This window comes from Setaria viridis, chromosome 1 (assembly GCF_005286985.2).
Source record: "Setaria viridis chromosome 1, Setaria_viridis_v4.0, whole genome shotgun sequence".
Classification (NCBI taxonomy): domain Eukaryota; kingdom Viridiplantae; phylum Streptophyta; class Magnoliopsida; order Poales; family Poaceae; genus Setaria; species Setaria viridis.
In genome coordinates, this window is record NC_048263.2 from 1,696,470 (window position 1) to 1,755,647 (window position 59,178).

A 59,178-nucleotide genomic window follows, 5' to 3' on the forward strand; every position below is an offset into this window, starting at 1 on the left:
CCACTTGTCCAAGCTCATCTGTCACCGAACTGCCTCCCTGTCTCCGCGGCAAGCGGCCGGCCACAATCACAACTCGACAACGAAAATCCTGCAGCAGGTGCCCGGCCGACCAAGTTGCGGTGCTAATTATGCGTCATTAACTCTAAGGCTAGTCCCAGTGCACACTTTTATGGTACAGTTACCAAGATTGAGAACTTGGTAACTGTGCCAATTGAGTGTTACGGGGATGAAACTCTTCTCTCTTCTGATGAAACTCCCCTTATAATAACCTTACCAAGTCAGCAATTTTACTGATGTGACAACAAATTTAATGCGTATGAAATTCATATAAAACTCTCATTAAGCCTGGCCTAATCAGCCGACGCACTAATTTGGTCAGAGGATACGGTAGGTTAGATATACCTAGGCGTCTAGGCCAGAGGATGCTGGGCTCCTAGTCCTCGAGTACATGTATAATATGTATGGCCCACTTTCCAACCAAGTACCACTGATAACAAATCTTTAATCCTTTAATTAACTCGGGAAGCATCACGAAATTAGTTCAGGGTCAAAGTGGTTTTGCAATCCGTGCGGCGAGAGCGGATCATTTGGCCACCGTGCGCATCATGGAAAGGTGGCATGTATGCCATATAAAATGGTTGTGGATGCCATTGTGTGATGTGAGGTAGCATGTGAGATGTATGCGAGGTTAGGGACCAAGTGGGCACGCAAATGCTCCTCTCGTGGAGAAGATGGCAGATCTCCACGTCTTCCGGCTTCGTGTCCACAGTCGAGACCAAAACAGCCGGAAGCCGGCCATGGAACCCTTTTTTGTTCTTGAGAGGACGGAGCTGCTCCTTTCTCTCACAGTCCGTAGAGAATGTACAGGGGCCACAAGTCAACAACTACGCTAACTGAAAACTTACCGATAGGTTACTAGGATGGAACCCACTTCAGCAATACAAATTAAGAGTAGAAACAATCTTGACCAATATCCCTCTTTCGGAAGCATTCACTTGAGAGTAAGTAAACATGGCACAAAATGCAATGATACGCCAATAAATTCAGCCGAGGATACCACTACAAGCTTACCCTACACCTTCAATCTATTAGCGGACTTTTACATCACAGCATCCACAGAATAACATACTTGCCTAGAGACCTCAAGAATGTCTCAATCTCACAACACAACCATTTCTTTCTTTCTTTTCAGAGATGAGAATACTGGACACCTAATTCCACACAAAAAACTGGATGGTATTGGGATGGATTGCAGGAAGGCCTTGGAGTAGTTGCAATCAACAAGCAGATGTCTAAGCCTTAGCTTGTACAGCTTGCATCCTCTGTTGCAACTTGAATATCTGCATAGCGAAGGAGAATATAAATCAATGAAAGGTCCTAAAGATAGCTAATAATGCTACTCACTTTAACTTAACCAGATCAACAATCAACTGTTGTATGCAAATGCATAGACTACTTACCTACTATTGTGAATTGAACCTACTACCAAATATGCAACCGAAAAGTATTTTAACTGAAGTAAATGGCTCCAAAATACTGAACTTTTATGGCACACCAGTCAAAATACAGGTACTTATAACTAAAGTTCACTTGCATTGACATAAAAGAAACCAGTTTAAAGTTTTCGCAGGTCACCGGAGATGCTAAATATCCTTAGTCCCCTACTGGGAGTGTACTTCACTTGTATTGTTCTGCCACATGCTCCAAAAGAGCAGCAGTAACATGGAGGAACCTTGTTGCCCAGGGAATGGAACAAAGCTCTGCAGTGAAGCATCAAGCTGGCTAGGTAATACAAAGCTACGGAGAGACCTAAAATGAGCTGTAGATGCTTTTATAATCCTAAGTAAAGTTTATTGAAAGTCCACTCTAGGAACATCAACTACTAATCCTATTTCAACTTTAATTATCTAATCCATGAACATTTACCCATACTAGAGTTAGTCTGTTAAGAACAACTACATAACAGCGCAATGCATATGCATATGGTCTATTAATGCAATGCATATGCATGTATCATATTCTCAATGGAGTAATTCAATTGTTTGCATTGGTCATGTATCAGAATATGCCTCAGGACTGCAGCTTGACACCAGTTCATTGTCTAGCTGGATCCAACCCCCTCAATCGCCAATAGCGTGCTGCTATAGCGACTGCTAACCTACCATTGCTTTTGATAGTGGTTTCTCACTGCTGGTAGTGTTCTCCAGACCCAGAGTATCTGCTCACAAGTCAGGGCAATAGATCTGGCCATAGTGCTCAGTGGTACTTCAAGCTGCACTATGAATTGAAGCCATTACATGTTTTGTCTACTCAAGGCACTGCCGCTTCCTCCTCTTGCCAAGAACACTTAGATCAGGAGACAGAGGAAAGTCCAGATTCTATCTTCTGTCTAGTTAGTTTTTAAACAATATTTTATCTCAGTCCAATTCGTGGTTGCGCGGATTTCAGGTTAAGAAAAATATTAGTCTCCATGTGAATAAAGTAAAGAATAAGAACTAAATCATCCCTCCCTTTCACACTACTAGACTGTACACTTCTACTCCGTGTCTGTCTCCTCTTCATCTCCGTGTTCTCATCCAGATACAGACACAATTATCTCTTGAGAAAAAGACTGGCCACAACAAAATATACTAGATACAAACTAGAGTCCAAAGAAAGTTAGAGATAAGGTAGGTTTAACCAAATGAATAAGTAGCTACCATGCCCGTTTCAAAAAAAAAAAGCTACCACGCAACTATAAGTGGACATAAGGCTGATCCCCTTGTGCCACCGCGCAGGCCCTGCCTATGACTATGAGTGGGACTTGTCATTTTCTTCTGATAGAACTTTTAAGTTCCATTATGCACATGGTGAAGCTAAATCGACAACATAAGGACTCAATACAAAGTCCGGAGCAATATCAATCCATTGATGGGTTTCTTGCCCAACCTGGTGCCATGTCTAGCTAGAGGATGCGCAACATTATTCCATTCTCTAAACAAAACGATAATCGGACATTATCCAACACAAGATTCATTTCTCACCTCCCTTACTTGGCAGCCAAATCAAACTCATTGGGGTTACCAGTTTTGTGTTGCAAAGGGGGATTCAATAAATCTTAGTGCACTTTATGATACCACTGCAATAGCACTATCTTCAGTTATCCACATTCTACCACATTAGCTATTCTTTGCTAGAATTTTTGTGAGTACATAATCAAATATGTCACAATTATCACACCTCTAATTAAATATGCTTTAATTTTTCCACACAGGAAGTTAACAGGAATGGTATTGATAGTTATCATTCTAACAGTGTACACACCTGGAATGCTCTGAACAAACAGTTTTTTTTTTCAAACTAAATTTCTTGGCTACGAGAGATAAGATGGAAAGTTTCAACAATAATGAATGCAATTTTGCTAAAGGCAGCAAAAGATTTGGCATGCGTATAGGTAGTTCTAGATTAGTTCCGCATATGACCTACTAGTTCATGTGATTTTACTACGAATCACAGAGGTTTAGCTAATTCCAGTGAGGATAAGGGCAACAAGGGGATGAAAGGTACAGCTAATGTTCACAGAATTCATAGCATAGCTATAAAGTTCAAAATCATCTACATAATACTCGAATAGTTAGCTATCCTGATCACAATATAACAAAGATGGCATATTATATCATGCTTCTCTACTTCTCGACTCCATCCAAATTCAAAAGAAATGCATATAGAAAAGTTACCGTAGATAAGTTTGGGAAAATCATCTGCTGATCACAATAATAAAGATAAGAAGCAATACAACATACCGATTCCTTCTTGCTGTTCTGCTTGTCCTCCAAATCCTTCAGTGCCCGATCCATCCGCTTCCTGAAAAATAGCCAATCCCATACAATCAACACAATAACGCTAAGACACCACGCGCTGATCAAATCGCAAACCAGACCAGATCAAAGCCACTCACAGCTCTGCCGAGATGTACTCAATGCGCTTCTTGACGTTGGCCTTGGCCTCCGCAAGGTCCTGCTTGACCAGCACCGGTCCGATGAGCTTGTACACGTTCGCCCCATCGTTCAGTAGCTCCAACTCCTGCCAAACCAAATCAAATCAGACACTCAGAGTCACAATCAACAACCGTTTCGGAGCCGAAGCGAGCTAGAAAGTCAGGAATCGCGGGTCGAGTGCGTGCCTTGAGGACGAGCTCGTTCTCGCCAACCTGGATGGTGTACTGCTTGCGGACCTGGTGGTTCTTCGAGATGTCTGCGAGGGGGGAGGAGAGGAGCAGCGGAAGTTAGAAGTGAGCTAGGGTTTGGAGGCGGAGGCGAGGGAGGGGATCCGGGGGAGTAGGGAGAGCGCCTGCCTTTCTGGATCTTGCTGAGTGCGTTAGCCTGGACCTCGAGATCCTTCTGCATCTCACGGACGGCCGCCGGGGTCGACGACGACGCCATGGCCTGCCCGCTGCTGCTGCTGCCGCTTCCTCCGCCGCCGGCTTCGGGAAGGAGTGGCTGAGTGGGACGTGGGTTGGGCTTTCCTTCGTCGTCCGCCAAATGCAGGACTAATTGACTTTTCTAACTAGTGGGTCGGGCTGCAAATAGGCAGGAATTATAGGCTTTTTTTTTCAGTATCCTTTGACATGGGCCCGTGTGTATTTGCATTTCTCAGCCCACGATCTTTCGCGTTTGCTACATATAGCAGAAAAAGGGGCTTCAATGGGTTGTTTTATGCGCTCTCTCACTCTCCCTACAAGATGGGCCCCTATGCATGGCATTTCTCGGCCCACGACCCCTTTTGCAGTTGTTTTTTTCTGGAAAGACCTTTTGCTGTTTTGAGGAAAAACAAACGGAGAGAAGAAAAATCTGCAACGGATTATGCCAGGCCAAAGTACGAAAGATCCAATTTGCAACTTGCAGGGCTCATCCTCCTCCGCCCATGATATGCAAAGATCATGATGACTTGATGAGTGGAGAAGCTGCTTGCTAAACTTTTGGCGAATGATTGGGCTGGCTCGGCCATGAAGATGCAACCAAAAGGGCACCTTCTTTTCCCTCCCCTCCCCCACACATCCTCATCGCCAGCCATGTCTTTCACGAATCCCCTTCCCCGCCTTCATCTCCCTTTCAAGAAATCCCCCCCGGCATTTATTCATTTCTTACAAAAACAAACAAGAGGACGAATATAATAATCCCCCAATGCAAGTGAGATGTGCTGGCCCACCCATGGAATTGGAAACCTTTCGGGGAACCCATGCCATATGTGTGTGTGTGTGTGTGTGTGTGTGTGTGTGTGTGTGTGTGTGAGCACGCTTCCCCCGGCGCCCAAGAATCCGTCGGATTCCATGGCTCCATGGCGGCCTCTCCACCAATCCCGATCGCCGGCATGGTTGATGGTACTGTTTGCATGGCCACCGCTAATTTTGGAGAATCCAGATCGAAACCCCATCCAAAAGGCAGGGCGCGGCGCATCTGCGTATTCTTTCTCTCTTCCTTTCCACTCGTAATGCGGCTGGGCATATGGCCGTAGCTTCGTTCTCAGCCGGACGTACCCGGCGGGCCGGGTGTCAAACGCAAGGTATACACTCAACTGAACCCGCCTTTTTCGAGACGTTTCTTAGAAAGCTAACTGCACCTGCATCCACCATCAGGGTCAACCAGGCAGGGAAAAAAGCACCCCCCCCCCCCCCCCCCCCCCCCGAACTGACCCTTGGCGTCGATACAAGTTCCATCTGGCGGAGCCGTATTTGGGGGACCAAATGCTTCCAAACCACGCCATGTGTGGTCGATGTCTGGCGTGTACTTTCAGGAACAGGGCGCGCCCTTGAAACATAGGAGCGAAGGGAGAATAGCAATGTTGCACCACAGAGCACACCACCAGCGGCGATTTCCGAAATTCCTCAAGGTTTTCCGTAGCATTCATCCGCTCCCACCGATGCATTATTTGGGCGGTTAGTGGAGGTTTGATGTCAATAATGGACGTTGGTGTCCGTTGAAAACGAGCATGTGTCGCCGTCACTAAATACGAGTAGGATATGTCATAATTCTAGCATTAGACTGGCATGGCACACAATCCGTACGCCCACTGTGCAAATTTTACACAATTTCATTCGTAGAAACCACTTGCTAATGACTACGATTGTATAACCGTTGAATTCTGTAATATGGTGTCAGTCAAAGCCTCAAAGGTCGGTTTCGTGCAATCAAGTTGGAGCATGCATATAAAGTTGAACGGAGCAATGCAAGTTATTCGGTACGGTCGAGCCAAACCCTCTTACGATGGATGCCTTCGCATCAATGGATGTGCTTAGCTAGTTTTGTATGAAATGTTATGTGCATTCAACTTTATTATACTAGAAGATTGAACATGGAAATAACCAGTCAACGGAAATTGAACATTACGCATAAACAAAAAAATATATGAAGATACGAAATGGAGATATCTTATGGGAGTATAGTCTATGGATTTAGCAGTAAGATTGATGCGGTTCATATGTCATTTTGCTGTTCGTAATCCAAAGTACATGATCTGCCTGCCTATGCTAGCTTGTCCAACCTCCGAGAAGCACACGTGCAAGCATTTCTGAATTGAAAAAGAAAAGTTATCCATTTGAAGCTCCACGTTCCTTCTCTGGACAGAGCAAGAAGGCACTGGATTAGTCTTTGTAACAACAAACAAAGCCCACGGCACGCACAATTCTCCAACATTATCGAGCGTGTCGCCCCTCTAATCCCTGAGCTCTCCAAACACGGCACAAACACTAAACAATTCGCTAACAAGGCTCCGAAAATGACAACTAATCATTGAGGTTATGGACTGGCAGCACAGTAAGCCGGCGCCATAGTTCCGTGCCGAACCCGCACTTTGTGATGCTCGTGCGTGCTTCGGTCGGGAGGGAGGGAGTTCAGCGCGGAGGCGCCACCTAAAGAAAAGGCGCCGTGGACGGCCAGCGCGATCCCCATTTGTTTATTTCCTTTAGGCGAATCCCGATCAAGAGGAGGAGCCGAGCCCGCATGGGCGCATCGGCATCGGCACCTGCACCTGCAACGCGATAATGGCCGGTAGCCAGGCCCCACCGGGGTCGGTTTCAGGGGGGGCCTCACCGGCGGATATGGCCTGATCCGCCGTCGTAGGCTGTGAGTGAAACCGTGTCGCTCACCTGACCCGCACACGCGCTCGGGAAACCATGGACAGCCGACTGTTTCTCGTTGGTTACGGGTGATGAACTGTCAAGATTTCAACCCGCAGATCATCGTTCTCCAGCACAATGCAGTGAATCACATCTAGCACCTACTCCCCAACTCCACCACGTCTTGAACGGAAGCTGAAATTGAATCATCATCAATGGCCAAATGGACAGGTCTAACATGGCTTTGTTAAAATCCTGTGCGGCTGTGCCGACATCTAGATGCAAGAACTCAATTTTCAGTGTGCAGTAAAGTGAGGTACATCAGCTAACGGTCTTCGAGTTCGAGGTGGACGTGCCGACGTGGTAGCAAAGTCCACTACAGGCTCTAACTTCCAACGGGGGGCCCTGTGGGCCTACATGTGACACCTAAGCGATGGGAGGACCGAGACAGTAACATGTTTGAAATGCCATGCGCACAATGTGGTGATTTCTAAACCACAGAAAAAAGCTATTAACAACGTCGTGTTCCTGGCCACAGAAAAAAGAGCGAAGGAATCCACGTACCGGGGGGAGGCTTATCGCCGGGATTAAGCCCTCCATTTCACCTCATCATCATGCTGACCAGCAAGCAAATATTCATCCATATCATTTCGTTTTCCGCGGCGCCATCACCTTTGCGAATTCCACCTCGTCTACTTGAAGGAACTTGTACTCCGAATGGGACCTGTCGCGCAAGGTACAGCAGTAACTACTAATAGACCGACCGTCATGGGCATGTTCATCGGGTTATATTCATGAATTGACGTGCGGAAATCTGCGTTTTGACCAAGACAAGATCTGTGATCTTGTTTACTTCCTAAATTGGGAGTGGCAAAGTTTACATTTTACCATAAATGCGCAACTGTAGCATTTCGTTTGTATTTATGAATTATTGTCCAAACATTGACTAATTAGGCTCAAAAGATTCATCTCGCAAAGTACAACAAAACTGTGCATTTCGTTTTTGATTTTGTCTACATTTAGTACTCCATGCATGTACCGCAAATTTGATATGATGGAGAATCTTCTTTCTGCATAGTGTTAAAGTTGGGAAAAAGAGGGAAACTAAACAAGTCCTGTGTAACTCGCAGGTAGTACCCAGAAATCTCTGCTTTTTGGGGTCTGCAAATATCTGCTGCTGAACCATGAAAATGAGCAAATTAGAGACCAACTGTTGTCAGACGAAATAGCAGAAGGTAGAATTACGAGAAGCAACTGCGAATGCTCAGATTTAAAATGTACATCAACTATATTAGTTTTCAAATAGAATCATGATACCAAAAAGGGAACATGAAATGTATGCCCTTATGGGCAAACAATGATTCCAAAATGCTGATAATGGGGCAACAGTGTTCAAAGAGCAGATCATATAAGCTACTAATAAAAAACAAGCAACAGAATTAGATAAGGCCAAGCAAAGTACAGAATCTAAAGAGAAAGAAGAGCTCACTGAAAATGACTAGGCAGAACGGAACTGATGCACTCATGATTTGAACATAGAAACCGACCAATCCACAGGAATTTAACCCTCAACATCTTACATTTATCATAGCAACGGTTAAACGCAAAAGAGGTAATTCACCAACTAACAAGTTGAATCTAAACTACAGTCAGCTCCCATTGAGATGTAATCAGCATTTCCTATGTCGTAATGATACTAGCACGTGAGACCGATCCCGGTGATGTTTGAGCACAATTGCAATAACCTTGCCACTAACTCATTATGAGGGTGACCTCTCTCTCAAAGGTCTCCAACAAGAAGAAAGAATCAAGATACATCATACCTATTTGAAAGACACAGCGAGAAAGGAGGAAATCCACACATGCATGCACATGCTTGCAAGGACCGCCACTTCATCGCTCCCCACCATCACATGGTCACCTGTGATAATGCACGGTACATTCAAACAGAAGATCCGGGCTCAAGGATACGGCTAAGTTTTGGTCCTGCGTAGCTTCAATTATTCAGAAAAGCGTCCAGTTTGGGATACCACAAGCACTGAAAAAGTGTAGTACCATCTGTGCAAAATTTATTAAGACAAGAGTGTGTACAAAACAGCCTATGCAAAGGCCCGTCTGTGGCCTGATTATAGACTACTTGTTTATAGAAGGGTTCCCAAAAAAACAGTGCTGAGCAAGTCCATGCAAAATGCAGCTGAGCTTTCTTGACACGAAATTATCAAAAAATAATCACAATGAATATGACAATACATAGAGCAGACTCAAACAAGTTTGTAAACATAGAGATTAAAGAAGGTGGGATACAAAAGAATCAACTGAAAATAGTTCACAAACTAGAAAAAAAAAGAGAAGCAAGGGAATGTTGACATCCCAGGTAGAGGATGGACCAATAACGACCTATATAGAATCCGACCCATTTCAATATATGGAGAACTAACCAGACAGAGACTTGTATGGTTAGCCTATCACGAGGTCCATGAATGAAAAGTAATAAGAAAATAGCTAACAAATGTCTAATGCCCATCTCTTTCAAAGAAACACATGCAGTTTCCTAATGATGGACAGGTGGCAAATTCAGATAAATAATGAGATTATATTTATATAATTTTAGCAGCTAATATTACCTAATTCTTGACAAGTTCAGAACAAATTTTATTTTCTGGAGTTAAGAAGGTTTTTGCATATATAATCTGGCTTAAGACTTCAGATAAAAGATTTGAATAGAATATAATCTAGAGTTCTAGACGAACATACGCCTTATTTTTTGTCAAAACTCAAAATCTTATGAGAAAAGTACAGCAAGTGCAATAACATTGAAGTTTCAGACCACAGAATTGACAAGGCAGTAGATAAATCTGAGTAATCAGTTCAAGAAGAATGATCAATCTGCAGAACATACACAAAATGCGATGCATTATATCAGTTCCAGATTAGCAGCATATCCTATCACCAATATAGGCATCCCTTACTCATGTCACACACTTAAATACTCTGTCTGCAGCAAGTATAATGACCTGCATGACATGTGAGTATCTTTCTTAAAAGTAAGCACTACCAAGCAGCAAAATCATAACAAAAGTGAATCATACATTAATTATTTAGTTAGCACATGGAATGATGGAAATGAACATCAATAAGTGTACCGATAAGAAGGTTTGTTTCCTGTGTCTGGAATCTTGATCTGGGCCCACCTTCATAAGATATCAAGTGGGTACTGTCTGAACAAGGACTTGCTGATTCAATAGGAAAGGAAAACAGAACAGAACTTCAAATAAGATTGTCTACAGCTAAAACTTCTGGCAGAAATCACAATAATGGAGCCACAGTCTGTTCAGTCCTCTATGGTCCCAAGAAGACAGGCAGTGGCAGTCCAATCAGTGCACCGGCTAAAGTCTGGTGGCAGTAAATGGTAGGCATCAGAACATGGAGGCAAGGATTAGGCTTGACATGATATCTTCAAGAAGCCTTTAAACCATTTATCTGCACTAATTAGCTGAGATGACCAAGCTACTGGGTCCTGCACATGCCACTACAACAAAGCTCACTTGAACTCAACAACCAAAAGAGACCCAAAGATGATAAGCACATCCGAAATTACCTCCCGAAATGACATTGATGGTTCCAGCTATGGTGTTAACATTTACACAAAGATGTGGAAGGCAGTTCCCAAGTACATTTGACAGTTAAACTAGCTTACAGGACTATTACTTCCTGATAACACAAACATTTCAAAATAAGGACAGAATTCACAACACACCACAGATTGTTCTTGGGTCAAGTGGATAATAACAGTTCATAGGAAGGGCCTGTACTGCATCAGGGTAAATGGGTTGAGAAGAGCCTGGGGATGCTTGCTCCATTCAAAAAGTCTCAACATTAAAGATTATCTGGAAAATTTCTTCACCGGTTCAGCTGTAGCTGATCACCAACTAGCCAAAAGCACTTCCAGAACTTTGTGCGATATACTTTGCTGACTGGGCTCAGCAAACAGCGTCCCACACACCATAAGAAACACACACACCCTGTTGTTTTCCTCGTAAGGCACAAATACGAGCAGCTTCTTGTTTGCTTCCAAGATCCGTTCACTTTGACCCACACCCCTGCATGTTCATCACCTGCAGCATATATATAGACAGCCTCCACACACCTTCTGCATACAGAGTTGAGTGGCCAAGCAAGAACAGAAAAGTAAGCATGACTCAAGCTCATTCCAGGTCATGCTTCCAACAATTCTGGGATGGTGTTCAAGTTAAGAGGAGCAGTGACAACTTCACCATTGAGCTCCTGCCATCTCTTGGTGCAACAATAAATCACTCTAACAAGTTGCAGAAGTTCATCATATCTCCCTATGATCCCCGTTATAGGTAAGGTTCTCCCTGCATCAGTATGTACCTTATCTTGTTGAAATATAACCAAACAACATCAGCTGACATGATTTCCTTTGCTTTGTCTGTGTTTCTCTCAGATACTGGGAGCTGTTCCTTATAGTCCTAGTTATTTACTCCGCCTGGATATGCCCGTTTGAACTAGCATTCTTGAGGGACTTGCCCCCTAAGCTTCTGCACGTTGAGAACATTGTCAATAGCTTCTTTGCGGTTGATATTGTTTTGACATTCTTTGTAGCTTATGTCGACAGCAAAACACATCTTCTTGTGGATGATCGAAAGAGAATTGCAGTAAGGTTTGTACCTAGTTCATAACTGCTTTCTTTCTCCAAAACTCCGCATTGAATTTAATATAAAACCATGCGATTCTGTTATAGAACTAACAAGTTATGATCCCCCACAGGTACCTATCAACCTGGTTCATCTTTGATGTATGTTCCACAGCTCCATTCCAACCAATCAGCCTTCTGTTTAGACACAAGGGAAATGCCCTTGCTTTTAAGATACTCAATATGTTGAGGCTGTGGCGTCTTCACCGAGTCAGCTCACTGTTTGCCAGGTACAAATCCAGTCCAGCTTCTTCCACATTTTGATGACAAATAATAAATGACAGCAATTTAATCACCTTTCTTTTACCAGGCTGGAGAAGGATATAAGATTCAACTATTTCTGGACTAGGTGTTCAAAACTTATTTCTGTAAGTCTTTCAGAAATTCAGGAACAGAAAATAGGCCATGTTCTCCATAAACATTGTCGAGCTTGCAAAGTGTTTACCTTTGCCCATTGGAAGAAACCTATTGATAATAATGTGAAAATTCTGTGATAACAAAACGCAGGTTACTCTGTTTGCGGTGCATTGTGCTGGATGCTTCAACTATATGATTGCCGACAGATATCCTGATCCAGAGAAAACATGGATAGGTGCTGTTATGCCTACTTTCAGATCAGAGAGCTTATGGACTAGATATGTTACTGCCCTTTACTGGTCGATTACAACACTGACAACAACGGGTTATGGGGATCTACATGCTGAGAACCCAAGAGAGATGCTGTTTGGTATCTGCTATATGATGTTTAATCTGGGACTGACAGCTTATCTTATTGGTAATATGACCAACCTGGTTGTTCATGGGACCAGCCGAACCCGGAACTTTGTATGTTTCTCAACTTATTGGCAAAATCCATTAATACCACTCAAACATAATTCTTCTGCCTCAACAATAATAGATCAGGGATGTAGATTTTGAATATGAAGTACATGCATTAAGGGACAACAGCTTAAGTGAGACAAGAAAAAAAATGGAATATAGAATGTATTATACACCTTGCTTTTGTTGTTATAGGTGACTCGGTGGGAAAATTAATGTAAAACTTTATACAAATAGTGCTTATTCAAAGTGTGTTTATGCAGTTATTCATATGCATCTCTGCCTTCTACATGCCATTGATTAAAATAAATTCAAGGGGTCAAAACTCTACACACTATAACACCTGACCTGCTAAACTGAGAGGAAATCAGAGACATTGTTTAGCTTAAGTGGTCCTACACTGAAAAGGTCAGATAGTTCCAACTGGACCATCCTAATAAGTTCTTACACAAAGGTTCCCAACCAAATAATCAGGCAGGGGAATAAATGAATGAAACCTGATTCATGGTAGTCATTACACGTATGTGTTGTCAGCCCCGAGTTTTCTATCACTTAGTTGTTCAAACATTCTTTGTAACAACACCAACAAAGAAGAATAAAATTCAAGGCCAACAATATATGGAAAAAGTCAAAGAAAATGCAACCAGAATGAATAAACCCTTTACACAAACAGTTAGCTTGCTTGTACCATATTGTAACTTTGCGAATGGTGCAGAGGGACTCAATCCAAGCGGCTTCGGAATTTGCGGCACGAAATCAGTTGCCTGAGAAGATAAAGCAGCAGATGTTATCTCACTTCTGCCTACAGTTCAAGACAGAGGGGCTCAACCAGCAAGCCATGCTAAATGGTCTCCCGAAAGGAATTCGATCAAGCATAGCATACAACTTATTCTTTCCCATCATACGACAAGCCTACCTCTTTCATGGAGTATCCAATAATTTCATAGCAGAACTGGTAATATGATCAATATTTTGGCTACCATTTAAAATTATTATTTTAACTGATTAAACTTCTTTGGCATTAGGTAATGGAAGTGCAGGCTGAGTATTTCCCACCACAGGAAGACATAATGTTGCAAAATGAAGGGGTAGCAGATATTTACATAATAGTTTCAGGAGCAGTGGTTAGCTTTTTATCTCTGATTAGGTTCTCAAACAAAATTTGAACAAGTTTGTTCAGCAAGCTAATTACACGTTTCATGTTGCCTTATCTACAGAACTTGATAACAACAGTAAATGGGAATGAACAGGTAAAGGCTTCTTCATCTAAAATTGCAGGGATATCAGATATCACAAAGGTTTCCACAGATTGCTAACAATGATTTCGTCATCTGAAAGCAGGTGTACAGAAAAGTTGAAGACGGAGACATGTTTGGGGAAGTTGGTGCTCTGTGTGGCATACCCCAGCCATTTACCTGCCGCACCGCTACCCTGTCACAGCTCTTGAGAATAAGCAAGATAAGACTAACAGAGATCATTCAAGAACACAGGGAAGACAGCAATATTCTAATGAACAATCTATTCCAGGTACAGTTTCATTTCTTTAAGGAAGCTAAATATATGGCAGCTAATTTCAACTAAACTGAAGTTTATAACTCTTTATGTCAATGCACAGAAGCTGAAGCTGCAGCAAAATTCACCTGAATTGAATCAACTAGACCGAATATTCATGCATAAGTATGAGCCATTTCATGTTTCTCAAGAAGCATGGTTGTTGCCTCAGCCATACTTACAATACACAGAGCACAAATGTGAAGACATTAGTAAGAAGGTCCCAACCTTCATTGGTGATAATGGTTCAACAAAAATAGTGGCAGAAACAAACCAATTGAGGAAGCCACAGCACGAAAACAGTCATGACCAATCAAACTGCAATCACGGGGCGACAGGTGGGATGGCAGGCAAAGAAGAGGATCATGATGAGGTTCACATAAACTGTGAGACCAAAAAAGGAACTGAAGAGTTCTGCATTCAGATAAAATCTGAAGATTGCGATGCAGCAAGCAGTCGGCAAACAAGCCATGAAACGGTGAAGCTGAGGTCTTCTCACAATATATCGGAGGGCACAACAAGGAGAAGAAATCAAGATAGTAGTTACATAAAAGCATCCAACAAAAGAGTTACAGTTCATGCATATCCTCATAATGGGACAGGTTCTTTAGTACAGAATGGGAAGCTTATCAATCTGCCTGGTTCACTGGAGGAACTTTTTGAAATCGGAAGTAAGTAAAAGTTTCAAGATTTTAATTACAAATTGGGTTAGTGTGCAGATAGCAGATGTACATAGAAATTTACAATAGGTTTTTTAACATTTCAGGTCAGAAGTTTCCAGGTTTCCATCCTACAAAACTGGTCACTAGAGACTATGCTGAAATAGATGACATCAGTGTTATTCGAGATGGTGACCACCTATTCCTTCTTCAGATGTAGAACCAGAATAGAATTAACCTAATTTAACCTAACAATAAAGAAGGCTTCAAGTTCTCCAATCTGGCAAAAGCAGAAAAGGCAAGTTGTTGGAGATATGAAGAGGAAGAATTTTGACCCTTTTTCCTCATTTCTGACATCATGTAAAATGTGTATTTAATAATAAGCATCTGATACATAATTGAATTTCCTTAAAATGCTCATTATAAAGGTGAGACTGTAAAAAACACCAGTAATGGGAATTAATAACTAATGCATTATAATGGAATAAAAACTGAAAAATCTGAAAGCTTGGGTTTTGGAACTATGAGAGCCCTGAGACAAAACATCTAGAAAGAGTTGTTTTTCCGCAGCCTGCCGGGGTTTGATTCTCACCAAAATCTTGCTCTAGTCTCATTCCAAGTTGTTATTCAACAGAATGGCAATATTCCTATATTAACCATGAAGCGGGAAAAGATATGGCTCAAGCAGAAATGAGGGGGAAAAGGAATTAGAACATTAGTATGTAGACACCAGTACACCACTACAGATCATTTTATTGGGTCAATGTAAATCAGTATGAAGTATCCAACAATAACACCATGCATTTAGAGATGAGCACATGAATGCAGTACACTCAAGAAAGTAAATATGTATGGGACCATAGACAGAGTTCACACAAAAAAACACTTCAGTCATCATTTCAGCTTCCAAACTCCTTTTTTAGCATATTTTCTAGATGTTTCAGGAAAAAGAATAAGTCACTGGACACTTCCCGCATGCAGGAAGAGAGAGAGGATAAAGCATATGCAATAGACTCAGGCACCAAAATTGAATTAAAAATGTAATATAACCAATGCCTCTCTCACCCAAGCATTTGCGCACTGGGATGGTCCTTGCCTCAAAATCTGGAAGATGGCCGAGTGGGCATTTGCAAGAAAACAGCATATGAGCAGAATCTCAAACTCCACGTGGCTATGAAGTGTTCTTGGCAATTTCCCCTACAAAAGTAGCCCAATCATTTTGCACGAGGCCACCAGAGACAAAGACCCAAGCATTCCCGTGCACATAGGTGGGCTCGGGCGCTAGGCTGTGCCTGTGCTACAATCAGCCCAAGCCTTTGGATTTCGATTCAATCATAGAGGCCTCGTTTAAAATACGAAAAATCCCTCGATTCCACATGAACTGAACTGTTGGCAGCCTTAAAATCGCTGTGCGTAACGGGACCAAAAGGACACGGCAGATTAAGCCGGACCTTGCACGACAAACCAGGGCCGAAATGCCAAAGCCTGGTCAGGACCATAAGCAGTGACCAGACAAAACTTTCCTGAGAAAGCCAACATGGAAATGTACGTTCCCTACCCCCACTTGGACTTGCTTCGCCCGGAATAGAACGCGAAACATGTGCGAATCGGAGAATGATCCCCCTAAGTTTAACAGACAGATCACAGCAATTAGTAACAAAAACGTTAGTGTTGCACTCAGCAATTCGGCGATTCGGACAGCAGATTCGAGTCCGCACGCGGGATGGGAAGAGCCACGCGTGGTGGTAGGTCAGGTCACCTGGACGGATGGAAGGGACGACGAGGCCGGTCGGAGGGAGCAGCGGCGTGTGGGGTTCCGGTTTCGAAACCGACGGCGGAGGAATCTCGAGTGTGGCGGTAGGCCAGGCCGCCACCCTCGGCAGTCGGTCTGCAGCGCCGCCCCTCGAGAATGCGGACGAGCGCGCGGCAAAGGAGAGCGGCCGCCCGCATTGTTGGTTGCTCGATCGCCGCCGCGCCGCGACGACGGATAAGGAGAGCGGTCGCCGGTCAGGGCGCGTGGAGTGGGGCCGTGGGGGCCATCACGGAAAGGATAGAAGGCAGGGATGGGTGGAAGCGGATCGTTCGTTGCTGCTCCGGTTTCGTTTCGGCCCTCGTGTCTCCGTCAAAATTCGCTTCTGCGTTGTAAAAATGCACGCGCGCGCGCGCCACACTTTTATACTGTACGAACAGAAAACGATTTCTACTGAAACTCTGAAATGCACTCAAAAGGAACGTTAAGTCCTAGTTTATCAGCCACCAAACAGTATTTTTATCTCACAAATCAGCCGTTTCAACTTTTCAACCGGCTTTTCAACCGGCTTATAAGTTCAGCCGAACAAGCCGAAATTATTGTTTGGATGTTTGAGCTTCAATCCATTCGAATAGGAAAGTTAACCATTCCACGTTCCAACCACCTGACGCATAGTCAGGCCCAGTTTGTAGTTTCGGCTCGTGCATAGGTCAAGCCCAAAAGGCCGAAACTCGACCGTGCCTGTTGAGCTGGGCCTAAATCAGGCCGGTGGGCCTACATTCGTTATAGTCACCAGCTTCTCTGAATCTCTCTGATGAGGATACAACAAATGAGCGACAGCTGAGATCTCACTCGCGTTTGTATTCAAGACGCATGCATTTGGATGCTTAACTCCTAGGAGTTTGTAAACATTGTCCACCCATTCGGTAGCAAGCCTACCGCTAGCCTAACCATAGCCATATGCAGTAGCTGTGGACCCCCTGGGTGATGGCTGTTGGCTGGACCCGCGGCAGCAGCAGCAGCCAGCAGCCAGCAGCAGTGTTCTCTGCAATTCTGCATGCTTGCTGGGTTGCTTTGTTGGTGAGACAGGGAGCAGTTGGCATCAGTCCCGACTTGGTAGCGCGCATCAGCGCGCGCATGGGTCTTGCTCTTGCATGCATAGCCTAGACCGGGCCGGCCTCTGCTGGGGACCACCGGCCACCGCACTCGAGCCGCCGTGGATTGGATAATGGACAGTACCGGCCGGTGCTCTTCGTAGATGCCGCAAAGATGCCCGTGATGTCCGGGCTTAAGCTTGGGTTAGTTTTGTTTTGTTTGAGCTGATGAGCTCCGTGCTCGATGTGCGAGGAGCTATGAGCCTGCATGGACTCTTTAAAAAAAAACTTATTAACCTGCAGAGATGGGACAACGAGAACGAGGTGCTATCTTCTTTATCTGCTCGGGTCGTCTGCTCCTCCATCTCATTCTAATTTTTTATGGAAGTTAATTATTTGAGAAAAATAATTTTGTGGCTGAAATTGATTCTTGTAAACTTTTAAAATCAAGATGGAAAATCACTCAGAAGTTACTTTTTTCAACTCCCAGCCTCTTACTTCATTTCAGATAATCACTTTATAAAATCAGTAGGGAATCACTTCTCTCTAAAAAATTATTTAAAATCAAGATGGAAAATCACTTCACATAATCAGAAGTTACTTTTTTCAGCTCCCAGCCTCTTACTTCATTTCAGATAATCATTTTATAAAATTAGTAGGGAATCACTTCTCTCTGAAAAATTATTTGGCAGAATTTTTACTGGAATCAGCAGAGAATCAGAGAGCTCAGTCAAACGCACCATAGTTTGTACTTAGCCGATCCTTCGTGGGCGTCCTTTCGCTGTTTACCGTGCACTTTCTGTTGTACGTTGCCGGGTGAGAAACCCAAGGGCTGGATCGAAAAATATTGTTACGGCCTATGCAACTTGCCTACTAATACACATGAATGGATCAATGATATGTACAAATTATTCAATTCTGTAAGGTTTAGGTCATGTTTGGCAGAGCTCCCAAAGCTGATTCACTGTTGAATCTAGCAGGAGCCTTGCCAAAAAGTTTTCCAGAGAGAATTGATTCTTTACTGATTCTGTGAAGTGATTCTCTAAAATGAACTAAGAGATTAGGAATTCAAAAAAGTAGCTTCTCCTAGTTCTGTGAAGTGATTCTCCATCCTAAATTTAAGAATTTATGCTAGAGAATCAAAGAAAATCACTTTTAGTCACATAATCATTTCTCAAAGAAACAACTTCCATAAAGAATTAGAATCAGATGAAGCGCTACCACACAGACCCTTAATAATCTGCTTCCTCGCAAAAGAATAGTAATCTACAAGCACAACTCGAGTGTGCTTGAATGGTTCGTGGAAAGGTAGAGATTCATTGTACTAAAAAAATATGAGATTTAAGCTAATATTTGTTTGCTTGTGGGACTTGTGCGTGGGAAAGCAATTCATGGGAATTTTTACTACTCCATTTCTTTCTTTTAATGTCCACAAGGACCTTAATACATATATATATAAAATACTTTTCTGCATTTAAATTATTAAAGATCGAATAAAAACCTAAACATCTAATCTTGGAGCTTGGGGGTTCTTCTTTCTTTCCTTTTTCTTTCTCTTCCTTTCCCTTCCATTCTTCTTCCTTTTTTCTTAAAAAATGGAGGGGGTCAAAGGGATATCCCCTTGTTGAGTGTCCACGGTCTTGACCCCGTTTTGACCTTTCTTTAGTGGTCGTTTGGATAATAATCTTTTGCAAAACATGTTTTAAAAGGATATTTAGACTTAGGTTGTTATTATGTTTCGGAATTGATTTTTATGTATCACATTGTTTGGATGGAATAAACTAAAAATAACTGAAATAACATCGTACCAAGAATTTCGCACCGGGTAACCCACTGTTAAAACATGTAAAAATAATGAAATAAATACTCGGATCGAGCTCGTCTAATTTTTTCGGACCAACAAAACCAGCGCCACGCTCGGCCCTATTAAGAGCCGCGACTGGACCTCATTTGCTTAGATCTACGTGTACGTGAGTTAGTTGGGAATCAAACAAAACTTTTATAAGGTTATTGCGATAAAAACTATAAAATAGTTTCACCTTACCTTACGAGGTGGCCTGCGAGTCAAGGTGTTGTGTGTTTGGTTTGGAACCTCGCGGACTCTTTGAGTGTTTTCCTTTTGTGTTTTTCCCCTCTCTTTTTATATTTTTATTTTTATAAAGCTCTTGTCATCACTTTGGGGATTTTTTGAACGGTACGATTGAATATTTTGTATTACTGATTTGTCCGCTGTATAAAGCTATAAAGCTATACGTACTCTCTCCATTCCAAATTGTAGGTCCTTTTAACTTTTTTAGATTCATAGATATTATTATATATTTAGACATACACTATAATAGTAATATCTATGAAAAAAAAAGTTAATGATCTACTCCCTCCTAGTAGGTTATTTTAACTTTTTAGGTACATAATTTTTATTATGCACTTTGATATAGTATATGTCTAAATGCATAATAATATTTATGAACCTAAAAAGCTAAAACGACCTAGCACATAATACATGATGAACGTTGTTAAGCCCAAATCCCAAAGAAGCTTGCTGGTGTGCTCATGATCTAGTACTAGACTGGTTTCTGATCCTGAACGTCCGTTCCTGTCCGGACGGTCACACCGCGAACTTTTCCCGCCCAATCAATTCCAAACCCCCACCGCCCACGACCGCCGCCGCCGCCGCGATGGAGCTCTCCGCAGCCTTCGAGGAGCGCGTCCGGCAGATGGAGGACGCCCGCAACCACCGCCTCGCCCTCCTCCACGTCTCTCCCGCCGCTCCCCCTCCTCATCGACCCTTCCTCTCCGAAACCATCCAAACCCTAACTCCCCGGCCTCACCGGCGGCGCCTCCTTCCTCCCGTTGCCTTGTTGCGCAGGCAGAGAAGGAGATCCAGGCCGCCAAGTCCCGCATCCTCGCCGCCAAGCTCGCAGCCGCGCGCCGACTCGAGCACCGACGCCTTTTCCTCGAGCGCCGCGCCGCCGACCTCGCCTCCCGGGCACTCGCCGCCCGCGCCGACATCGACGCCGCGCGCTTGCGCCGCCTCGCCGTCGCCCGCGACCTCAGGTAGGCAAGCCACCAGTGATCCGCCCGTATCACTATACCTTCCTCCACCCGAAACTCGGGGCATTTCGCTTTTAGTTAAAAGATTCCACATCTGCATTAATTCTCGAATTGGACTCGCAGCTCGGTGAGGGACGAGATCGAGGAGGCGGAACGGAGGGAGGAGGACTGGGACCGCTTCTACGAGGCCAAGAGGAAGGAGATGGAGGAGTTCCAGGCAGTGTCGCGGCGGTTCGAGGCGGAGACTTGCGAGGAAGTGCAGAGGCTGAGGGATTTGGTATCTCAAGTACGGTCCCAATCCTATGCATCCATAAACTATGTGCTCATTACAGTTCCTATCTTGTTTAGTCTAACTGCAACTTGGTAACATTAGCATCTGGGGGAAGCTGGTAAATTGTTAATTCTGTTCACTTCGGCATGTTCAAATCAAATGGCAACAGGGCAGGGGGCAGGGGCGTTTAATAGGTTTTGGTCTCTAGCCATTAGCTTGTCTTATGAGTTAAAAACTAGCCAGTAGTAGCTTGTAGTTTATTGGTGGATCTTTGTTGGCCTGCCCAATGGAATGGACCACAAGGCAAGCTGGAAGCTACCTCTTGGCAAGAAATGCTCAGGTCCACCTCTTGACATCTAGTCAATATGTTGCCTTGCCGTTTCATTGCAATTCAGATGGACCGGATCAATGCAGGTGATAAATTCTTGGGCCATGGCTGTTGCCTCCTGAGACAGGTTTTGAATTTTCAAGCCTCTGTTGGTCTGCACCAACATTTGTGGTTTCATTATTCAAACAGCGAAAAAAGTGCATGGTTATGAGCTATGACTTCTGTGAAGATCAGGAAAGGCTAATTTGTGTTTGATTGTGCCTGTCGCTGAATGCGTTATGGTGTCAAATGGTCTGCTGATATTTTATAATGTGTCACTTACAAGTGATGGCAGCATCGAGAAGGATAGGATACTATTTATGGTTGTACTTGAATCATAAGAAATTATCAATGCTAGATCCGTAAAGAGAATCATTGCTGGATAATTTTGTTCTATTAGGCCAAGGTAGCAAGAAATAGCTGTTCGTGCAAGCTGTGTGAATAATTTATCTTTTGCATCTTGGTGGATTCTCTATGAGTCCATCTTATCAGGTAGCTATTATTTTACTTGCCCAATGCAACAAAACAATTCATGAGTCATGGACCATGGTCTGCACATAACCATTAACTTCGCAAGCATCCAAATAAAATTAATATGAATTTAAAAGACAACCTGTTTTGTATATAAGAATCCCCCCTCCTAAGAAATTGTTGATTGGTCCATTTTGTTAGGTTTGCATTGCAATGATATAACTGCAGTAGCAGTGAACTATAAAAAATAACATACAGTTCAAGATCTACTGACCTGAACCAATGAATAGAGAGCCACTGCTCGAGATCCCATCAGGCACTTTGAGCTACATTATTTTTTGCTGTTGTGTTTGTGATCGTGTCCTCACAAATTGCCAAATTATTGTTCTGCTGATGGTGTGATTTTGTATCTGCATCTGATTAATAGATTTCTACTGTGATTACAGCTGAAATCTACACTGCAAGAGCTGCAGAGCAGCGAGATGTACTCAAACAACGCCGATATTGCTGCTGCGGAAGCCAGGAAGTCTGATCTGACTGCCAAGAAGGCAAAACTGGACGAGAGCCTGGCTTCGGCCCGCCAGTTCAGAGCGCTGCTTCAGCAGCAGCTCCAGAAAGCTTTCCAGTCACAGGTTGGGGATCAAAAGACAGCCCAAGCTACCATTTGAACTTCAGGTCCAATGCTGCATAAGGAAAGCACGAGGACACCTGCGTCGGTACGCCCAGCGATTTTCTTCATGCTTGATGCATGCATCGGGCTGTACAGGTGAAAGAAATTTCAAAGGTACCAAGAAATACAAAATGTTTCATTTCGGTTGTTCACCGAATAACATTTTGCCTATGCCAGTATCGTACTTTTTTCACGGCAATGGAAGCCTGTTACTCAATTGTTACTTGATTGCAACGCTTGATCTGAATTCAGGAGGCTTGTGCCTTTACCATGCAGCAAGCATGCAGCCTGCTACTCGCCACATTTGCTGCAGGATCTTTGGCAAAGCGTGAGCCTTTTTTTTTCACCCCCAGTGTCTTACTTGGATTGGTACTGACGGCGCTGCAAAGTGTGCAGCGTACTCCTCTCATCAATGTGTAGGGCTAGTCGCCCCCATTTGCATATTTGCATGCAGCCCAGAGGCAAAGTGGACGCTTTAGGGTTGGTGCCCCCTCTCCAACTACTCACGCACTTGTACCATCTCGTTAAATGCTGCTGCTGCACATGAGGAAGCTTTTCTTGCCAATGTCAGGTACGAGTTGTCCGTGCATTGTAGCGCACAACGAAATGCGGCTGTAATTCATTGAATTATGGCAAGATAAATGTCGTGTCAGGGGCTAGAGACAGAAAGATACAAAGCAAAGTTACTCCCTTCGTTCTAAATTATAGGTCGTTCTAGTACATTAGACATAGAGTGTATCTAAGTGTATAATAAAGTCTATAAATCTAATAAAAGCAAAATAACTTATAATTTGGAACGGAAGGAGTAATAGTCACGGTCATATACACCTCTGTGTTTATGGTGAGTAATAAAGTTTTGGAGTTCGTCTTCAATGCACAAAATTAGGCATTTTACATGACAAAGAGAAAGGTAATAATTGTCCCTTATTTCATAGGAAACATTCTACAAAAGAAAAAATAAACTCTCCACGTTTAACATCCTTTGAGGAAAAAATCGGCACAATGATGGTCATATGTATGGAAAGCATAGTTGTAAGGCTAATCTCAATGAAAGATTTCATTTTGTTGTTTTGAAGAATGCCACATTAACAAAATGAAAAATGAAATCATGGATGAACCCCTACAATGCCTCGTTTCATCTTTGCTATTTCATATATTCTCATCACATTTAATTCTATGACTCGTTAAGAGTTGGAAACCGTGTACATGTAGTTTCATGGGATAAAATTGATTTCATCTCTCTCTTCTTTACTGTTTTGCCACATCATCAAAAATCCTAAGTGGCTTGTGATTTAATGAGAACAACAATAATGCCATGCTCATGCATATTCATTTTGGCATTAAACAACCTATAACATATTTAGAAGAGGAGGATACAATATTCATTTTGGCATGCACAGAAGAAGCGCAACTATACTCACGCATATTGAGCGCACTCTCTCTCTCTCATCACCTATACACACATACACCACTCTCTGGACAGCTAACACGCTCTATATTTTCTTAGTGCTTCAAAATAAAACTATGTGAGGTTGTACTCACACATTTGAATCCCCATTCTATCAGCAACACGCACACATGTCCATTCTTTGGATAGATACACACACCGTCCTTCATGCCATCGCTAGGAAAAAGTTAGTATGGATGCAGAATGATAAATAAAACATCCACGCGGCCAATTAAAAGCATGTTTGGAAGAAAAGGATACCATCCTCCTTTTCCAAGATAAACCCACTCACAGTAGAAAACTCACCTTTAGTCCCAGTCGGTAAGGAGCAAATCTTCCGAAAATCCATCTGGGATAAACCAATCGAGATAAAAAGGTGATCTTTTATCCTGGGTCACTCAACCGCGACTAAAGACCCTCTTTTATCCCGGTTGGTAATACTAACCGGGATAAAAATAGTCGCCACACCAGGCACAACCCAAAAAAAAAAGAAATCCCAGGGGATCCCCGGAAGCCCCCCCCCCCCCAACCCCCACGTTGCAAGTCACAAGTCACCGAAATATGCGCGTGCGCGGTGCGTGGGATTCCTCACAACCTCAAGCCTCGTGCGTAGCTTCCTTGCCATCCCACCTACACAGCACATCTTACTATATAGGGGATGCGATCCTTTTGTATTAACTCGTGGGGACCCTTTTATCCTGGTTGGAAACACCAACCGGGATAAAAGGGTTCGAGGGATTTAGTCCTTTTTTTAGCCATCTGTGGGGATCCTTTTATCCCGGTTGGAAACACCAACCGGGATAAAACACCCCATTTATCCCGGTTTGTAATACCAAGCGGGATAAAAGGGGGAGGTCTTTTATCCCAGTTGGTGTTTCAAACCGGGATAAAAGGCCTCTCATAGCCTTTTTTTTCCACTAGCCTTTGCAACCGGGATAAAAGATCCCGGTTGGTGAGGCCCCCGCCAGTGACCGAGCTTTAGTTCCGGTTCGTGAACTTTTTGTCCCGAGCCAACTTTAAACCGGGACAAAATGGGGCGCATGGAAAGTGAGTTCCCTACTAATGACTTCTGCACACGATAACAATATCAAAATGGTTAGTGACCTAGGGGGGCGCATCTCAACCCCCTTTCTATCAATAACACCCACATACATCTATTATTTAGATAGACAAACCATTCTCAACAATCCAACAAAGAAATGCAAGTGATGTGTATATATGATAATTGGCAAAACATCTATTACATGCGGTTGTATTGTTGCATTTTTTCTACATAGTTTTACTTCACGGAAAAGAAATGAGGCTACACACATTTCACTCTGCCTTTCATTCAACAACACAAACATACCTCTAGCTATTAAGATAAGCCATCTGTCACGCCACCGTTAAGGAGAGATATATACTGACACAATTTGACAAAACATTCATGCTCCATTAATCACGATATCTCTCTGATAAATTGACCAGTGGTGTATACCACACCATTTAAAGTTTGTTTGGAGCAAATACCATCCTCCCTTTTCTAACCGATCCAAGCATTTTCCTCAATTCACTCCCACATACTATCACAAATATCAAATGGTTAGCAGCCCCGAAACCGGCCATCTAACTTCACTCCTGCTTCTGGATCCCTCTTTCTATCACTAATACGCGCAAACGTCCATTCTTTAGATCGATAAGCTATCCGTCACACTGCTTCTAAGGAAAGCTTGTGAAATTAAAGGAGAACTTACCATCTTTTTTTTCCGAGCTTACCTAAGACTTTGCATAATTCAACCCTGCATGCCATCACAAACATCAAATGGCTAGTGGGCCCCAGCCACCTAAACTTCACTCCTGGTTCTCGACCCCTCTTTCAATTACTAAAGCGCACGTACTTCCATTCTTCAGATAGATGAGTTACCGTCACACCACCACTAAGAAAAGTTGCTTTAAAAGGAAAATGTCATCATCTTTTTTCTACATACCATCACAAATATGAACCGCCAGCGGTCCGCCTAAACTTCACTTCTCAGGGTGTGGTTGATTCTCAATCCTTCTTTCTATCATTAACACACAGATACATCCATTCTTTAGATAGACGAGCCATCGTCATGCCACCGCTAAGAAAAACTGCTTTAAAAGGAGAATGCTACCATCTTTTTTCTACACACCATCACAAATATCAAACGGTTAGCAACCCTACTCCTCAGGGTGTGGTTCCTTATCGATCCTTCTTTTTGTCACTAACACGCATATACATCCATTTTTTGGAGAGATGAGTCGTCATCACACCACCGCTAAGAAAAGTTGCTTTAAAGGAGAACGTTACTATATTTTTTTTCTATGCACATCATAAATATCAAACGGTTAGCAGCCCCGGGCTGCCTGCCTAAATTCACTCCTCAGGGTGTGATTGCTTGTCGATTGTTCTTTCTATCACTAACATGCACATACACCTATTTTTTGGATAGATGAGCCGTCATCACGTCACCGTTACGAAAAGCGGCTTTAAAAGAGTTCCGAACTTACCTTATATTTTTCGTAATTCACTGCTGCACATCCCGCTAAGAGAAGCCACTCTAAAGTTCTGAGTTATGTATAATGCAAGCTAACAAAAACATCCACACATTCTAGACTTTATCTTATCGCGATATCTCTCTAGGCGATAGAATGTACATTAATTAAACTATTTAAAATAGATTTGGAGGAGAAGGATACATCCTCTCTCATTTTTTTTCTAGATGGATCACGTGCCTTTTCTATAACTCACTCCTACAGATGCTAACAATATCATACGGTTAGCGACCTCGGGATGAGCACCGCGATTGCTTCACAACCTCTCTTTGTATCACTAACCCGCACATACGTCCATTCTACATATAGATACGCCGCACCACCGCTAAGAAAAGTTTCTTAAAAAACATTATCGATTTTATTTTACCTTACCTAATCAATTCAGTTCCGCATGCTATCACAAGTATCAAACGGCTAGCGGCCACGACCCAGCCGCCCTAAACTTCACTCCTCACACCCAGAGTCACCAGACCCAGTCGACACTCCACAGTTGTCCGTTGCAAGCCGCGGCCCTGCGGGAGGGGGGGAGGTCCGCCCGCCCGGTCCCCGTTTTATTATAGTAACCACAGCAGCAGGTTTACAGGCGGAGAGAGAGGAGAGAGGAGAGAGAAGAGAGGAGAGAGAAGAGAAGAGGCTAGGGGAAAGCCGCGCCGCAGTCTCTCTCGCAGCGGCAGTGCAGGGCAGAAGCTGCTGCCCCTGCTGCGTCCGTCGCGTGCAGCGTGCGTGCCCCGCCGCCCCCGGCCTGCCCCCGCTTCCTTTCCTCCCCCACCCGCCCCCCGAGGAAAAAAACTTTTTTAAAAATCACTCCCCACCTCGCCTCGTCCGCTGCGACAGCGCATACGCCCCCCCCCCCCCCCCTTCCCGTTGCGTACACCGTATGTATCTACGGTGACGCGGGGGGCGCAGTGCGGGTGGCGAGCGAGCGGGCGGGCGGGCGCCAGGGTTTCGTCTCCGGCGGCAGCGGCGGCGGCGGCGGCGGCGGGGGCGGGGGCCGGGGCGGCGGATCTGGGAGGGATGGGGAACCGGATAGGCGGGAGGCGGAAGGCGGGGGTGGAGGAGCGGTTCACGCGCCCGCAGGGGCTCTACGAGCACAGGGACATCGACCAGAAGAAGCTGCGCAAGCTGATCCTTGAGGCCAAGCTCGCGCCCTGCTACCCGGGCGCCGACGACGCCGCGGCCGGCGGAGGGGACCTCGAGGAGTGCCCCATCTGCTTCCTGGTAAGCGCGCGTTGGGAGATCTCCCTCCCTCACTTCACCTTCTCTCTCTCCCCCTCCCGCTCCCCCCTCCTGCGAATTCCGGCGGTCGCGTTTGCCGTGGCTCCAGTGTCCGCGCGCGGGTGACCTGGACGGAGGGGAAGCTCTGGCGGGCGGGTGGGTGTTTATTTGGCCGATTAGCGGTTGATTCTGTTGGATTTCCGAGTGCCGTTGCCGCGATTCTGTTGCCGCGGGGGTCGATGAAGCGGGCACGTGGTTCCAGATGGTGTTTCTGGAAGCTCCTAGGACCAGGGTTTTCAGTACGCTTAGGCACGTTTTCTTGGCTAATAGCACAATTTGTCCACTAGTCCTGCAAAGTGCAGTTACAGTGGCGTCGTATTCTTGTTGGTATCTGCGGCTCTGCTTCTGTACGTACATTGTGGCAAATCCGTTGGGGGATATTCTGGGTTGTGTTTCTGGAAGCTCTTAGGACCAGCAGAGGTTTAGTACAGTTGCATGGTTTCGTGACTTGACTGCTTTTGCCTGATTCCATGAATCGCCAACAAGTATTGCAATGTGCAGTAATGGTGGAGATGTTCTGTATGCCTGTGCTGGTATCGGCTGCTCTGCTAGGACATCAGCATATGTACATTGGGCAAAATGTGCTGCTATGTAGTCGTAAGATTGTTATTATACCTTGTATGATGCTTTGATCATATTGGTTGGAGAATCTTCTCAATTTCTTTTGGATGCCTAACTGTTGTGCTATACGAGGTTTTGAGTGCCAATGTGCCATTGAGGTCAATTCCTAGAGCAATTTGGCTTAAGTTCATTCTATTGTTCTATATTCCTATGTGATGGTAATGTTGTAACAGGCCTTCATGTTGCTTGAAATGGGTAGTATTTTAGATGCTCCTGGGATGGGTGTATTACAAGCTTTGCAAGAAACTGACCTGATTCCAAACCAAATAGTTAGCGCTGTACCAAGGCATTGGACACTTTCGACTTGAAAACTAAAACTCCTGTTGCATAATGTTAGCATGTGTCTATACTCAATTTGATTTTTTTTTTTGAGGATATCCTCAATGTTATTGTGGTTCCGCACTTCCGCTCTTGCAAACTGGAATCATTAATCTTATTACCATCGATTTGGTTATCTAAAGGGTTACGCCTGATTCCACTGGATGAAGTATTCATGAGTATTTTGGGTAGCTCTTTCCATTCTCATAAGAAATCTGGAAACGATTTTAGCATTTGGGCTATTTGGTTTTAATTACTAGATAGATAACTCAGTTTGTTTGTGCAACCACTCTTTGATGCCTCCTTGAATCCTGTCCTGAAAAGATTATTTCGTGTATTGCAGTACTACCCAAGCCTCAACCGTTCAAAATGTTGCTCGAAAGGGATATGTACAGGTAATACATCTTCCTACAATTGATCCAGCCAGCCATCACCTGATAATATCCTTTACACATCTTGTTGACATTTTTCTAGAGTGCTTTCTTCAAATGAAACCGACTCATACTGCTCGGCCTACACAGTGAGTATCCTTTATTCCATCCCTTGTCTTCCGTTTCTTTTTCTGGGTAATCCTACATGCCTTCTCAATCTCATGAAAAATACTTAACTGTTGAAGATGCCCATTCTGCAAAACACCCAATTATGCTGTGGAGTATCGTGGTGTGAAAACGAAGGAGGAAAGGAGCATAGAGCAGTTTGTAAGTCTTATCTCTTAATGCCATCATCTTCCATTTATAAGTTGCCATTTTCTATTAGTATTAAGACTGCAGTACGCATTTTCTTTAGCTTATGTATAACATATTGCAGGAAGAGCAGAAAGTCATAGAAGCACAGTTGAGGATACGCCAGAAAGAAATTCAAGATGAAGAGGCTAAGCTGAAAAGAAAACAGAGCAGGTGTTCTTCTAGCCGGACAGTAACCCCAACGAAAGAAGTGGAGTATCGAGATATTTGCAGCACATCCTTTTCAGGTTAGCTATGGCCAATGGATGTGATTAACATGCTCTGTAGTAATGCTATCTTTCTGCAACTTAAACTCATAACCTACACTGCCATATTGTAATGTCTTTTGCAGTGCCATCGTATCAATGTGCTGAGCAAGGAACTGAATGCTGTTCATCTGAACCTTCATGCTCTAGCCAGGCTAGCATGCGGCCTTTCCATTCTAGGCATAACCGGTATGTTTATGTTATCTCTTTGATGTCTCATATGAAAACATCCAAGCTTTGTTTGTTGCAGCTTGGAATTTGCAAGTTTAGATATTACTGGGACTTAGTCTTTTATTTTGACAAGAAAGTATGCAACTGCTGAGATCAAATTGGTATCTAACAACCATGCCACCTGTTTCTTTTTCTGACAGTGATGATAACGTTGATATGAATCTGGAGGATATGATGGTTATGGAAGCGATTTGGCGTTCCATTCAGGTTAGTGGGTAGGAACTATTTTACACTAATATATGCAGTGCATGACTTGAATAATAATATGAATGCTAATTTGTTGGGTCAATTATTATGTAGCAGTAGCATTGTAGTTAAAGAAAGCATGGTGAGAGTGGGGTGCTTTTTAAATAGTTATATGACACTTTTAAAAATAAGTATGATTGTGTTTATGTTACATGTATTGGTGAAGTTATGACCTGTCATGCAAACCTTGCATTTGTCTGTTGCAATGCTAACATGAACTATTTGTAACGGTTCATTGTGAATCCAGAGTTTGGTTGTTCATGTTTTCTTTTGCTATGGAATCTCAGCTCTCTATGTTCTGAATATCAAGTTGAACTGACTGTATTGTTACTATGATAGCATGAGCAAACTTCACAACTCCAGATTTTTAGCCAATCGTTTACGTTTCAAACATGGAATGGACAGTGTAGTTTTGTTACATGAATGGATAGGACTGTTTGTGAACAGTTCATATTGATCAAATTGTCTTGTCTGCAACCACTCTTGGCCAAAAAGAGGACTATAAAAAACTTAGCATGTCTACCTTTGTTCTGGTGCCAGTTGGGTCAAGAGCAGCTTGGTTGCGTAGCCAGAATGCTGGCTAAGACAAAGCATTCTGCAGTAGTTAGTTTTGAACCAGTACCATAATGGAACTGTGGAACTAAATCTGATGTGCATTATTTGACCCTGTGGCGTGAGAATTTGCTTCTGGCACTTAGAAGTGCCAGATTTAGTTTGTGCAGACATTTTGGATGATGAATTGACAGTTATCGTTTTCTTCATACTAATTGTTGTTTCCTGCTTACTGCTATTCTGTGTTTGCCCTTAATCTAAGGTAACTCAAGAATATTTTTGTAGTTAATGTTTTGCAAATAACTGCAGTCCATATAGTTATGGGTCTGTCCAGAGGGTTATGATGCTTTTGCATTCTGCTTTCTTCTTTCATTTCATTTGAATAGCCTTTTCTGGGCATATGAAAGTAGAGTGACTAAACTAAAATTATTGTGGACGTGCTTTGTTTGTTTAGTGAGTTTTGTGTACAGTTGTCTTGTTATAAAGCTGGCAATTCCCTTCGAAACTTGCATGAAGTTCCCTGCTGTGTGCCTATTATTCCTTATTGCTTTGAACTTGCAAGCGACAACCAGCAATTGGCGTTCAAGTAACATAGAACACATGGGGACTGTGGTCAAGAGTACATACATAGTATTAACTGGGAAGATTTCAAGAACTAGTTGCTTATCAGGGCATTATCTTTGATAAATGACAACATTTACATTACTCCTAGTCTGTTTGTCATGTCAGTATTTTGGATTTCTTTGCATAAAGATATTTTAATTGACAAGATCCTTCTAAAATTCCTTTTGAGATTGGTTTTTTGTTAACCGTATTAAATCGAAACCATAGTCTTGTCTTTTAAATTTATGTATTTGCTATGTCAAAGCAAAGTTTATATCTGTTTCTTTTTTGTTATTATTACTTTAGCAGGAACAAGGACATCTAGTAAATCCTGTTTGTGGCAGCTACTTCCCTGTAATCGAGCCACAGACACGTGAAAGGCAGGCATTCCTTCCAGCCGCTCCTATGGAAATGCCTCATCCTGGTGGATATTCCTGTGCAGTTGCGGCTTTGGCTGAGCACCAGCCACCCAGCATGGATTTCTCTTATATGGCTGGCAGTAGCACATTCCCAGTCTATGACATGATCCGCCGACCATGCAACATCTCCGGTGGAAGCATGTGCACTGTAGAGAACAGTTCACTAGACACCTGGAGTGGGATCGCACCAAGCTGCAGCAGAGAAGTGGTACGAGAGGAGGGCGAGTGCTCAACCGACCACTGGTCGGAGGGTGCGGAGGCGGGAACTAGCTATGCCGGATCGGACATCATGGCGGATGCAGGGTCCATGCAACCATTGCCTTTCGCCGAGAACTTCGCCATGGCTCCAAGCCACTTTCGTCCGGATAGCATCGAGGAGCAGATGATGTTCTCCATGGCCGTGTCACTAACGGATGCTCACCATGGTAGGGCGCACGCGCAAGGGATGGCATGGTTGTAAGTTGTAACTCTAATTTTGACGCTTGGCTCTGCCTGCCCCTTTCTGTTGCGCTGCCGTCCGGCCTCTGCCCCCCTCCAGCCTCTGCTTCTTTTTGCCACCTCTTTTGGCATCTTGTTCTTTTGTTTTTTCTTTCTTTCTTTTTGCATGTGTTCCTTGATGGCATGATATAGATCTTGCTATAGTCGTCCATTGTCATTGCTTATATGTATGTAAAATGGAATATGTGGAAATAGAAAAGAAAATGGATCAAAAGTTTTGCCGGTAGGATGCAGTGTGTTTCGCAATTGCGAGGCATTCTAGATGTTGCAGCCCTGCAGGTACACTGGGAAATGGAAGTGCGCTTCAGCTTCTAACTGTTCTCGTCCAACTGACATGTTCCTGAATCTTGTGTAAGTAGGCTACAGGAGCGGATGTAAAGATACTTTGTTTGTATCGAAAAATTCATCTAGACTCTGAACTGATGGAAGAGTAGTCTAACTTTCAGCCTTTCAGGCTTCGATCTGCTTATGATCCTTCATATGTTATGCTTCTGGTATCTAATCGATGCAAAACTCATCTGATTTGTAGAAACAGTTCCAGCTGAAGAATGGCTTGGCAAGCTGGCCAACAACGGCCAATGTTGTCCAGCCAACCGTACCATAGGCACAGTTTTTTTCAGCATTGAGCATGTTGGAAGGGGTGGACAGTGGACATGGACCGTGAGGATGACAAAAAGAGGCAGGTTGCCTCCTTGGAGAGGAAGCATCCTGTTTGGGTGGCTTGCTGCAGCAGCAGGTGTCAGGTGAGAACCTCGGATGCCGACGCCAGCGTGCAAAGCTGGCCGGACTGGGACGTGGGAGTTGGGTAAGAATTTTGTACGCTTTCGACCGATTTTCCACAGAACCCATGCGAAAATGTGTCCCTTCTCTTAACGTGAGCCAAAGGCTGCTCGGTACAAAAAGGTGGGGGGGATGGATGGGGCTTCTTGGCTTGAAATGCGGCCCATGAACACCCGGGAGGGCAAAAGGGTTCGCAAACCGGACAAGAACTAGCCGGTGCACCGTGCACACGTGAGATACACGTTAACTAACTTTTAACTGAGCCTGGACTACTAGCAGAGCAGATTAGAAAACAAAAGTTATTTGGAAAAACGTGATGCGTGCATCAGATGAAGATCGTTCAGCAAGAACTATATAAATTTCGTTAATCTTCTCTTTCTGTTACCTATAAGCCTTTATATTTGCCGAACTCGCGCAATTTTTTGCGCTGTACAATTTCAAAACGTACTCAATGCCGTTGAATTAGGCCCGCACTGAGCCATGTTCTTCGCAAAATCCCTTAATAAAGTAGCTAAGGTCTTGTTTAGTTGCCTGATTTTGTTGTCCAAAATCACTGTGCTAGCACTGTAGCACACTGTAGCGTTTCGTTTGTATTTGTGAATTATTGTTCAAATATTGACTAATTAGGCTCAAAAGATTCGTCTCGCAAAGTACAACCAAACTGTGCAATTAATTTTTAATTTTGTCTACATTTAGTACTCCATGTATCTACCGCAAGTTTGATATGATGGAGAATTTTCTTTTTGCATAGTGTCAAAGTTAGGATTTTGAGGAACACCCTAAATGGAGACGACGAAGGGCGGACCCGACCCACATGTTCGCGACGCACCAATAATCCGTGCCCGTTCTCTCCATCTTTCCCTCCTCGTATCACCATCATCATCACATTACCTTACCAAGTTCGTCGCCCGAAAGCATTGGTAGTAGCACGGCATTTCTTATCTACCGGTGCCGCGTCCAAAATCATGACGTCTTGTCCTGCCCGTGCACCAAAGCGAAAAGCGTCGCCAAACCCCATCACCATCGTCGATATCGCGAGAACGGAAATTCTCCCGGGCAATAATCAAGCCAACCGCCCCTTTCTGTCTCGCATCTTTCCCGGATGGAGCAACGGCCACAGCAGTGAGGACAAGGAGAAGGCAGGCCCCCCGGCAGGAGTAGGCACGCCCTACCTGTCGTCGATCGTATTCTCATCCAGGAAGCAACAAGGATGAGATGGAACGAAAGCGCTGCCGGCCAGAGCGTGTTCGAATGCGTAGAGTGTACCGGGGATGTCAGGATCGTCGCCGGTGGCTAGTGATTACTACCAGTAACTCGTCATACCATCAAAGGCCATGTAGCGATGTAGAACTCGCTTGTGATCGATCGTTTTTGCGTGCAAGTAGAAGTCGTGCCAAATTGGGGTAGCATGTACTCCTTCCATCCCAAACTGTAGATCGTTTTAGTATCGTTAGATTCACCGTTTTAAACTATATATTTAAATATAATGTATATCTAAATGAATAGTAAAATGTATGAATTTAGAAATGCTAAAACGACCTACAATTTGAGATGGATGGAGCATGTGAAAAGAAGCATACGCATTTTTTTTCTATAAAGTAATCCTTACGTCTAAAACAGAGCTACTCCCTCCACTCAAATATACGTGACGTCTCAAACATCAAGATCGAACTACAGTTAGTAGTATTTTGTTGTCTAAAAACGTCATGTAAAGGTGACCAGAGGTAGTATATGTTTAAGTCAGCTCTGAATTGGCTGTTAACACATCCGAAACGTTCCAAAAAGACATAGAAAAAGGTAATCATGTGCAGTAGCTGTTTTGTTGTGACCACGTTGCCCTTGACGCAAAAGCTCAGCAAATCCCCGGCTGGTGGCTTCCGCGGAAGGCCATTGGGCGAGGCCACCATGTGGGGAGGAGAATTGAGAAGTGTCTTTTCGCGTAAACAGCACGGGTCAACGGCACAGGTCTGCCCCACTCTTATCATTTGCCGCTTAATTTGGTTGCCTAATCAGGAGCGCATAATGCAGGGAATCTTTTTCCAGGTTATGCCCCGCCATGTTGACCCCATCCACGTCATCCGTGGACCAGAAAGAGTTTAATACGGTTGATTCCGTCCCAACGAGTCCGCAGGACAATCCAGCGCCAGGAGAGAATTGCTACGGGCACACACGCTGCGCCCCCTCTTGCCCATGCATGAGCATGCCTTGCCTTTCGATTTTTTTTAATAAAAAAAGAACACTCTAAACTGAAACACAATACAGAAGCATGCACGCACGCTCACATACATACACGCACGCTCACCCCTTCGAGAGCATATCCACAACATGAGGCTCGTTATCAACACTCACAAGTACGCACGCACACTCGCTCATCCGAGCAATTTGTAAAGAGTATCATAGATTCATTCCTGGAATAAATTAAAAAAATATAAGCACCAGTGGAACAAACTCATTGTGCAACGTAACAAAACAAGGTTCCTACGATCTGCACTGTGAACAACCTTGAATGCATGTGGAAGATGGGATGGAAATTCAACGGTCATGGCTGGACCATCCCTCTCTCACCTACACGAGCATTTAATAGCCCCTTGCAAGGTTGCTGCCTGGTGTGCCCCTGCAGTGTCACTGGCGATTTTTCCTTGAAAAAGCGGGCAGGGCTTCGTAGGCGAGCGCCTGCACGGTGAGCAGGGGGAAACATCATGGGGATGGGCGCAGTACAAAAATCGGCCCATGGCTGCACCGGTGGCGCCTAGTACTCCCTTGTTTGCATCTTTTTGTTCTTTTGAGGAAGCAAGACATGTGGTACGCTACGCCCCCCAGCCCCGGTACAGAATCATCACCACTAGGTCCAGGTACGGCACCATTAATTTTCCTTCAGGGAAGCCGCTCTTCGATCAATGCCAGATGGGTGTGTAGCAAATCCATTTTTCTTTGCCTCCTTTTTTTTGTTATTACTGCATATAGCTTTTAAGGAAATCATCGTGCACTTTTTGGCACCCATTGTTCAACTGATCTTTTAGTTTAGGAATAGGTCATCTGCTGCCACTCTTGACATTCGCATGGATTCCTACCGGTTTGTGGCTTGCTTTATGTAACATCCTTTTAAGGATTGGACAATAGGAACACGACACTCCACCTGATTTTGTACGCTATGCCAAAAAAGAGTGCTAGCTCTACGTATATTCAAAGCGAGTGCTAGCTTGGCCCAAATAATCTATGGAAAAGGGTGAGAATACCAAAATTTCCATTCTTTTTCCGTCAAATGTTTGAATTCAAAGCGAGGTCATTAACTTAATGTTCAAAGCCTGGTCCTCTTTTTCTCCCGTAGACAAGATGAAAAGTCACAAAGAATTAACAACCAGGAAATTACGCCATAAATAATGCTCTCTCTAGTCGCAAAGAACTGACGTTGACATTGACACGACCAGAAAAAGCAAAACTTTAACTAATATTAATTTTGTTAAAATATATCTATAAAATATAGTAAAAGCATACTTTTACAAAACTTCATTTTAAGACGAAATTGGCACCTGTCGTGTACGTTTTCAATAAGACACTAAATTTACATACTTTTGTAATCAAAATGTGATTGACCAGCTGGATACAATCTCAAACACATCATATCTGTGACCATAGGAAATATACACAAACAAAACCCACACTGTAGAGGAAGAAAAAAAAAGAGACCGAGGAGACAATAAAAAAGTTCAACCACACGTTATCTTTGAAATATCAGACAAACAGATTTTAGCTGCCTTGCTAGTTGGACTAGCCATGCTTATCTTCGCCCTAATTCTTTCTATTTGAGGCAATCCAATCCAACCTAGCTCACCTCTTTTCGAGGGGAATGGAATGGTAGATGTGCTCAGACATGCCCTTTGACCCCTTGCACAACAGCTCCAGATGAATAGAATAAACTAAAATAAAATTGAAGACCCCATTATTTCCACCGTCGACCGCCGCATCGGACGGCCATGAAAAATCGCACGTCCCCTGGTGATCTGCCGTTTTTTTTTCCCCTTTGGAAGCCAAGCAGGTGCGCTGAGCGTAGCAAATTCACCACGCCCCCCATCGAGAGCAGAGCAGCAGCAGCCGGCAGCACAGAGCACAGTAGCCAAGCGACTGAGAGCATCCGAGCCCCCAGTGCTAGCATCACCACTCCCGATTCCCAACCCCCCACTCCTCGGCTTCCGCCTCCGGCCTCCCTCACCCGGCCGCCTCCACCGTCGGAGGGGCGCCGCTCCGTCTCCCGGCCTCGATCTCCCCCGGAACCGTCGGCTGTGGCCCTGCCCCTCCTGCTCCTGCTTTTACCCGGCAGGAGATCCGCCCGGAGTGGCATTCCTGCTCTCGGTAAACCCTAGACGCGGTTGCTCTCGGTCCCCCCTTGTTTTTGCTGCGAAAAATCGAATTTTTAGGCCGGGGACGAGGCCACTCCTTGCGCGCGGCCGATGCTGGGAATCGATGGAATCCGTCCGTTTTTTTTCTGCGGATGCTCGTGTCGGTGGGGTCGAGTGGGGAATTTTTAGTGGGCGCTGTTGGCATGTGGTTCCGTGCTGGGGATCTGGGAGCTTCTAGGGTTCTCATTTGAGATTTTAGGGATGGGCAATCTGTCAGAAATTCCTCATTTTGAGCTTTTGCTCTTGTGAGTGTGCTGCTGTGCGCATGCTAGTATGCTAGGTGTTTGTTCCTCTGTTGATTCTTAAGGTGTAGGTTCACAGGTGTTTGTGTTGATCTCATGCTCTGGTGCTGCCGCGGGAGAGATTACATCTGAACACTAGGGCAACTTTTTGGAATCTGGATGTAGTTTGCTGGATAAGAACCCGGACACATTTTAGGAGCTGTTTCGGTTAGTTGGCCCAACCACATTGCACATGCTCTGGATGCTGTTTCAGGTATGCAATTGCTTGATTCATAGGAGGACATTGGGGTATTACAGTGGTGATGCAGACCATTCAGTGAGTTTGGTTCGTTTTTCTGGGCATTGTATTTTTAGGTAATTAACCAATTAGTGTGTGCTGTACCTGCATGGAGTTTATAGTTTTGATTTTTTTCTTGGGGGTCTAGATTAGGATCTCAATGTAAGGAGTCAAGGGCCTATTTAGACCTAGCTTCAGCCTGTGGGCTTGCGAGCTGAAGCCATGGTCGAACAGGTGCGAGCTTCTTGAGATCATCATATATGGTTCAGCCAATTTTAGACTAGAAGCCTCCAAATGATCTGAATCCAGCAAGAGCAAGCCCCAGTCAGTTTCTTTATTCAAGAAGCTATTTTACTGAGCCTGACCTAACCTTTGGAGGCTCAAGATTTTTCTTGTATTTCGTCCATTTTTATAACAGCAGAAAATGTAGGCTTACTTTGCCCCCCTTGTATGCTCTTTGCTGTAGGTCAATAATTATTCTGGAATGTTTTTCCGAGCTGAAGTAGAGAACTTCTGGCGCTGGATATCAGTATTCTGTTAGGGACATGCTCCAACCAAGGGAAGCTGATGTGCCTGTGCTCTTTCTTGTCTTCATTGTGCTTCCTGTGGTAGCTTATTTTCTTCTTGGAAGATGGCATGAAGCTGCAAGTAAGAAGGCAAGGGTAAGTGTGCTTGCGCAGCGAGCCGCAGAAGAAGCCTTTAGAGTGGAAACAATGGCGTGCCCGGACGTTATGCCTCCAGGGCCTTCTTTGAGAACTATGCCCTATTTCAGACCTGCACCTTCATTAAGACAAGAATTCCATGAATGCGCAACTTGCCATGCCCCTGCAAAGACTCGGTGCTCCAGATGCAAGTCTGTTAGATACTGGTGAGTTTCTTTCCTTTTGTACTTCCTTAAGAAAGCACTTCAGCTAGGTCTTTGAATCTTATTTATCATGTACTGTTTGTTGATTATAATCAATTTGTCCACTGAAAGACACGGTGCCTGATCAGGCTTCTTTGAATTCAAAGATCTGGTTCACTTCTTATCCTTTTCCATTTTATCTAACCTGTTCCACATAGCAATATAAACCATTCTACTAAAATGATGGGAGTACAATCCTGATGCGCGTAATAGCAAGTATTTGAATTATATGAGACGGAATAGAAAATTTGAACCACTTTCACTCTTATATTTGTCGACAGTTCTTTTGTCATGATCCGTCTTTGCTATTTACAGGAAACTCCTCAAACTCTGTAGCTCTCTTATTTGTCATTTTGTTTTGATTTTTTTTTTTGCTCTGAGATATGAGCATATGACATTTGTCATTTTGTTTTGATTTTTTTTTGCTCCGAGGTATGAGCATATGACATAACGGGATTGAAGAACATCACATATTATGATAGATGGCAAACTAATTTCATATAAACAAGCAACATTTTATAATGCTTGGGTGCATCAGTTAAAGCCATTTGAGGCCAACCCCAAATGGGTTATCTCAGGCTCCGTATCTAGCTGATATGAAACTGTCCTTCTGTTTTAAGGTGCAAGCTGTATTGAACTGAGCTCGGTCAGATTGTGAAGATGCACTGAATATCCCTTAACCGGTCGTAGCTTGGCTTGAAGCTAAACCCCTAATTGTAGGCTGCTTTTGGTGGTATTGGCATCAACGGCAGCAAGCATTTCACCATATCCGGGGTGTCCCCATCTAACTCTCCACGACAAACAGGAAATTCTGATTTATGTAATGAAGGAGACATTTTCCCCCATTCATTAAACATTCATGTTATAAGTTGTTAAACATGTCGATAACTTAAAGGTCTAAGCTTATGATTCTGACCCGCTTTTTGATCAAAATATGAGAACTCTTGATTTTCATTAGCGTGGCATAGGTTCTTAATTAAGGTCCAAGCAGTTTTAGATGCTAGCTTTGTTGATAAATAATGAAAAAAGAATCCATTAATTCTTTGTTCTCTACTATGCTACACCTTAATAATGACCTTTTTGGATTAAAATTTATTTTTTTATCCTTAGTTATTTATCCATCCAAATTGTTTGTACCTTGCTGTGTAAAAGGGCCATGCTTATTATGCCATAATTTGTACAACCCAGTTGAGTTGCCATAGGGTGACCATGTACTTTGGATTTGAGCAACTAGTCAATAAACTGGTCTACAAATAACCACACATTGCAGCACACTATTTGCTATTTTGTTTGAGATGACATTGGTGACAGGACTTATAATCCTCTTCTTATTTTCACCTAGTTCATCTGATAGTACATAGGTTGCCTGATTTAATGGCCTACTTCCTTATTGAAGTATCATGCAGAACATCATGTTGTTTGGATAACCATGGCTGAGTTGAAGTTTAAGTGACCGACCCGTTTCTGTGGAGCTCAGGTTGATATTTAGCAGTAGGGCCTAGGAAATACTTTTGTCGTTTACTACTTTAGCCTTCCTCAGCATAGCATTAATCCTTCATGGCTGTAATTTGTATTAGACTACTAAGTAGGCTTGATCCTACTGATTGATTATATTGAATTCACCTGAATGGCTAAGTGGTCAAGTTGTTAAATGTGCTTACTACCTCATCATCACAGTAGATCTAGCATACGATTAGAAGTACCTGTGCAAATATAGGCTCCTTTGACATAATATGATGATGTTCTTTGTGATTGATTGATTTGATTTTTTATGCACCGTGCATTCTTTTTCTTACCATGTTAACCATCTTCATTATGTCATAAACTGTATACATTATCTTGCCCCGATTGCCAAGGACACCTTGTAATGCTGTTTTGAATGTTCCGCAGCTCTGGTAAGTGTCAAATAATACACTGGAGGCAAGGACATAAGGAATCATGCCAAAAATGGATTGGTAGTGGGTCTAGCAGCTTTGGTGGATCTGGCACTGAGGCTTCTGAACAGATGCCCTACTTGACTAACTTAAATTCACCTCTTCCGGGCGGTGACATTCACTTGCGCGACATGAATTTTGATACTTTATCAGAGCCATCCTTTCCCACAACTGATGGCTTCAATCTTGATACTGATCCATTTCTGGCAGACAAAAGCAACATGAATAAATCAAATCAAGGTCTTCATATGAGTGAGAATGGTGCTGTTGGTATGTCTTATGAAAAGAACAATCACAATGCTGATGATGAAACCCGCTCTTCCGAGATTTTATCAGGAAACAAGGTATTTTAGAAAAACTCTTACAATTCACTTGCCATTCTTCTGCCTACGCGTTTGTCTTAGATAATTCAATCATTTTCTTTATGGCTGCAGGTGTCAAACAACTATTTTGGTTGTGCAGATGTGATGAGTGGTAATGGTGATGGAACTTATCCTGTCAAAAGTAACGCACAGCAACCTAGCAGTAGTGCTCCTGAAATAAGGAAACGGACAAAAGCAAGCATCACAATTTATGAGCCTGACATGGGTGTCTATTTAACTTCTGATATGGTCAGTTCTTGTGAGGGGCCATATGCTTCTGCTAGTGAGCCACTGCAAAGGAGTTTATCATCTGGAAGAACTATTGGGAAAGCAAATGTGGTGAATAAGAGGCTTCCATGCCCATCGGGTAAGGTGGCTTCATTACAGAAGTCACAGGAGAGGGTGTCTACATCATATCAAAATGATGGCCACGAGAAGAACCCTTGCAACAAAAATGACCAAAGTTAGTAAAGAGAGTTCTTTGATAAAATGAGCTAGTTTTATCTCACAGTGCTCTCATTTATCTCATATAGTTACCGCATTGTCCAGGATCTGCGCAAGCAACTGAACCAGCAAGCAGCAACCTACAAGGATGCAATGGAATCTCAAAGTTTGGAGCATCCAAGGTTGAAGTTTTAAAGAAACCCTCAAAATTTCTCAAAACCAGCCTTGTAGGATTGATCAATGATAATAAGCGGAATAAGGTTCGGAATAATCTATAATCAATCTTTCCTGTTACTTCTTTCCGGTTTGTTTACGAAATGAATGTTTTCTTTATATATGTCATTTCAGGTATTGTTTCCATATGAAGATCTTGTCAAGTTTTTTCAGTATGAAGCACGGGGTATTTCTCCTAGAGGTCTTTTCAATTGTGGAAACAGGTAATGAACATTTTGTTTATGGGGATAGGTCACAGTTCCCTAATTATTTATATTGTGTACTTTTGTCAAGATGAAAAACATTGTTTTCGTAAAGTGTAAATACATCTAGAGGTATGAGTGCAGGTCAGTAAATATGAAAAATTCGAGGACCTTTTAAATGATTCTGGTGCCTTTTGGTACTTCCAAAATAATACCTTTTGGTGGTGGCTGCAAAATAGGACCTTCTGGCGTTGCAAAATAAGAAAATTCCAAATGAGTTTGTGGTGGCTGCAGAAGGAATAGGGGAACTTAAAAGTAGAGTGGCCGAAGGGTCCTTCTAGTCGCCTGGGAACAAGAGTTTACTTCGCAGTGGCTATATTAGATTTGTGGAATGATTATCACTCATTAGTCTACATATGGGATAATAAGGGCCTAGCATAGGTGCACCTGATATATATAACAGGAATACATTCTTTTAATATTTATATCTGCATGAATATATGAATCCTAGTATATATTTAGTTACCAAAAGGTATGGCAGTCAATTAATCGGAGGATAACATCGACCGCACAATTGGCAAAGAAGAGCAGAGCCTAAGAATGTTAACATATGAAATGAAAAATATGGCACAGTTTCTTGATAAAATGGATTTGCAAATTTGAACATAAAATGCTTCAAGCTGAACCAAAATCCTTATATGTTTGATATACGACTGATTAATATCTAGCAATCTTACTGCAACTAGAGGAACATCAGAAGTATTGATTTGAGTTACTGTCTTAATTTATCCAAGTAAATTTGTAATAAATGTTTTGTCCTTTCTTCCCCTTTTTGCAACTTGTCATTATTTTATATTTACTTGTTTAATCAGCCGCTTATCTTGATTATCCTTCCTTCATTTTGCAGCTGCTATGCTAATGCTGTTCTTCAGTGTCTGATGTGCACAAAGCCACTGATGATCTACCTGCTCCTGAGATTGCATTCAAAAGACTGTAATACTAAAATCTCAAATAGCTATTTCCCCCTCAACTGCTTTGTACATGTTTTTTTCTTCTCTGACTTCAGTTACTATCTTCTTTTAGGTTGCTCAAAAAATTGGTGTCTTATGTGTGAACTTGAGCAATATGCTTCAACTTTACGTGAAAGTGGTGGACCCTTATCTCCAAGTAGAATTCTTTCCAATCTTAGGAATATTGGATGTCGCTTGGGTGGTGGAACTCAGGAAGATGCTCATGAGTTTTTAAGGTATGGTAACTGTTACATGCTTGTTTTTTATCCTGCCACCTTTTGATCTATTGCTAATGTTTTACTTACCGCAGTCAAAAAATTTCTACGCTTTCCTCTTACTGTAGTATGTTAGAAGAAAAAATGTTTTAATAGAAGTTCAAAATTTGACAAAACTATGCTTTCCTCTTGAACAATATGTTAGTAGTTTAAACTAGTTTTGTATTTATGCTTCTTTAATGAAATGATGCGCAGCTCTCTTGCGTATTCGAGAAAAAAAAACGTTGACCATATGCTTTAATTTGAACACCACCAGGCATCTTGTGATGTCTATGCAAGCAGCGTGCTTGGATGGGCTGGGTGGTGAGAAGCATGTTGAACCAAGTTTGCAGGAAACAACACTGATACAACAGATGTTTGGTGGCCGTCTTAAATCCAAGGTAACTTGAAAAATCTCAGATTTCTGGTTGAGTTTGCATTTTTTTTACATTTAGATGGTAGTTTCTTTAGTCATGTACCGCACTCGTAACTATGCATTTTCGTAGTAAATACGTTTTCCTCCATTTGTAATGAAAGCAAATATTCTCACTTGAGCACTTCCTCTTCAATTCACACCAACCCTCTAGTTGTTTTTTTTATCATACTCAGTCCATAGCATTATGATATACTAATTAAGTTTTGTTTATGAAACAAGGTTAAGTGCCTCAGATGCTATCATGAGTCTGAAAGATATGAGAATATAATGGACCTTACTTTGGAGATTCATGGCTGGGTGGAGTCATTGCAAGATGCTTTGACGCAATTCACAGCTCCTGAAGATTTAGATGGAGAGAATATGTATAAATGTGGAAGGTAGTGTTGCAACAGGCAACTATGATCTTGTTACCCGTCATTTCAGTTGGACCACAACAAATTAAAGTCTATTGAAATTTTGAATTTTTTAATGCAGGTGTTCTGCTTATGTCAAAGCTAGGAAGCAATTGAGTGTGCATGAGGTGCCAAACATATTAACAGTTGTTCTTAAAAGATTTAAGGTGATTGATTGCTTATTGAATTTCACGCAATACTGTTTTTTCCTGAGAAGTATTTGTACTGGTTGTAATATTCAGCTGATTTTTTTAGGCATGTATTTGCATTTTCTTTTGCAGTTCTTTTTAGATGCACATTTGTTGGTATTGGGTAATGTTCACTTGAAATGACTACTTTATAAAAGAACTTGATGACGTTATGATCTGCACCTTACTCCAAGTTGTAACTAAGCGCCTGTAAATAAATTTATTCCTACATTTATGTTTTAGAATGTTTATGGTTAAATTTTCAAAACTTTGATTGATACTACATACAAAACTGTTTGAATTCGTGCATAGAAATCATAGAATATTTGTCACAAAATCATACTTCTATATATGCCTTTTCAATTTTTTACAATTATGTACTAGTTAGGGGAAAAATGTTCAAAACTGCAAGTGTATATTTTAGATTATCAATGTCTGACACTGGTGCTGAAGCACCTTTGGGGCAGTTTTCATATAATCTCCTTGGTTGGCTTGGATCAGTTATCAGTACACATGACTCATGCTCTATGCTTGAGCTGACAATTGCCAGCTGTTTGAATGTTTCTGGACGGAAGAACTAAATGAACTTTGTTTTATTACTTCAGACAGGAAAATATGGAAAGATCAACAAATGTGTCACTTTTCCTGATATGTTGGACATGGTTCCTTTCGTGACTGGTTCTGGTGATAACCCCCCTCTTTATTTCTTGTATGCCGTGGTTGTACATGTGGATACAGAAAACGCATCATTCTCTGGGCACTACATATCATATGTCAAAGATATGCAGGGTACATGGTTGAGAATTGATGACTCAGAGGTATGTTTTTACAATAAACTCTATCCTGTGAAGTAGGCTAGAATATGTTATATATAAATTGCGAGAAGTTACTATGGAAGTATGGACTTGTGAAATTGCGTTTATAGATTATGAGTGTATTATAAGGGCACTGAACATACCGTGAGCAGTGTAAATTATAAATGCTCTGTCTCCTTGATGCAATTTTGGTGTTAATTTCTTCGGTGCACATAAATACATAATCGTTCATTATGCATTTCACTCTGTTGGCGTTGGAGTGTTTTGTGCTGATAACTGATTTCACATGTACTAGTATGGCCTTTTCCTTTGTACTCCCTCCATCCCAAATTATTATTCGTTTTGGCTTTTCTAGATACATAGATTTTGCTACGTATCTAGACATACATACATCTAGATCTATATCAAAAGTTTTGTATCTAGAAAAGCCAAAATGAATAGTAATTTGGGATGGAGGGAGTAGGTTTTTATAGGCTCATTGAAATGACGAAAAGGAAAAAAAATGAGAGTTAGAGCTTATGATGTTATGTGGTAACTTTTTTGTTCCATATGTAGGTTCAGGTTGTATCAGTGAATCAAGTTATGTCAGAAGGTGCATATATGCTTTTCTACTTGAGGTAAATATAGCCAGCCTGTGATATGTGTTGAACCTAAATTACAATTTGCAGTATCTCTCTCTGCACTATGCAGCAGTCTCATTTTTTGTAAAACATTGCTCAGGTCTTTTCCCCGACCACCAAGAATATACATTGAGAAGGGGCTCTTGCCTGTTCCAACATCTGGAAAGCGTCACACATCAAAATCCTCCAAGGGCTCTAAACATGAGCGCAAGCAGACGGAGTTACTCTTTTCTGCAAATGATCAAACATATGGTATTTATGATTTTAGACCTGATGGAGAAGGCTACATGCAAGATCAGCATGCAGAGTTGAGATCCAGAGATTTCCATCATGCGGATGATACCTTTGCAGACTCAGTCAGCACAGACTTCTCGGAAGCTACATCAAGTGAATGGTCTCTGTTTACCAGCTCTGATGAGTCCTCGTTTACCACTGAAAGCACTAGAGATTCATTCAGTGTTGTGGACTATGGAGACAATGCTGGCCTTGATCCGATTTCCTCTATATTTGGGCCATGTTATGCTCCAGAACATCCTCCTGGGAATTTCGTCTCATGTATCAGGTTCTCGCCTTCCAATCCTCAAACAAGGTACTTTTCAGAGAGCACAGACTTTGTCTCGGACTCTTCCATGCCGACCCACCCTCACGGCAATGTACATAGAGGAAGGTACCCGGATAGGGCATGCGCCTCTTCAGCCGAACCTCTTGTTTCAGCACATCAGCGGAGCGGGTATGGTCGGTATCCCCTTAGTAGAGATGGTTTTGTTCAAACATCTGGATTTTGCCAAATGTAATCGGCCAACATTTCATAGTTGTAGCTGGTGCTCGGCAGCTGCAGTTAGCACTGCCGTTAATGCTGCCTCATGTTCTTTTATTTCAGATGAGGCATATTTAATTTTAGCTGCATATCCTAGGGGTAGTTCAATTCAGTGTAGCGCAGAAATTAGATTATGTCCATATGCTTAGCATGGCAAGTGGAATTTTAGAGCACAGTGACAGGCTTTGTGCCAGCCATTGTTCAACTGAAGCCGGTCTAGCACTGCTTAAAATTGTATGGGAGAAAGTTCTGTTCGCTTTTAGTTTTGACTTTCTATCCTTACCCAAAAAATGGGGATAGCTCAGCATTTAATTTTTTTTCTTAAAAAAAAAGATTCAGATGCTTTCAAATTGCCACATTTCAAAGCCATGTATAGGACATTATATCCGAGATCACACTCTTTTCTGTTTTCATGGGGGCTTGGTTGATTGTGCTACCTGAAAGCGATATTCTTAGCCGGGCCGGGCCGGGGTCGCCTCCGCAGCTGTTTAAGTGCCTCTGAATTCTGAACTAAATTAAGACTGCCTTTAATTCTTCTGAACCAAATAAAGACTACTTTAGTTCATCTGGACAAAATAAATTACCTTGAATTCTGACAGTTGAATGGCCTGTGACATGAGTCTGGTGCCCTGGATTCCGCGGTTCCCTGATGTTGCAGTTGTGCTGCTCAGCTCAGTTGATGCTATGCAATTCTGCAGATTGATTGATTAACCTGCAGTGCCCTGGACACAGGCATGAGCTGTGCATTGCCTGTGTGGCATTCATAGAGTCTTGTGGTGATTGAATGAGGGGGATTGCTCCAAGTTTTTTCCTTCTCTGATTGAATGTATGAATTTCGAATTGGTTCGATCCCCGTTCAAACATGACGCACACTCTCAAATCAGCAGTTGCCATCGGGAAAACACCGACAAGAGTACCTGATGCCAATAGCGATGTAAAAGTCTGGTGAGATAATCCCTTTCTAGATCGTTCTCACCCTAAGTAATCTCTTGCATATCCTGATTACTATGATAACCCCCTAAGCCCGGTCTTTGGTTCATGTACGTTCCAAGTCCCAGAACCTCGGTTCATGGCTGAATAACTTGAGTTGGCTAGCTAGTGTCTGAAGATTGTTGAACGGAGATGCATTCAGCTGTCCAAACTCCAAGGATCAGGCAGTATGTAGCTGAAGCAACTTCGCTTCAGGATGGAATTTTTGAATGAATTAGTGCTTGATCACCAGAATTGTTTACTATTCTATGAGACAGTGATGAAACGACTAAAACCATTTTGTTCTGCAAGGCACCAGTGCTTCTTAGAGGGTTTGTGAAGACACTGGCTGCTCGTATGCTGCAACCAGGCCTTACATCTGGCCCAAGCTGGCCGAACCTGCCTGAACAGAAAGAAAGGCCTCGCTACATCAACAGCAATTTCATTTCAGCCCGTGGGCTTACAGTCAGTGCTGAGGGCCTGAGACGAACACCATGTGAATTAAAATTGCAAGGGCACGAGGAGATTGCAGCAGCTGAGCTGATTGCTGCACGACATAGCGAAGGACAAGAAGTCAAGAACTGCACGTGAGAAGATCGACTGATCGAGCGTGGCAGGCTCCATCTCCATCCATGTCGCCACCTACTTTTTTTAGCCTGCTCATGCACAGCACCTGCTCGATTTTTTTAGCCTGCTCATGCACAGCACCTGCTCGTACTTTACATTTTTAATATCTGTCTTTGTTTTAGACTTTTAGTATAAATTACAGACGTGCACTCTCATGAGCCATGCCGTGGCCACCTCTCATGCGAGCACAGTTCTGTAACCGGGAACTTGTTTCTTGGAGGGGTTGTGGCTTCGGCAGCTTTTCTGCTTGATTCGTCTAAAAAAATGTTTGGTGCTTACCGTCTGATCTAGTCGCAACTGTTTTTTCCCTTCATTCATAGGCATATATGGAGGAAACCAACAAGCAGGCAGGTGACGAACTGCATAATAATGTAAATGATCTTCTTGGAAGATGGCATGAATTTTGGTCTTGTTAACCATAGATGTATTTCCCCAAGATCCAAAGTTCTCAGAAAGTTCAGGCATTTTCCGTTGGGCATGTACTTTAGACTTTCCCATTGAAAAAAGGACTGGCGACTGAAGAAAGCTTGACAAAAAACTAGATTCAATAATGGTACGAACACGACCGTTTAGCGAGTCAATTAATACGCTTGACCAAATGTTGCAGCCCTAGAAACATTTCGTGTTCATTCATACATGAGGAGGAGAAAAGAAGCAAACAATTCCAAGAAAATTAAAGAGGTGTTGGTACTTGGACGGTGCTGGCACCTTACTTAACAAGAAAAAAAATAAGAAGTAATATTGTGGTTGAGAATTGCCCGGTCAGGCATCACCTGGAACTTGGACTGGCAACAAAATCTCTTGCAGGAATATTTCCAGTGCCTGCGTAATGACCTCTTGGAAGCACGTCAAAAAAAAAAAGAACAAACAAAAAACTAGGAAGTGAACAGTGATGTAATGAAACTTCTTTCTGCGCATGCAACTCAAAAAGCTTTATGACGAAAATCCCCGTGACATCAGTGATGGCGTCACGCTGATTTTGATTCCTTATGTTTCAGTCTCAGCTTTATGCAGTATGGAGGTGCCAAGTGCACGGTGACGTGGCCACACAGGCCGTGGAGCCAACATTTTACATGTTCTTTCCATGCATATTCCGCTCACTGTCAAACATTCAACCTCGGAAAAAACCGGTACAATCTATCTGTGCTTTAATGTACATAAGAAAGCGACAGGAACTCTCTGCTAATCAATTTACTTATAGGCGTTAGTCGGGCGTAGCCAACACGGGTTCCCCATTATAGAAGAACATACGACGACATGATCAGAGGACGGCCATTTTGCAAATGCAAAATGCTGAATTTTGAGGTGATTCTTCACGTGCAAGTGAAAAATTGCTCAAACCTTTATTTGCGGTCGTCCTCCGTATGTCTAACTTGTCTTTAGTTCACCATAACCGCACTTATCAGATTCGAGGAGACTATTGATGTACACCATTTCCCCCTTTATAACATTTAAGCAATATAATTCTTGTCCCGTTTTTGTCTTTTTACATAAATGGGAGAATGCTGGAAAACACAAGACCAAATGGGAGAATCCTTTATTTGCTTTTGGAGCTCTGGTAGCCTGGTCGTGGTTGCTGTTGCAGTTGGTAGTGTAAGATACTTAGAATTAGAAAGCAGTTAGTTGTCACTTATATATCTTGTATTGGTTGTAGATTAGATTTTCTCGAATATGCAGGAGAGCTATTGGTTGTAGATTAGAGTTTCTTCTTTTTGTGTATTGCCATGGTGCTCAACAATCGGCATGGTTATATTACTATTTGTAACAATTAGGTAATGCTACAATAGCCATGCTTCCTAGCGCTGTTCCTAAGTGCCCAATTTCATGCTGCCAAGTGCCAACCACTACAAGGAGATGCCATACGGTTTGGTAAAGCTAGACGAACTTTGGAAGAATTCTATAGAGTAATCAACGTTAAAGTAGGCTTAACTTATTGGCTTAACTTCTATAGACATACCTACCAAAGATTAGGCTTAACTTATTGGCCATAAGTTAGGACGGCTGATTTAGCCTAAAGTATAAATGAACTTCATTGTTAATGATTTGGTGACTTTGCCAATTTTAGAAAGAAAAACCACTTTGGATAACTATTTGCCAAGATCGAGAAGGTTATTTGAAGAGAGGTGATGACCATTTTTTAAAAAAGGAAAGATATAAATGCAGAAACTTGATAAGTGAAAGAAGAAAGATGGCGCACCAAATCTGCAGTCGGTAGGGGGCCTTGGTATTGGTCTTTCACTGGCAGCCCAACTCATCTGTCCCAAAGGTAGGAGAGCTTGGCCTTGGAAAAACCTTTTTTTTTTTTGCCGGGGACTTGAAAAATATCTTAGGTCACTGAGATCATGGACCAATAACCAGCCAAAAGTTATTTTTGTGAGATGAGCTATATTTATTTTTAAAATTTTTTAATTAGGGATAAAGTGTAGGTGAAAATAGTATATTGTTCAGAAAAAATTATGGTCCAACCAATTTAGAATTAAAATTACCTATCATCGCTTTACAATAAATGTAATTAGAGGTCCGAGAAATTTGCAAACATATGGTTAACAATGAAAATTTCTCCCTCATAGCACATGGATCACACCGCCCGCAAATTAACCATCGGTAGGCATCATCCAACGCGGACCAGTCTACTTATGCATTATTCGTCGCTTGCCTTTACATACTTGGTATTTTGTTCAATTTCATCAGCTCAAGCAGCCTCAAGGGACCACCCTTCAGTGGCATATGGTGAACCAATACTTTTGACACATGCCTAGTCCCTCCATTTCGATGCCCATACAGCATCAACTTGCATTGGAGCCAATGTGGGGTTGCCGGTCAAGTACCACCACCCTACCCCTGGAGTGATTTTCCGGGCTCACAAAGATGCCTTTGCTGTGGTAGGTCTCTCTGGATGGACAATTCAGAGGAGCATCTGCATGATATAGTTGAAGTTTCTAGCTAGTGTGTATGGAAGCTAGCATTAAAGGTGGCATGGAAATGCAAGTGATTCCGGAATATATGCTCTGCAGTGAGATGGACGGCTGGAGCAAAATGCAGTTTGCTTTCTGCTCTTTTTCCGTCCCTCTTTTAGTAATCCGTTATGGTCATAAAGTCCTTGCTTTTTTGTAAATTATTTATTGCTATTACCAGATTTGTATATATATGGGTCGGTTCAGAGCATCTTTATCGGAGCTGTGAGGCTACAAGTGACAATTTTACCGGAATAGGTAAATGCCTCAAGTGAATCATATTCTGCCGTGCAATGTAAACAACAGGTTAACCTAGCTACAACACCTGGACCAGGACCTCCACTTGGATGATTCTCAAGGTCTTCATTAATTATTTAGACATTAGTGAATAATCTATCATCCATGCAACATTGGACAATTCAGCTCGCATGAAATTGCCTATTGCAATTGTGATGCCAACTTTAGCAGATTCCGGTCCTTACTCATCGTGCCACTATCTGTATCCTCTTTATCACAGAACAACAATTATTAGAACTCATTAGTGCATTTGCACATGACATTATTCTCTACTTTTCTTAAACTTCCCAAGAAAAAAAGGGATGAAAAAAGACATTTATGCGTAAAAGATGTTGAAGGCTCAAAACTCTTCTTGGACGTGTCGGCGTCACATTTTTCATGCGTTCAACACCGTCCTCCCAACTGTCATTTCTTTTATGGAAATTCTCCCTTTGTGGGTACGCAATCTAGGTCGATTTTTACTCGTGCAATTTGCATGGATCATCAGGAGCCAGAGCGGTTTTTAGTTTGTCGTGGCCAGTCTCTTTCCAGCAGCCAACAAGATAGACAAGGATATCTAGCTCCTGTGACATTGTGTGGCTGCCCCATTTTTGTTCTTAATCAGCAACTCGCGATTAGCCACGTCCCTCACTTATTGGCTTGTCCATTTGTCCCCAGTCGCTGCCCTGCGTCGTGTGACATGTTTGCTTGTCTTGGCATGCATTCTGCATAGCTCACTTGTGTGTTTATGTCAGCCATTGCCTAAAATCATACTTTGTTTTAAACTAATCAGCGCGTATTTTTTCCACTAAGGGTATTGCCCGAATTTCATTACTGGAAGCAACGAAATTATAGAGTTTTAGAGTCAGAGTTTACATCCAAGTTCTGAGCCGAATGAAGATGTAGAACTTTAGCCAAAAGGCACAAAGGGCCTCCGGATGAAGGACGAAATGAACGCGTCTAGCCAAGAACTGACGACACACACGGACTCCAGCTTTTAACTTTAACAACTCAAAAAAGATTTCCAGAGCTGCTCGTCACTGCAACAGCACTACTCCCGCTCCTGCTTCCTCCGTCGCTTCTCCCTGTGGATGGAAGTGAAGCGCCACCTCCTTCATTGCTTCTGCTCCTTTCTCCAGGTTCATCTTTGCTTCCTGCTTCTGGAGCCCTGCCCAATATGTTATGAAAGAAGATGCTAAGCAAACAATCTCAGAAGGAGATTTAACTTGTTTTCTGTCAAAGCACACCAAATTTCTCGCTCTCCACAGAGCTCAACAGACTACTGATAAACCAATAATGTGAGCACATTTTACTCGGGGTAGATAACAATCACACCACACCTAAAACTGGTCCACAGTAGTTGGTCTTCAGGGAGACCCAATATTAATAGCTATCAGGCTCCAGACATATCTTGCTAGGGGGCAATCGAAAAAGAGATGTTCTACAGATTCATCCATATTGCAAAAACAACATCTCTTGGCTCCCTGCCAATTACGTTTTAGGAGATTATCTTTGGTTAGAATGTCATTTTGTTGAGCTAGCCACATGAAAACTTTTATCTTCATGGGGATTTTAGCTTTTTAAATCTTTTTGTTTGGTATCTCAATGTCTTCACAGCACAGGTGCTTGTACATGGATTTAACAGAAAAGCTTCTATTCTTTTCCCAACTCCATTGGGGTTTATCCCTATCATCAGACAAGGCACAAGTAGTTAGAATATCTCTCATCTGTCTTAGTTGGGTTTGAGCTCTCTCGTCCAACCACGTTCTAAATGTTAATCTCCATCCTCTTGTAGCCATATTTGCCACACATTCTGTTTGCTCATAACAGATAGCAAACATGTCCTGAAACTTATCTTTAAGAGGGATAGAGCCGCACCAAGGATCTCCCCAATATCTGTGTTTAAACCATTACCAATTTTGATGAATCTACCTTTTAGGTATAACTCTTTGACTTTTAACAGATCATTCCACACAGGGGAATTAGTTGGTTTCATTTTTAAATGTGATATTCCTCCTACAATTTTACACTTTTTCCTCATGATTTCCTAACATATATATCAGACAATTTTATACTTTTTCCACGACAGGGGAATCAGCGCGTATTAGACGTCGTATATCTAGCAACGTATAGAGTACCATACACACACATACACACACATACACACACTCCCTAACATATGGTTTCACATTATTACGTATTAATCTTTCTTTCGACACTACTTCATCCTGAAAGCTTCACAGAATAATAATACCATTTTCCCATCTAAACCTATCATCCAATATTTTTTTTTCTAAATGGTCATTTGACAAAGTTACTCAAAGAAAAGAATTGCAAATTTACACTGCAAGGTATGTACACGCAGGCAACGGATACGAACCTACGGATCGTTTTCATGGAACCATCGAGTTGAATAAATAAAGCTGCAAGGTGTTTGGAGCTTGGAAGAATATAATCTATTCCCAGGTCATCCAAATGCTATCCTCTTTTCCGTTGTTTTATTTTATGCTACTCCAGCGCATCTAGACCACTGTGACTGTGCCCAAGATTCTCGACTTGCGCCTGTGGCTGGTGCTGGGTAAGCTGTATACCTTAGCGTGGTTGAGTCAGCTGGGATAAGCTGATAACAACAATGGTATTTGATGCCTCCTCCCCAACATAACTTGATCACATAAGGATTAACGGGCATGCCAAAAAGGTTGCTTCATGGGTGTGTTTGGTTGGGAGTCAAGTTGGAACCGGACGGGGTCCTCTCTCATTGTAGGGATGAACTGATCCCATTTGATGTTTGGTTGGACGATGGACGCGGACGTTCCAGTTTCGTTGTTTGGTTGGAGGGAGGGATGAGGGATGAGATGGATGGTGTTTTCGCGCAGTTAACTATGGGTCTCGATTGTCATCCACTCGGAAAATTATGGGACCCATTGTTAGCTGCTCAAAATAGAGATGACAGGCTTCCTCTGTGCTACCCTTTCAACGCTCGTCCCGGCCTGCTCTGCTACTCTAGCGCCCGTCTCGGCCACCTATCGCCGGATCCAGCGCAGGAAAAGCCGGAGGGTCTGAGCATTGCCGCTGCCTTGCCCAAGCAAAGGGAGCTCGAGCAGCGCCGCGTGGGCTGCTCCGCCGACGCCTTGACCTTGCGCCGCCAGCACTCCGGCCGTGCGGGCTGCCCCACCGGCAGCCCCTTTGGCCACGCGAGCTCCCTCGGCAGCCACTCTTCCGGCCACCGCATGTCGATTTGGCCCGTGTCGTTGCGTCGATTTGGCTCGCGTCGGCCGTGTCGACATTTAGTAGCGTCAACTAGTGAAGATTTGCCATGTGAATCCTCGGATGTGTTAGCTTGCAAGATATGGGATACTTATACTAGTTCAGGCAATTTGCCCTACGTCCAATTCGTGATGCGAGTTTTTTTATTGCCGGGCTCGAGAGCTCAAGTTTGCTTGCAGTAGGGGTTTACAAATGGTGTGTGCGTATGTGAGTGTGTTCTACTGGGGGTCGAATCCCTTCTCTTGTCCCCCCATGTCCTTATATACACGGCTCATGAAGTGGGTTATACTGTAGATCATCGTGGGAAACACGTTCAGTCGGGGCGTTCTCCTCCAATTGGTAGTCATAGGGCCCGTCCTCCAGTCGGGGCCTCTTTCTGCTTGATTCCCTCCGAGATCTTCGTCAGGGCCCGCTCTTCCAATTGCCTTGGTTGTTGAACCTGGCCCTTAACTTGATACCATCATGATGGTGAATCAGGCGTGCTTGACCGATAACAATCCGCAACAGCGCCACAACACCGTTCCCGACTGGAGATCTTTGTCTTGGGGCGGCTGTCCTATCCTCTGGGGCACGGACAACGATGCACCCAACTGATCGGTCAGCCCGCGTTTCCCTCGCTTCGACCCACGTGGGCTTGGCTGCGGCCATCACAGCAGGCAGGCCTAGCTATATGGTAGGCCTAGCCCATCATTACGCCTCGGCCCTCACGTGATGCCTTGGGCCCGTCTGATGGCCTGTTTTCCTCAATTCCTAGGCCTTGCCCTCGAATACAATCAGCTAGTCGGGTGGTGATGGCGGTGGCCTTCCATTTGTCCCAATTAGCTTCGTTTTCTAATCCCTTCTTTGTTTGGGCTTAACGATGGTTTAGGTATCTCTAATCTAGATACTCGTTAGTAGCCCCCTGAGTCCTTTCTCGGCTGGAAGTCGGGGAGGACTGTACCCCGACGATAGTCTTCTGATCGCCTCTTCCATTGGTCTATTGCATTTCGTCTCCGGACCAGCATACGTTATTATTTTATTGATGTTGGGTCGCGATGGGATAATTTTCTACCCTACGTCGCATCAAAGCGACTTGTCTTCATCGCGCCCTATCGCCCCTCCCACCTGGAAGGTTTGAAGGGTCCACTTTCTTCACATGTGCCTCGGGGTTCGTGTCCATGAGGGGGTCTCTTCGGAGTGTGATGGCGGCCAATTTATAAATAGGGGGAGCAACATCCTCCTTTCTCTCATCCATCCACGACATCCTGAAGAAGATGGCACCCTGCTTCCCTTCCTGCGGAGGGAGGCCTCCTGATGAAGTCTCCATTTGTGTGTGAGTGAAGGGGCGTGACGAAGGCATGTGGAGGTAGCGGAGCGGCCGGTGTCAGGAATAATTTATAATTTTTTAACCGGAATGAGTAGAAAAAGCTCCAACCTAATTATATATATATATATATATATTTTATTCCAAACATGTTTAATTCATAGGGAGTCGAATACAAACCTACCGGATGCTACTTATGTGATTTAACCACTTGTTACTTTCACAACTTAATTGTTTATTGGTTCGTTCCGGAAGTTCCCAGCAAATTTCTTTTTTTTTTTGAAACAGAAAAGAATAACGACCTAAACACCATACTACTTAATGGAAATTGCACATTTACACGGCAGCTGTTCCAGCAATGGTGAACATGTTTCTTAGGTCGCTGACCACCACATATATTCTGTAATAGAATTAAGCGGATGCATAAAGGACGACTTGTCGATTTGCGCCAGGGATATTGTTAAATGGCTGATGGCTAGCGTCGGGTTTCCAGTATGTTCCAATCCTGTTCACGTTTTCGTGTCCCGGCCCCCAGTCTGAAAAAGAAGGCCCAGTCCTTTTCCTCCTCCAGGAAAATGACAGAAAAGACCCTTGTGGTCTCCCCGCTGTTGCTTTTTTCCTCACGTGCTCCAATTTGGCAACCACAGATTGCTTGCAACCATAGACTTTGTGACATCGCATGGAGGGCTAGAAACGTGAAACAATGCATACTTTTTCAAAAAAGTGATGACATGTTTAGTCTCCTACAATATATAGTCAACTATTTCCAAATCGATGACGTACTGTAACTAGTTTAAACAAGCAAGCCACATATATAATTAAAAAGTGAATAAACCGAACGATTTCCCTTTAATTTATTCAGGTACACGGATACTCACACCAATTTTTTTATTCGCTATTGTATCCGTACAAGAGAATTAAATAATTTTCAATTAACTGCAAACTTTTATACTCATACAGCTACGACCCTAAATGTTTTTTAAAAGTGATGCGTCCATTTACCCTTATATCAATTGCACACCCTTAAGTTTATGTTCGGCTCATGCACAATATGTAGGTGTTTGACACGAAATAGGATCGCGAGAACGTGTGGAATAAAATAAATCGCGAGCGTGCCAGTGTACTAAGTACATAAATAAAGATAAGGTAGGGAAACAAGTATTTCATTAATTCTTTGATAAACAAAATTACAAGTTTCCTTCGTATAGTACCCGCTATAGCCTCATGTGAGGGCCGTCTGGCTCAAGCGATGCGGTCTCCTGGTTCCCGGGCTTTAGAAAGCTCCCAGATAATTACTCCCGCGAATCAAATCCATGGCACACCTTCGATTAAGCTGCGCGTGGTCGTCGTCTTCATATTCGCTTCACTACTTCTTCCATGCAGATGAATGATGGTGTAGGTGTAGGCGTAAGCTAGCGTAGGCATGATCCACGGCCTCGTCGGTCCGTAGTGCCAATGATAGCGCGGCCATTGCTCAGGCTGCGACCGCCTTGTCGTCCGGCCTCGTCGGTCACGGACGACACGTAGAGCGTCGTTTTGGTTGATGGCATATGCATGGAGAAGGGGAGCGTGGCATCGGCGACGTCGTATCGCAGCTTCGCGGTACGTGGAGGACACGGACACACGTATCCTTTCTACCTGCAACCCAGAGAAAGGAGAGAAGACTCTCATCTGCTGCTCACGCTGGTGCACGTCCACGCGCAGGAGGAAGGCCAGGGGGCAGGAAGCTGTTGCCGGGTGGAGGAGATGGCCATGGCCGGCACAGGTGGTTATATACATTAATCCTTTTCTCCCTTCTCCGTTTCATGCATGGACAGGGAAACGTAGGCATCGACGAGGTTGGTCCGTCCGTATGGCTTGCATCACTTATACATACAATGTATGTGATTAACCACGCAACGTCACCTTTTTTATTGTCCGGTGGATCACTGTACGTATTTTGGCTTGAGCTAGTAATAAAGAGACGATGTCTCACACATATACACTGGCCATGAATACGTACTCCTGTTAGTCACGTGTGTGCCAGCTGCTAGCAACCAACCTTATCTTAGCAATTTAAAACACCGGGGTCTGGACGTGTATAAATTGCATGGATACAACCTGCCTGCATGTGGGTACGTATCATTTTGCATGCTAGCCCCTTGTTATCGTGCTAACCATTGTACATACAGGTGACGTACAAAAACCCATTAAACAGTAGGGAACAAGATGCGTTGATTCGATCTTATATTCGAACTAAATAAGCATAATTGATACATGTAATATACCGTGTCCAAATATAGAAATTTTCGAAAAAGAACTTTTCAAATCTTTTAGGATTAAATAAAATCAATCCATTTTCTTAAATTGATGTGTTACAATTTACAACTAAAATTTCTACACATCATACGATTAAATTCATTGTAATCTCTCCTCTTAAGACTCCCCCGACCATCATAAAGATACCACGCAACAGTGAATCTAACACAACATCACGATCCCCCTCTTCCGAGAGAAAAAAAATCATGATCCTCCTCTACCGAGACGAAAACCACCATTCTCGCATCCGCCGCGAAACAAGAGACCAAACAGAACGCGCGGCGGCCTTTCCTCGTCCAAGCGATCTACGAGGGTCGGTCAGTCCACCACCCTCTTGAACCCCGGAATTCCAGCTGCCGTTCCATTCCAAAGGAAGATGCACGGGCATGCGCATGCAGCAGCCACCAACCAGTCAAAGACACGCTGCCGCGGCAGCGCAGCCGCGATCAGATGAGAGATCGCCTAAATTTGGCCGCAGGGGATCCGGGCGGAGGCGTGGACTGCGCCTGCGCGGCGCATGCTGGCCCTTGCCCGCCGGTGGGCCCTGCAGGCAGGTGACGTGCCTCCCTCCCACGCCTCTGACCCGGCTCGCGCCTCCCGAATCTCCCTCTCCCAACTACCCTTCACACCGCTTCACTCTCTCTCTCTCTCTCTCATTTTTCTTTATATATACACACACAAACACATATATATAATATTAGTCATTATCCAATATAGAAAAGGATAAAAAATCTGAGTGTCCCCCATCCGTTTTTCTCGTGCTGGTTTTGAAGACTTCGTCCGCGACAAAAAAGAAAAGCCCAGAAAAAAAACAAGAGGGGAAAGAAAATGGTATTTTGCGTTGTATTTATAAGCAACACTGGCGAAAGCGATGCCTACTTCCATTTGGACCTCCGCCTTCCTCCTCTCTTCGCATCACCAACAAGAAGGCT

The 59,178-nt window shown here is 43.2% G+C and overlaps 6 protein-coding genes across 10 annotated transcripts in view; 5 read left to right on the forward strand and 1 right to left on the reverse strand.

Moving 5' to 3' along the window:
* Positions 1-963: 963 nt before the first annotated feature.
* LOC117841512 (prefoldin subunit 6) lies at positions 964-4,518 on the reverse strand. The gene is made up of 5 exons (XM_034721905.2): positions 4,334-4,518; positions 4,163-4,233; positions 3,938-4,062; positions 3,783-3,843; positions 964-1,340 (listed from the first exon to the last, which is right to left on the reverse strand). Exons 1-5 carry the CDS (start codon positions 4,419-4,421, stop codon positions 1,293-1,295), a joined length of 393 nt encoding a protein of 130 aa, XP_034577796.1. The 5' UTR covers positions 4,422-4,518; the 3' UTR covers positions 964-1,292.
* A 6,598-nt stretch (positions 4,519-11,116) lies between these two features.
* Positions 11,117-15,234, forward strand: LOC117850637 (potassium channel KAT1). The gene is made up of 11 exons (XM_034732496.2): positions 11,117-11,457; positions 11,559-11,774; positions 11,882-12,037; positions 12,118-12,175; positions 12,315-12,632; positions 13,342-13,581; positions 13,652-13,750; positions 13,844-13,876; positions 13,968-14,153; positions 14,242-14,848; positions 14,944-15,234. The coding sequence occupies exons 1-11, from the start codon at positions 11,198-11,200 to the stop codon at positions 15,054-15,056; spliced, it is 2,286 nt and encodes a 761-aa protein (XP_034588387.1). The 5' UTR covers positions 11,117-11,197; the 3' UTR covers positions 15,057-15,234.
* A 5,121-nt stretch (positions 15,235-20,355) lies between these two features.
* Positions 20,356-22,813, forward strand: LOC117844766 (uncharacterized). The gene is made up of 4 exons (XM_034725552.2): positions 20,356-20,433; positions 20,547-20,734; positions 20,855-21,017; positions 22,287-22,813. The coding sequence occupies exons 1-4, from the start codon at positions 20,356-20,358 to the stop codon at positions 22,506-22,508; spliced, it is 651 nt and encodes a 216-aa protein (XP_034581443.1). The 3' UTR covers positions 22,509-22,813.
* Positions 22,814-27,481: 4,668 nt separating this feature from the next.
* Positions 27,482-32,490, forward strand: LOC117862281 (E3 ubiquitin-protein ligase GW2). 2 transcript variants are annotated; one of them, XM_034745812.2, is made up of 8 exons: positions 27,482-27,731; positions 29,071-29,122; positions 29,202-29,247; positions 29,344-29,425; positions 29,535-29,697; positions 29,802-29,904; positions 30,087-30,153; positions 31,657-32,490. In XM_034745812.2, exons 1-8 carry the CDS (start codon positions 27,528-27,530, stop codon positions 32,224-32,226), a joined length of 1,287 nt encoding a protein of 428 aa, XP_034601703.1. In that variant the 5' UTR covers positions 27,482-27,527; the 3' UTR covers positions 32,227-32,490. The 2 variants fall into 2 exon arrangements, with proteins under 2 accessions (XP_034601703.1, XP_034601701.1); XM_034745810.2 differs by having other exon boundaries at positions 27,488-27,731; positions 31,654-32,490.
* A 4,599-nt stretch (positions 32,491-37,089) lies between these two features.
* LOC117846626 (ubiquitin C-terminal hydrolase 15) lies at positions 37,090-46,814 on the forward strand. Of its 4 annotated transcripts, XM_034727875.2 has the most exons (14): positions 37,092-37,394; positions 38,427-38,828; positions 40,755-41,142; positions 41,233-41,623; positions 41,710-41,864; positions 41,953-42,041; positions 42,928-43,013; positions 43,104-43,266; positions 43,562-43,685; positions 43,940-44,097; positions 44,195-44,279; positions 44,906-45,118; positions 45,671-45,732; positions 45,836-46,814. In XM_034727875.2, exons 2-14 carry the CDS (start codon positions 38,506-38,508, stop codon positions 46,527-46,529), a joined length of 2,931 nt encoding a protein of 976 aa, XP_034583766.1. In that variant the 5' UTR covers positions 37,092-37,394; positions 38,427-38,505; the 3' UTR covers positions 46,530-46,814. The 4 variants fall into 4 exon arrangements, with proteins under 4 accessions (XP_034583752.1, XP_034583766.1, XP_034583761.1 ...); XM_034727861.2 differs by having other exon boundaries at positions 37,090-37,394; positions 42,928-43,266; XM_034727870.2 differs by lacking the exon at positions 37,092-37,394 and adding an exon at positions 37,447-37,936 and having other exon boundaries at positions 42,928-43,266.
* Positions 46,815-59,113: 12,299 nt separating this feature from the next.
* LOC117835263 (polyadenylate-binding protein-interacting protein 8) overlaps positions 59,114-59,178 on the forward strand; it is a 3,807-nt gene continuing 3,742 nt past the window's right edge. The window contains exon 1 of the mRNA XM_034714633.2: positions 59,114-59,178. This exon is cut by the window's right edge and continues 535 nt beyond it. The gene's annotated coding sequence lies outside the window, so the exon portion shown is untranslated.

Bases quoted from the DNA above. Each gene is read 5' to 3' on its own strand.
- LOC117841512 (XM_034721905.2), bottom strand. From the start codon at position 4,421: ATGGCGTCGTCGTCGACCCCGGCGGCCGTCCGTGAGATGCAGAAGGAT. The intron at 3,844-3,937 runs GTGAGTGGCTTT...GCTATTTTTCAG, and splicing joins GAGTACATCTCGGCAGAGCT to GAAGCGGATGGATCGGGCAC. The intron at 1,341-3,782 runs GTATGTTGTATT...TTCGCTATGCAG, and splicing joins AGAACAGCAAGAAGGAATCG to ATATTCAAGTTGCAACAGAG.
- LOC117850637 (XM_034732496.2), top strand. From the start codon at position 11,198: ATGTTCATCACCTGCAGCATATATATAGACAGCCTCCACACACCTTCT. The intron at 11,775-11,881 runs GTTTGTACCTAG...GATCCCCCACAG, and splicing joins CGAAAGAGAATTGCAGTAAG to GTACCTATCAACCTGGTTCA. The intron at 12,633-13,341 runs GTATGTTTCTCA...CGAATGGTGCAG, and splicing joins CCAGCCGAACCCGGAACTTT to AGGGACTCAATCCAAGCGGC.
- LOC117844766 (XM_034725552.2), top strand. From the start codon at position 20,356: ATGGAGCTCTCCGCAGCCTTCGAGGAGCGCGTCCGGCAGATGGAGGAC. The intron at 20,434-20,546 runs GTCTCTCCCGCC...CTTGTTGCGCAG, and splicing joins ACCGCCTCGCCCTCCTCCAC to GCAGAGAAGGAGATCCAGGC. The intron at 21,018-22,286 runs GTACGGTCCCAA...CTGTGATTACAG, and splicing joins TGAGGGATTTGGTATCTCAA to CTGAAATCTACACTGCAAGA.
- LOC117862281 (XM_034745810.2), top strand. From the start codon at position 27,528: ATGGGGAACCGGATAGGCGGGAGGCGGAAGGCGGGGGTGGAGGAGCGG. The intron at 27,732-29,070 runs GTAAGCGCGCGT...CGTGTATTGCAG, and splicing joins AGTGCCCCATCTGCTTCCTG to TACTACCCAAGCCTCAACCG. The intron at 29,248-29,343 runs GTGAGTATCCTT...TAACTGTTGAAG, and splicing joins CATACTGCTCGGCCTACACA to ATGCCCATTCTGCAAAACAC.
- LOC117846626 (XM_034727861.2), top strand. From the start codon at position 38,506: ATGCTCCAACCAAGGGAAGCTGATGTGCCTGTGCTCTTTCTTGTCTTC. The intron at 38,829-40,754 runs GTGAGTTTCTTT...AATGTTCCGCAG, and splicing joins TGCAAGTCTGTTAGATACTG to CTCTGGTAAGTGTCAAATAA. The intron at 43,267-43,561 runs GTATGGTAACTG...GAACACCACCAG, and splicing joins GATGCTCATGAGTTTTTAAG to GCATCTTGTGATGTCTATGC.